We start from the raw sequence: 62,689 nt of genomic DNA on the forward strand, positions 1-62,689 counted from the left end.
TAACCATCAGCATGGCTAGATTCTAGAGATATGTGTGTGAGTAAATATCTTGTAATGTAATGCACCCTTTGAGAGCCTTGGAAAGTTACCTTGAAAATCATCAATTCTCCCATACACAGGGCAAAAGCTTCTGTTCATAATCCCAGTAAAAAGCGTCAAAGTGATGATAGCAGTTCCATTGTAGAAGCTACTTTCACCTCTTGCACAGTCCAAGGTTGTCTTAGCCCACTGTGTTGACATGCCATACCCCATCATCCCAACAGATATGAGAGTGACAAACGCACTGGATGTGAAAAGCAGAATCTTCGTAGTGGAAGGCATTATCGCTGTATTCCAGTTGCACTAGTTAAATCTTAATCCCAGTGTCTCTTTTCTAAATCTCTAAAGAAGCCTCAGAAGCAGATTAGGACCCTCTGATCCTCGATTGATTTTGTGTATGAGTTACCTTCCTGGGTGGAGGGAAACGTTGACGGCTGGTCGTAAAATCTCTAGATTATGGCTGTGACCTTTGGTTTGAAAGACAGAGCTGGTTGTCATGGTAGGGACACCTGTTTCCCCAACAGTTTAAACACGATAACTCTGCCATGTCTGGTCTCAGACTCCAAAACCGAAAACCATATCTGTCTGAATGTGCAGTGAGGGTTGGGAAATATTTTCTGAGGGGCCAGTACTAACAATGGATACACAATTCGCTGAGTTCAGTTGAACAAAGCAAGCACAAACACTGGGAACCACATTCACAGTCTTGGTTTCAAAGTCCTGTTCTTGAAATTGTAGGGTCATAAAGCATAATACAGATTAATAATTTACCTTTCACACTAAAGACAATTTACTGGAAGAGGAATGATCCTTTGATGACATGTATGAGTAATAAATGAAGCAGCAACTCCATGATCAGGGTTGATGATTAGTTTATGATTAGAAAAGTTGTGCTACATATGATCTTTGAATAATAATACAAATAATACCATAACTATAGAGGAAAATCACTGAGAACTGGAATTCTCCTCTGGCCTCTATAACTGTTTTTTTTTATGATGTATGCCACCTGGTTGGGGCCATTGATTTATGACACAAAATGAAGCTGATTTGCAGCTTCATTTTTCAGTACAGTATAAAGCTTAAGGAGTTCCTGGTCTCTGGGTAATGGTAGATAAGTAGGATCATGAGAATCTGTTTATGCTTTTGCAAAATGTTTCCACAAATCCTCTTATCTCTGGGAGTAATTAAATGAGCAAAAACCTAATAATTTCAGCAACAGGCTTACATTTTATTATTACATGACATTGTAGAGGAATATTTTACAATAAGATTTAGAGGTCTTAATTTGTCAAACTCTTGTCCTCATTTCGTTAAAATTACGTTATTATTTTTTTTCTATAATTCTAATACAAACCTTATTAAATCCCAAATAAAACCATTTCTAACTAATTCCACTTGGGCGTCTGATGAGGAAGCAAACATGTAATTAAGCGTGTGGCCAGACTGTGGCTCCCTCTCTTCGCCAAACAGGAGAGGATCCGTGTACTCGCTGACAGCCAGTTCTGTTGGAGTAAACACAAACTCCTCCTTCCCGGTGACAGGCGGCAACACTGAAGCATCGCCTCGCCTTTTCCAGGACAATCTGCGCTCAGGACCTAATGTTGAAGCCATCGAGGTGAGTGATAAGATTACTTTATTTCTCCCCGCCCTCTTTTCCATCTTGACACTAACTAGATGCGTGGAAAACGTCAAATGTTTTTTTTCAGTCACATACAACGCCGTGTTACCTGTCCGTTACGCACAGCGGCGCACGGTGGATTTGTTTCCACATGAACTGTCCATTTAAGGTTTAACATGGCAGTAAATACAGTCCTCGTAAAACCCGCAATGTTTGTCATGTGCTTAATGCTGTGAGATCTCCGTTTGACAGTCGACCCGGTGCGTCAGTGTGGGTTAATGAAACAAGCGCGTGGAGTTTCTGTCCTGATCTCCCCATTTGGTCTTTATTTTCCCTCGTTTATCTATTCGGCTTGTCTTTTGCATTCATCACAGTGAAGATTAGCATTCTTTTCTTCATATTCGGCTGTTGACTGCTTGTCTTTGTGGGCTGCAATTGAGCCAGTTTGAACATGTCCACGAACAGAGGCTATATTGGTACTTCATATATCATGGATGGATCTGCTAAGACTTGTTACTGTAGGAGGACTCCTCTCCAGGTTTTTCAGTTATGACTTGAGCATTTGACTCTAAATGTAGTGTTGGCTGCATACATTTATTTTTTGTGGTGTTGTAATGTAATAATCATTGGACATAATATTTATCTCCATAGGGAAGGTCTCTCCCTAAGGATGTCAGAGGTCAGGGTCAGCAACAGATCAGCATCCTTGTAGCAGCTTATCTATAGCAGGGTGCTGGGTTTAGAAAAGACATTTGCCTAACCAGACCGTGGAAATCAAAAGTTAAATGAACCAACACACCATCTAGATTGTGCTCCACTGACCGTTAACAAGAGGACAGACTTTGACAGCCTATGCTCCTGAAAAGACTTTAATTTAGATTCATTCTAAAGCAGAAAATACATTCATAGGATAATTGTGAAAATCATTCCTACACTATTGTTTTCATGTTTTTATCACTTGGTCTTTATAGGAACTGTTTTGACAGATTCTAAGGGTTAAATGCTGTGCTGTTACTGCTTAGTTCATTAATGTCAGAGAGATGCGGATAATTACTTCTAGTCTTGTAGTCTGTCTGACAGGACCAGGTACTGCAGACTGAGCAAAGCTGCCTCAAGGATCAACAGACAAGAAAAGAATGTGGAAACTTTCTGTCACTCCTGAAAACAAGAAATTACTCTTATTTCATCTTGAGTAGTGCTGCCAAAATTCTAACAAGCCATAAAGAGATCAGCCCCTAACAGTTAATATGGTGCCAAGGTCACTGAAATGGGTAACGGGTTGCTGTGACTTCCAGTTTTTGCTAAACAATGATGCATTTGGCCCCTTTCAATTAAAAAGGCAGCACCTGATGTCTCTTCAGTCAAACTTTAAAACTCAGGCCAAACATGTTGAACCTGCCAAGTAGGAAGAGGTCAGTTGACATTTCCTGGGCCTAAGACCAACCTCTTAAAATTATTCATGCAGTGGTCATGTGGTGTATCCTCCCTCAACTTGATTTTGTCTTTACTTTCTCTTTTGTCATAGACACTGTCTATGGGTCTTTGTCTTACTCTTACTCTGTGTGTGTCTGAAGTGTGAATTCCATCTCAATTATACAGTATGGACCCTGAGATGACTAGCAATTGCTGTGGCAGGACCTAATGAGAATGCGATGAAATTGCCAAATGAGGCTGTGTAAGGACACAGGAAGAAATAACATTTGACTGCTGAGTGCTGTCGGCAGATTGACTTGGCTTTCATCTTGTTACTATTCATGATTGACGCCAGTTAAATTCTCCAAGGCCAATGTGTACTTGTTACAAAAAAAAATCCATCACTGAAAGAAGCCCGGTGTTTAATCTCTGCCTTTTTCAAAATGACCTGAGCCACTCCTCTGTAAACTGGCCACTGTTTGTTCTGTTATTAATTTTTTGTGAGAATATAAACTGTATATTTCACTGGGAGAACTAATTTATCAAAGAAATAAGTGTGAGAAGGTAGGTTGTTTGTACTTGTGTCTAAGTCTTTTAATAAAATGGTGGAAATACTCAACAGGTTTAAGTGCAGGAGCTACAGTTATTTGCTATTAAACACACTGCCAGAAAGTGCTCGTCTAGGCTATAGTCAGAATTGTAAAATGGTGTGTTGGAATGGTTGTGAAGTGTATGTTATATGAGCAGTGGTGTGCTGTGCGAAACGAACAGATGTGGTGATTAATGAAATCCACATTAAGGTGGAGAGGAACGGGTTGTGCATACCTGAAGTTTCTAACAGCTTGCTGGGTAGAAACCTGAAATTGCCAGCCTGGAGTTAATCCACGCAGCTCGCCCACCCTCTATCTATCTGCCGCCTCTCTCTAAGTCTTGGAAACACACTTCTAACTTTGAGGTGCCACAGTGAGACTAACCGCTGTGCAGTTTTCTCTCCGAGGCTGCCACATTAAATACACTCTGCTTCATGGTAGGGTTTTTGCTCAAATAGGCGGAGAAGGAACTAATTGCTATAAAGTCACGACAATTAGGGATGAGACGTGTCTGACCCAGAACTTGTCAGATATTCTTTGGCACAAAAAGGTTTTAGCCAGCCTTGAAGAAGAGCTCATGAATTAGGCATGGAAATTGTCATAGTAAGATCCTCCTTTTGATACAAACAGCATTTGTTTCCAAACTGTTATTTTTCTGCTTGCCTTAGTGGAAGCTTGCTAAAGCACATTAGGCTGCAGTATGTTGCAACCATAGGCTTGTTTGTGCTTGCGGGTAGTGCTACAGAATGCAAACCCTGCAGTCTGCCTTTGGATTTTGGCATCATACTTAAATGATTTAGTAATGATAAAACATATAATAAGTCGTACAGAATGAGGAGATGAGAGTTTAAACCCCACTTAATCAGGCAGTTGGATTAAAAGCTCATTGAAAGTAATGACCAACGGGACGGGTTGCTAAGGGTTGATTGTGCGTTGTATTTGAGCATAACAGTAAGAGCAAAACCAAAACCAGGGAAAGCAGAAACAGAGCATGTGAGCGGTGTATTGCTTCCTGCTTGGAGGACTTTGGCAGTATCTGGGAAGCCCCGGAGCCTCACAGTGAGGTGGGACCTCAGTGACACAGAGAGAGGGTGTGTCTACATGAGAGGAGGCCTTATTAAACACATGGCCGCCGCGAGGACAGTCTACAGCTGTGCAAACTGCTACCTGCAGCCCTCCCTCTTTTTCCCCCCACCATCTGATCTGTGTTACACTCGGGCTTAGCGCTAGTGTTGCTGCTGCTGCTGCTGCTGCTGGGGAAGGCAAGTGAGACACTGCTGTGACTCGTGAGTGAAATATGTACTCAACTCGAGCAGTGTAGATTTGTGTTTGTTTACTATCAGTTGTGTTTAAGACTAAGCTGGTTCACTGCAGCATTAAAATATCTGGACAGAGATCAAGGTTCTCCCTTTTCAGATGCATCAGAACTCACCCACCATCTGTTCAAAAGAGGCATTGAAATTTGCTCCTCTGAGATAACAGTAAGGTCGAGTACATGAGAGCTTTTCTTGGTCTCACATAAACTGAATATCTAAAGGTTTGGACTGTTGCTCTGGACAAAACAAGACATTTGATGAGGTTGCAGCCCTAGAGTCAACTATTCACAACAATGTTGGAATTGGAAATGGAGTTTATTCTGTAGTACTCATTGTTAGCCACTGTGGTAAATGAAATTCAGGGGATGGCGAGGAAAGGAAATGCTTGTGACCTCTTAAAATGAAGCAGTGTCTACTCATGACCCATTATCACAGGTTATGGCCTCACCGTGGCACCAGATTGTTAGCAGTTAAACCTGTTTCAGTAGAGGCCTGAAAAGGGGAAAGTGTCAGGTATTTGAAAGTCAGAGCAATTAAACATGATTTTGCAAAACAGAAATATTTCTTTGTGCCTGTAATCATCTTGTGACCCCTCCGATTTATCTTGGGAAACGTAAGGGGATCCCGAACCCCAGGCTGGGAACCACTAGGTTGAGCCCTTCGGGTTTGAATAAGAACATATGGCCCAGGGAAGTACTGCATGATGTCACTCCACAACAGCTGCCCAGTAGTAATATGGGTGTATTCCCTCCACCAGGCAACACATAATTTCTCTATTGTATTTCTGTTAGTCACTACATGAGCGTATTGCAAAGCACACAACAAAGCTCTGAAAATACATGTTTGGGGAGATGGAGCTGGTGACCTTGCAGTTGTTTTTTGAGTCACATTGTTAAAACCCTTTTAAGTATGTGTGTGTTTTTGTCTGCATTTTAGCTTGTAGAAATAGCAAAAAAACTTGTTTGTTATAATCACACACTCCGATACTTAACATTGGCTCCTGGTGGGGGGCAGCATGCTGACAGATACGATTTTAACTAATTTTTAACTCATAATGAATTGGGCAATTACTCTTTTTTGTAGGCCAAAATATGGCAGCCTAATTTGGTGACCTCCTGAGGGAAAGCAGGGTGGTGCCCAGAAGAGATGAACTCCCAATGCTATGTGGCCTGATTTAACTGAAGTGAAAGCAAACATCTCCAGCTCTGGCTTCAAACATGTTCCATTCCACTTTATTTTATCTGAATGAATGACTGAGAAAACAAATATTAGCTTTTTCTGTGGAAAACAAAGGCAACCCAAAGGCTGAGAACATGGCTAATATCACTTTGACTGCCAGCCGTCGTGGATTTCCTCGATTTGATCTTTGTGTGAAACCGAGATGCAGTCATGTTATATGCATATAAAATATCACCCCCACAGATGACTAGATAGCTTAATGTTTATGATAATGGATAATGTCTCTGGAGTCAAAATGATGCAAATAGCAGGAAACTGAGTCGTTCTACTGCACATGTGTTCATGGAATTGCTTCTGCATTTATTTTGTTCTTTTATGTCCCTCTAAAATTTTCCTCTCAAACAGTATTGTACTTGTTCCTGCTCAGATGCAAACATGTAAAGTGGCTTTTAATTGATTCTAAAAGCAGCAGGCGTGTGGCAGTGTCTCACATGGCGCTGGTGCCATAAACTCTGAAGCCTGTCTGGAGATGCATCAAGGTCTAGTGTGTCTAGTGACTAATGTTATCAGTCTCTGCTTGTAATGTCAGGATGTTTTTTTTTTTCTGTACAATATATCAGCACAATAATTTTTCTCTTGCACCTCATAAAATGCCATGACGATAAGCTGCAACTAGGGCTCCAGTCGTTACTTTAAATGTTAATGCCTGATCATATTTTTTTAACAGTTTGACATCAAATACAGCTGGTTTATATGAGTTTACAGGCTCTTAAGAACTTGGCCACTGGGCATATATGAGATGAAAGCTGGGTGTGACTTGATGAAAGACAAAGAGTGAAGTAAAGAGTATGTGAAAGCAAGAAAGAGGAAATAATGGTTTGGCTGTGTCACTACAAAGGTTGTTGACATGGAGGAGTACAGTGCTTAATGAATAATGGATGCTTACTAAAGCAGCCCATTTCCTATTCATTCTTTCAAGGCTGCTACACAAGGAGTTGTGTGTGTGATCATCATGTCAGCCCTTCAATATTTCCATTGTGCTTTCAGTAATATGATGCAGTTTGAAGGCACTGGAATAACTCCAATAAACATTTTCACACAAGTACAATAGGCTAATTCAAAAGGACTGCTTATTTTTATTTGATTGTTATGGCAAATAAATGCAGAACATCAATTTTAACACACCACCAGTTATTTGTAGATTCACTACATTCAGAAAGTTGTCAATTCTACTCTTGTTTTCTTTATTCAACGTCTTATCTGCTCCAAGATTCCTTTCAACATCACTATTACTAAAACTTATTATTAAATTATTAAAAGCTTGCTGATCAAATCACAAAGGCCTGCAGTGGCAGTGACAAGCATTACTTCAATGTCCGCATTGTCACTTTTTGTGTTGAGCTGAAAAGGATGAGGTGCGACCAGCGATTTCATATCATTTTTATTAAAACCACCTTTTAACTGCTGACTCGATTGGTTGGTTATATAGTGTTCAGGACCTTTTTGATTGTGTGTCTAAATGAGCGTAGTTAGATGCGGCAGTGAGCCCACAGTCAGGGGTTAACTGACATGCCCTGCATGCTGATAGGCATGCAAAGCTCAGGCAAGCACCAGAAAGTGCTAATGTATGGGATGATAATCAGGCTTGATGATATCCGTGACCAAGGTCTCAGGCATTCTAGATTGTGCAGTATGTTGAAAATAAGATGAGGGGACGAACCTTGAACATGCTTCACCTTATTCCTGTCAGTGTTTAAGGATGTAATGTCAGGTGCCGTTATGTAGTGATACTGCACAACTATCTCTGTGTGGGTGGGGGGAAAGAGAGGATATGGTTAAGATCAAACAAAACACCTATACTCATAGAGATGGAAAGATAAGCATAGATTTCACACCTTTAAGACTGTTAGCTCATGGTGGGTATTGTTGGTGTGTATATATTCTTATAAAAAAAATAAATATAAAATATTATTATAAAGTGCAATAAGATAATTATTATGAAGTGCAATAAGATAACTTCTGTTTTGGACACTATACATATAAAATTGAATGGATGTAAGCCATGTCAAGCTTTGCATACAGTATTTGGCCTTCTCAGATTTGTAATTGTTGATTGGAAAGAACTACTACTTATTAAGCCCAACAGAAAAACAAATACAAGATTAAGTAAAGCCCAACAGATCCATAGACGATTTTGAGCCAAGTCTAATAAATCTGGCCATCCCCAAACTCTAGTGCCACCATGCGGATGACATTTGAGATTTTCACAGATTTTTCGCATATCGATGGATGGTCATGAAAGGTACAGACATTCACTTTCCCCTCAGAGTAATAACTTTGGGGATCTCTTACCTTTATTATCTAGCACCACAGCATCAAAAAGATGCATGCTAACACACTGAACTATGATGGTGAACACCTTAAACCTGTTAAACGTCGACACGTTAACATTGTCAGTGAAAGCATGTTAGCATGATGGTGTTAACATTTAGCTTAAAGCAAATACGACCATATCTGTGATTAGCAAAATCACATGTCATTGTCTGCTAACAGAAAATGTGTTTGGCCTCTAATTCTAACTTTGATGTGTACTCTCAGTACCCAAATATCACATCGTCACCTTTGAAGACTTGTTTGTAATTGGCTGCCATTACTGCTGTTTATCCATTAATTTTGAAGAGGGCAGTTTTTATGGCTGATAAATTACACTATTTGATTAATAGGCTGAATACTGATCATAGTCATTCATGATGTCAACTCTCCAATAAAATCCTCATATCTCATTACTGAAAAATCCTTGGCATTTGATTAACATTGTTATGCACTTCAAACAAGTTATATGGCTGTTTATGCATAGTTTAGTGTCATTGTGTAAGATCCATCAGAAAACAAATCACCAAGAGTCATCAATAATATTCTTGAATCTTGAGTAGATGATATAATAGGCCTGGTCCTCTTGGGGAGATTGGATTGATTCATCCATGTAAGAAAATACATGCCACACCATGGCTTTGTCACACTGACCTTCAGCTCTGGAGATCTAATCTATAAGTGTTGTAAAATATTTTCACTTTGAAGCAGGGCTTTGAAAAAACACATTTCTTAACTATACTGTGTGTTGCTAATCATTGCAACATTTGGTCATACAATATGTTTTCCCACTGGGAAAGCACACTGTTGACAATAACACTCTTCTAAACACTGCCAAAGCCTGTTTTGTGCTCAGCCAGAGACAATGCCAGATCCACACCATTCACTTATGATGAGATATTTGTTTATCATAATTAGAGTCTGCTTTGATGCCAGCAGAGATTCGACCATGAAGAGCTGTTTGGTGTTTTTACAGAATGAGAACTAGTACTTGGATGACAATGCCATGTATGTGGGGCTCATTATTTTAAATTTTTGGAGTATTGGCTAAAATCTGAATAAAATAGAAACAAGAATCCATGGGAAATTGCTCTGTAGGTTAAGCATTCTTGTCTTTCTTGGAGGGTGCATAATCAGCAGCTCATTTGCATTTTCCTTCAGTATTTCTTGTCATTGTCTTTCTGTCTTCATTTAGCACTTGTGGCAGGAGGACATTGTATACTGTAAATTATGGTGTTCAGCATCATTGTGCAGAAACCCCCCCCCACTACAACCTTTGGCTCTGTAGGGACATAAGGTTTTGGTGGAAGTGGGTTTAAAGTAGGTCGCAGTAGGTAGCATATTTGCTTGAAAAATTACTCAAATGTTTCAGTGATCATCAAAATAGTTGCAGATAAATGTTTGACCTAACGACTAGGGGTGGGAATCAGGTCCCACGATACGATATTATTACTATACTTGTGTCGCGATTTTATTTTATTTCTATTTTAAATATATTGAAATATATTGTAATTTATTACCTTTTTCCAACTTCAAATTAGGTTCCAAAAGTAAAACTTTGTCAAAATCTTATTATCTAAAAAGGTTTGTTCATATCACTTTTTCAGTCAACAATATGGTCCTGTTGAGTTTTCTAGTGGACTGAAGAAGCAATAGATTTTATTATTCTATTACCAAAAAGTTAAACTCTCATGTGCAATTTATATAATAAAACATTGATACTTGGCGTCCGTGTATCGGTACAGTTTTGACATGGAAAATATCACGATACTATTCTGTATCGATTCCCCCCCCCCACACCTACTATCGACTTATCAAGTACCTGTTTCAGCTGTAGTTTAAACTAGCCTTCATTTAAGAAAACCAGTTTTTTTAGAGAAACAACAAAACAATTGAGTATATGGAGTTTTATGAATTGTTATGATCTTTTGATGTTAGATTGCAAGAACTAATGCACACCTACAGTTTCTTGTAGACTTGTAGAATTTCTATAGGCAAGAGAAGAGAGAGCTCCCACACACCGTCTCTTTACTTGCAATAAAATGTATTTATTTAGACCTTCATCAGGTAAAAAAAGTGACCTGTTGATGTGAAATTATTTATGTCATAGTGTATTACACTAAAGCTTATATAGACAGTATTATTAATACATTTTAGTTTTAAAATAGAACACATTCTTTTTGTTACAGACTTTACTGAACTTGCTGTTTATTCAGAAGACAATCTTGACTTGGTGACGCAGGCATTCCACTCAAATGAAAATTGAATCATTAAAGTTCCAAATCCACAAACTTGGATGCAAAGGAAGTGTTTGTGATTTACTCTGGAGCATCTTTTATTAATGTTCTATCTTGGAGCTATAGTGCTAGCTACATATGGTGATAATAACTGAGCACATGAGCAACAACAGCCTAGTTCCTCTTACAACCGCCCACTTGTCCTCTGGGCACCTGGTGCATTGAGACAGTTGTGTGTTGGATGAGCTGGGATGACAGGCAGCCATCAAGTGTTTTCTCTGTTGCTTCTGGAGAACCAAGACATTGAGGCAAAAGCGGTTAGAGGTCAGTGTAATCATAATAATGATGTGTCCCAGGGCTGAATATCATACAGTTTTTCTCTTTGTTGGCCGATCTTAGTCAGTGGGCGGTTCTTCACACAAATGTCTATTTTATGTCTGTTGAACTTATGAATTGTTTTAATCCTCTTCTTCCCTGCTTTCACTCTCTCCACATCTGGAGCTTAAACAAAAAACAAATACACATTATAGGATATGTATTTTTAACACTGAGAATTTGTATCCCCTATGGGGCTCCTCCATGTGGTGTGTCTTTGCACAATGCCTCATTTGTTATCCTGATAGAAATTACACGGGCGCTTTAGAAAACAACCACACTAGAGGGCCTCATTTGTTTTATCCCTTATGTTGTGTTTTTATTTATAAATCACACCACTTCCTGCTCAGCTGACACATTTTTGTGGTTGAAGAATGTATTGAATGAAGTCAAATGCATTTTATTTACCATAACCTGGTTATGGGGTACTACTGAATCAGTTGATTGCCATTGCTGTACAGAATGAGGTGTATTTGGGCCTTGTACATATGGAATTTGTCTGTAATTAGTTCCACATTTTCTTGTTTACCTTTCATGCAAGTGCAATCTCTCTGGGCTGTACGTATGTAGGCCTTTTATCAAAACTGGTGGGCAGCGGAGTGTGACACATGGCTGACATGAGAGACTGAAAAATACCCTCTGTTTGCTACAGAGAGGGGCTCAATAAGGAGACAGGAAAGGATCTGATCATCAGATCTATTCTCCCTGGAGAGGGAAAACGCCTTGCTCTCTGAACACACCAAGACACTCCCTCATTTGCAGTCTTTTTTGACTGCTTGGGATGAACTAGTGTAAGATGAGGAGGCAGACAGTAGATGCAAGGACTGCTGACTTTGTTAGAGGCATGGTTTCTGGGATATTATCTCTAAACTGTTATGGATTGCCATGGTGTTTATTTACTGCGTTGTACTTGATTTGAGACAAATGTTGAGTCTGTTGTGTCCATGGCAGTATTTTAAACCAAATCCGTCACATGAACGCAGCGTGCTGAGCCATCAGGGATGCTTGTCCGACTTGGCTGAACTACAACAGGGAATAAAAGGCTCTGTAAGGCTATCAGTTCATTACTGAACTATCATATTCAGCAGCTGGGCCACAGCAGGGGACTAGTTAGCCGCTTAGTTAGCCAGAGAGATGCTTTCAGTCTCAAGACAAAAACTCATTAGTGCAGACTAGTTGGAGTCCATTTTCGTCATGTTCAGCTTGAACTGCACGCTGTTTCTCATGTGTGGCTGCACCAGCAAGCAGTTGGTCCTTCGGCACGGTGCACATTTGTCCTGAAAACAGCCAGAACTCCCGTGGCTCTGCTTGATTGTTTTTATTAGTCTGCTGGCAGTAGCTTGATACCACTAGCTGCCCGTATGGCTGTCATTTTCCATGAGCTACAAAAATATGGGAAGGTGAAAGCAGGGTTGTTTTTATAGCATCCCCACCCATGTTGTTACTATCATATCAGTGTGGAGTCTGATATTAAACCTACATGCTCCAGGCCACACATTTCACTCTGCATTCCTGTGCCTGTAATTGGTTATTGTCAAAATACGTAGGGGGGTTGGGTGTAAGTTGTAGAGGGGAAATGAAGAGGAAGAGGGAGAGAAAATAAGGGGTGGGTGTATATTTCACTTCAAACTACAACCACAAGCACAACTGGGAAAGTTGAAACACAGGGAGCTACGGTTCCTGGTGCCAAAATACATTCCCCATGATAAAGAGGAATTTTTAACACCTCTTTCATTTGCATGTGTACAATTAGGTCTCCTTCAGATATTTCTGGGGTGATGGTGGCGGGGATGCCTGCTTCTGGAACATTTTCTCACATTTTCTAGACCACACACTAACTTGTTTTATATGGCAAATAATAAAAGAAAAAGGCAAATAATTGTTAGTTGCATTCCTACATTGAAAGTATCAGAGTGATGTTTAAGCTTAGCTACGGTTTAGAACAGGTCCAGCTAAACCGGAACTTGCAGGGGTTTAAAACGCAGCTGCGTGCCAAATTGAACCTCATTGCTGTCAAAACACTTTAGCTAAACTGCAGCTAAACTGGGTGTCTGAGCCGGCCACCGTGTCACAGAACCTCAAGATCATGTAGCACACTGGATGTAGATGTGTCTGAAGGCTGCCTAACATGCACTAGGGCAAAGGTTTTATCATTGTTGCTGTGTTGCTGCACTGCATTGTGTTCTGCAATGTTTTCACTGTTATTCACATTTCCACATTGTTGTACAATTAGTAAGTGTGAGTGAATGCCCAACTATTGAGACTGTTATGCTTTGCTAGAATTAACTGGTGTGATGCACTATTGATAATGAAGTCAGTTTTACCATTGCATCACAGTAAGCGAGAACCTGCGCGCCCTCTGAGGTATTTTCTATCTGAAAATCATATCTTGATTGAACATGTTTTACTATTCATAGTCTGCTTGCACTTGCGATAGTTGACTAACACTACCATTAATTATTTCAATCAAATGTTCCTTCCACATTTACCCCTTTTTCCTTTCAGTCTAGTGCAGTATCTATAATCTGTCAAATATACAGTATTAGCTTACACTGAAACTGTGGTGGGAATTAGTCTGGCAATAAATGTACGATTATTTATTTATTTTCCTTGCAGGCACTGGACTTGTGGCTTGGTGCATTAATTAGCAACTGGTTGATATGTTTGTCAAGTAATCAGTAACCCTGTTTCTGATCAACATCTGTTCATCAACAAAGAATTGAGGTAGAAGTGACACATTTAACTATGTTGTTTTTGATCTTATATTTAATTTTGTTAATGTAATGATGATGATCAGAGAATGGCACCTTTAATAGCCTATTTCAGTACCATATCATTGGTACAGTAAGGGCCTTGTTTATGTTTTGTCATTAAAATCAGTAGCTGTCTACTTTGTGAAATAGAAATGTATTATTAAACAAGGCGTTGTTCTGGAACAGTAGGTAGGTTGATTAGCAGGAGCACACTCTGCTTTTGACCTTTGGATGCTCACCAGATTTGAAATGATTTTCTGTCAACACTCTCCAGTGTATGATGCCCTGAGAAGAAGTGCCTCTCCTGATTTCAACAACAAAACAATACAAAACATGGAGTTTTTTAACCATCTAGTCTATAAAGATGGATGGACATAACAGCTCTCCAAAGTTAAGCCAAAACATCTCCAGTATAGGTCATAGTTCTGTCATTTTAGGTAGCGTCACATGATGATTGGCAGCTGAGCCTGGCTCGCAGTTGAGTCAGCCAGGTGAATGGGCGGGACCTCAATAACTCCAACCCCAATCACTACTGTCCAGACTCCAAATTACGTCACCAGTGCAGTGCGAGGAAGTGGGAATGCAACATCTGTCTTTATATACAGTCTATGATTCACATGCACGTGTACACAAATGTATAGAGTTAATATTGCAGGGTTATAAATATTGCAAATCTAAGGATTTAAGATATAATTGCAACATAGTTATTTAATCTGCTGATTTCAGACTGTAAAGTTCATAATGAAACTAAATTGAACATTTTGACATTTTTATGTTTTAATACTTTTTAATGTTCTTAATTATATATTTGATGACCATGTACATGATATAATGTTAAAAGACTGAGGCTGAAGCTACATCTCCCAAGCAAACAAGTCAGCATCCTCACAAGCTGGTGATTCGTGTATAAGGCACAGGAATAAACAGCACTGTTCTTGTATTGCAGTGTAAAGCTAGTTATTATAAGTATGATAAGGAAAAACACTGTAGGTATTTTTGATCTAAACTGTAAAAAAAAATCTGTACTTTGACAGTTTTATTCCTTTTTATTTCACAGATTTTTCCTGTATTTTTGAAATACATGAAAATATCAAAAAATACAAAAATAAACTGTGAATTTACATGTCTAATGTAAAATAAAAATGAATAACCTGTAGCTGTGAATAACCATAACATTTATCTTAAGGAAACGTTTGGGGTTTTTCACGTAAACAAACTGTTACAATACATTCAGGAATTTCCCGTATTTTCACAAATATTATTTTTAAAATTTAAGGTTAAATTTAAGTTTAATACTTTAAAAACATTTCTTAAACTTGGTACAATTAGTAACAGTTAACCGTAACAAAAACATTTGTTCTGTAACTTGACATAGATTTTCTTGTTAATTGAAAAATATCTCCTTTAATTATGGATATTTGGAAAATAAAAACATTGAATAAATGTTATTTTAAGTATATAGTGTCTACAAGTATTGTTAAACTGTCGAAACACAGTTTTGATCATTGAAAACAGTCATAATTACTGTAATTTCACAGCTTTTGATTTTTAGTATAATTCTTAGATTACAAGTTAGATTAACATAGTATATGATTGCCTCAAAGTGGTAAAATTACAGAAAGGTAATATTTAATTTATTGTTAAATGACAGGTGTTCGCACCTTTTAATGGGGTTAAAAAAGAAAACTTCCTGTAAAAATTTATTTTAATGCAATTTTACAGATAGTTTTTTCATAATTAAAAATTACCACATGTTCACATTTTACATTAGGGTAATATATATCCATTTATCCTATCATAGAGACCAGAAACCCATTTTGAGTTATTTGTGACAGTTTCAGACTTTCTTAAATTTTCTTAATTTGAGGAAACTCAGACATGTCTTTTATCCAAAGCGACTTACAATTGAGGTCGCATGCCTCTGGAGAAACTAGGGGTTAAGTGTCTTGCTCAGGGACACAATGGTGGATGGGTCACAGTGGGGATTGAACCCAGGTCTCTCACACCAAAGGGATTTGTCTTATCCATTTTGGATACTGTTAGACACAGCTCCAATATTAAAGTGCAATCTGAATGTAAAGTAATTTGAAGGTATTTCTTAAAATGCTGGCATTTTGCTTTGATAGGACTGTACAGAGACATGAAAGGCAAAGGAGATGGGAAAATGGTGGTTTTACATACAGTGAACTTAATGCACAATCCAAAGACTTCTTCCCTGGTTTCAATATGATATTTTATGACTTTCTAAAGCCAGCTTTTGTATCTGGTATATGTTGTTAGAAAACACATACAGCCGGTTTCTCTGTGCTGTGCATCCTTGTTCCTTTTCTGTCCTCTAGTTCTGCCCCAGGAGTGCTACAGCTGATTGCTGAATTAGGTCCACCTGGCCTTGCAAGGCAGTGCACAACTGTGTGCATGGGAGTTGGGGATGTCCAAAATTTCTAAATTAAGTTGGTATACAAGAAAGATGCAACTATATGCAAGTAGAAAGACAAGTGTGAATATGAAGTTTTTCTTGGCAGTCCAAATGAATCCATTTGTTTGCAAGTTTTTGGTATGCAAGCCAAAAGTACATTTTCAGATTCCATTAAGTGTGAGCAATAAGCAAAAGGCAGATGATCTACACTAGCTTGCCGTTCCTTACATCCAAAAAGCTTGACAGCGTTTGATTTACAATTTAACTGCATTGATAAATAGGGCTGTGTGATCTGACGGTATACACTATATTACCAAAAGTATTGGGTAAGCGTACACCGCTTCCGAATCATTAAATTCCGATGTTCCAATCACTTCCATGGCCCCAGGTGTATGAAATCAAGCACCCAGGCATGTGGACTGCTTCTACAAACATTTGTGAAAGAATGGGTCGCTCTCAGGAGCTCAGTTAATTCAAGCTTGGTACCTGTGTAATAAGTCCATTTGTGAAATTTCCTTACTACTAAAAATTCCAAGGTCAGCTGTTAGTGGTATTATAACTAAGTGGAAGCGATTTGGAACAACAGAAACTCAGCCTTGAAGTGGTAGGCCGCATAAAATCACAGAGCTGGGTCGGCGCATCTGCAGAAGCTGCCAACTTTCTGCAGAGTCAAGAGCTGCAGACCTCCAAACGTCGTGTGGCCTGCAGATTAGATCTAGAACAGTGCGTAGAGAGCTTCATGAAATGGGTTGCCATGGCCGAGCAGATGCATCCAAGCCTTACATCACTACAAGTGCAATGCAAAGTGTCAGATACATGGTGAAAAGCACGCCGCCACTAAACACTAGTGCAATGGAGACATGTTCTCTGGAGTGACGAATCATGCTTCTCTGTCTGGCAATCTGATGGATAAGTCTGGGTTTAGCGGTTGCCAAGAGAATGGTACTGGCCTGACTGCAATGTGCCAATTGTGTAAAGTTTGGTGTGGGGGTGTTTTTCAGGGGTTGGGCTTGGCCCCTTAGTTCCAGTGAAAGGAACTGTTAATGCTTCAGCATACAAAAACATTTTGGACAATTTCATGCTCCCAACTTTGTGGAAACAGTTCCTTTTCCAACATGACTGCGCACCAGTGCACAAAGCAAGGTCCATAAAGACATGGATGAGCGAGTTTGGTGTGGAGAACTTGACTGGTCTGCACAGTCCTGACCCCAACCCAATAGAACACCTTTTGGGATGAATTAGAGCGGAGACTGCGAGACAGGCCTTCTTATCCAACATCTGTCCCTGACCTCACAAATGCCTCATTCTAGAAGAATGGTCCAAAAGTCCAATGAACACACACACACAGCTGATTACCAGTTTTGAAACAGTATTTTGACATTTTTTGTATAATTTTTTTTTTACAATATATATTGAATACATTAACAAGATTTTTATGTGAAATTATATAATAAAATTCAATTAAAAGCAGCACTCTACTATAAATTTTAAGCCTGATTATTTGTATTATAGCAGTGTTCAACTATATTTAAAGGTAATTTAATTGTTTTTACAGGTGTATATGTTCTTAATTAAACAATAAAAGCCCTAAAAATTGCACAAGATTTTATGTAAAATTAAAGTTACAGGCTGTATTGTCATTATGGAATATTTCCATAATTTTACGAGTGGGTTATTTACTGTTATTTTACGGTATTTTTCTGGCGCCCCAGCTACCGGAATATTTCTGTTTTTTCACAATTCTTTTTTTAACAGTGTACATTGTGGTGCTAATTTGCTTACATATTTGGACAGTACAGAGTTTAGATTTATACTTTATTGTTTGTAATTTCGGCAGCACATTTCAGATTGAAATTTACAAGAAAAAAAGGCTTTGAGGATGTGAACTAACCAATATGATTGGCTGAGTTTGCTAAAGTGTAAACTTCCCCTTAATCTGATTAAGTACCATATACTGTATATAACCTGTAATTCCACAAAATAATGTTGTCAGCTAATGACATGCTGAACTCTTGGCCTTGGAAGTAACTACAGGTTTGGTTACTACTAAATCCTGTTTGAGTCCTCATATTTAATTTCCACAAGTGCAGTCCATAGATTCATACTGTTGTTAGCTCTAATGACAAACACTGATTCCACTCAATAAAGGGCATGATGAGATTGTTGGCCTTGAAGGGAGGCACCTGTAGAACTGCAGTTTGTAATGGTTTATGCCTTGTCACCAAAGATGCATCTAATTAAGTTCATTAAAGCCAGCACATATTAACCACCGTAATTGCTTTTAAATTTGTCCCTCTAAACTGATTTCCTGTAATATGGCTGGATTTGAATTAGACTGACGGTGTCTTGTAGAATCACTTTACTGAAGGGATATTTTTACAATAAGCTACATCAGTCAGTCATCACTGTCTGTCACAATGAAGAATCTATGTTCTGTATTAAAACCATGTGAGTTATGTGAGATTTCAATAATCCATGTTGCGATTGCAGTGATCAGTTTTTCTCATTTTGATAAGGTTATGACAGAGTGTCAAAAAAAAGAATGGATTCTATCAGCCTCTTTATGAGTCACGTCAGCTGATTGGCAGCTATGTCATTTGTTTTTGTGGGGCAAGGACAGGTCACGCTGGCTGATCTGTATTCCCTCTTTCTTTCCCTGTCTCTCTTAGTTTCTCTCCCCTCCCCTCCTCCACCTCAGTCTTCCGATTTTCCTGTCTTTACTTCTGTTTAGAGTAACACCCACTGATCCTCTCTCTCTACTTTGTGTGTTTCTTTCTTTTTAGTTTCTTCCCATTTCTTCCTTATAACTATAATACATTTTTGTGAATGAAAGAATGCCAATGAAACCCATAATTTTAGGTGAATGTTAATGCATGAAATAATACTAAGCCATACGAAAGGAAAATTAGTACTGTTTTTGTAAGAATGACATAATACTGCATATTTTTATAAATCAATGTATTCGATGTCCTTAAAAACAAGCTGAGATAGCAGGAGACCATCGTGCCATTTAGTGTATTTCTGAGCTTTGGCTTGAAGTTGTACCTAAATAAAATAAAGGGTGATGACAGAGATGGGGACTTGAGTTAGAGACTCGGACTTGAGTGTGACTTAAATCGCACACACAGTGACTTCAGACTCGAGAGAGACTTGAGACTTGACTTGGACTCTTGCTCAGAGACTTGACACTTGACTTGGACTCTTGCTCAGAGACTTGACACTTGACTTGGACTGATGAAGCATTTCAGTTATAAATGACAATATAACCAATACAACACTAATCTTCTTTATATGGCATGATTTCCAAGGTCTATAAGACTCAGTGTTTTTTTGTCGGGGGCTAATAAATTAAAATTCAAAAGAACAACGGCCATAATGGATTGACTGCCATTACAAGATGATGAGAAGATGTCTAGACAGTTGGGCACCATTTTTTAAATCACAGTTAAGTGCTGCTTGTAACTCTGGTATATATAGATATATTCTGTTAATACTGAGTCTGTGTTATAATGAAACATCTTCAAAAGTTGTATCCTAGAGGCTATATTGACATTTTTACCCGTTTTACAACATTTAACTACACTAATAGGCTAATTGGAGTTGGTGGGGTCATAATCTGACAAAGCCAGTCTGATTCTGGGGGATTCTGGGGGATCTTGGGACTCTCTATACGCTTCCAGGCCTGCCGCTTGTCTAATCACGCCTGACCCTATTAGAAATGAGTTCTCCTTTGTTACTGTGCGGTACTGTCAGTTCTGGGGCAACAAAAAGGGCCATTGTCTTTATTTGCTGTGACTGGGATATAAGTAATCTGTAGCTGTAGAGCTGCTTTAGGACTACTATAATCCAGATTCAGTATTAATGACAGTCTAATCCGCACATATTTGACCCTCTGGAGAGGCTGACATGGCATCTCCTGTTGTTGTTTGCTTGTGTAATGTCACTGATTCTAAAAATGAAGGGAGTTGCTTAAGGCTTATGTCATGAGGGATGCAATATCCTGTTCAGATTTTGTCTGTTATGTATGCCAAGATGCTGCACTTGTCTGATACCAGCACAGACAATGCAAGGCTGTCATATTGCTGGATTTGTCATATATATCCATGGAAACACTAAATTCAACCAGCTTTCCTGACGGCAAATGAGAATTGTTTTTTTTATATTTGTTTTCCTTCCATTCCTGAAGATATTCATGCCGGAGACCTGTGTGGCTGATGAAAACAATGATTGCATGCCTGTGTTGAGCACGCTGAAAGAACATGGGGGTGTGTTTGCTCACCCATGCACGACATGGAGTGGGGGCAGATGACATGAATGGCAAACTGATGATCCTTTACTGCGTGCACTCGGAAGAGGCTCTTTTGCTCTTTGTTCGACACAAAAGGATGCAGAAGTAGACGAGTAGATGTGTGTGAAATCTATCATACAGCTGCTAGCTTGGCTAAGTGATCAGTAACCCCCCACCACCACAAGAAAACCTTCTTATCTCCTCTTCTCAGAGCTGTGCACGTGAGCATTTTGTTTACAGCTCTTTCAAATGATCCACACCAGTAATCCCCATGACAGGTAGCATGACTCTCTGACAAAACCCCAACCTTTCATCCCTTTAGTGATGGCCAAGACTGACTCTAGCTAGACTTGAGCTAACACTAAGACTGCCTCCATGTTAAACCAGCTAAACATTGCACGCTAGATTTTTAAAGTCGATTTCATAAAGGCGTCCTTCCACAATTAGCCACTTAAAAGACAGGAAAATTACATAACTGTTCATCAAAGCCATCATCTGTTAAGGAGTGGAAGAGACATTCTAGTTACTCTACAGAGTCTTAGCTAGTTAAACCTCCACTTTTTTCCCTCCTACTCTCTATGGTAATTTATAAAGTGTTTTCAATACACCATAACTAATGATTTAGTTGTTCTTATTTACATGTTTGTTTGAACGAGCAGGGAGTACTGCTTTGATCGTGGCTTATAAATGGTTAAGACATACACCATATAATTTTATCAAACATGGTCAAAGTGGACCAGGGACATTTCTCTCTCCACGTATTTCCTCTCCGTATGTCTGCTGGCAAAATGCCCAAATAAATAATCGTTGTTGAATAATAAATGCTACGATATTTTTATTTAAAATATAGGCTGGCATTTTCAGATTTGTCTAAGCTTTTTAAGAAAAATCAAGTTCTGTGAAAAGCTTGTGTTAGGTTGTTAAAAGCTGCAGCTTAGTGTGGATGGATGGGTCTTTAGCTGACTTAGTGTGGGTTTGGTCAGAGTAAAAAGATAAAGGGTTTCAGAAGATCTTTGAGCTGAGCACAGTGAAATTTACTGTAGCTCAAGTCTGATTTACAGACGAGGGTAAGAAGAACATTGATTTTTCGGATCAATGGAATCGCAACAACAAAATCACAAAGGGCCTCAGTTTATGTCATCGTGATGAACTGTGATGAGGTAGATGCTGTGAAACATCTTTAAATGACACTGTCTAGATGTACAGTATTTGACCGTTGTGATTGTTATATTTTTATTACAACAAGGGCAACATTTAACTTCCCTAACAGGAAAACACATATTACATGATGGTTGGTGTTTTGCAGCCTTCTCAATAATGTATTTGTGTCTAAAAGCCAGACACTGCACTAGAAATAAAAGTATGCATAACGATAAACCATAAATAATGTACACCATCCAGACAAATACATCAATGCTGTGGATATAAATCTCACCTGTCGATGTTGCCTGAACTCATTTATCAGTTTCATGGGCTGAATTTATCATCACAGTATCACAGCAAAGGCTTTTAAAAATGTAACATTATCCTGAATCAGCAGTCTTGTGTTGTATATGAAGAAAATCAATGGTGTTGCAACTCGAGTGTGACTTGCCATCCATCAGTTTGTTGGCTGACTGGAGCATCTACTGTAGATAATGTGCCGAATGGCAAATTTCCTGTTACCTGTTAAAGATAGACAACCACAGCAGGGCTTCTCTCTCAGCTCTCCAAATGATGATATCTAGGGATGTATATAACGATTATTTTTCAAGTCGATTAATCTAACGATGATTTTTCCGATTAGTCGATCTAACGACTAATTTTGTGTATTCTAAAGGAAAAGTTGCCTATTACTCGATTAACATACCAATTTATCCAAAATATATATCAAACACATGTCTAATAAATAATATTTTCATTCAATCATTCTGATGAAGCACATTAGAATAATGACAATAGCAGCATATCTTGAAATGAATCAAATTTCCATGTCACTGATGTGTTGTGAAGATATACTTTATTATGTTGTGATAATAACAACAACAACAACAGACATTAATTAGGCTACTTTACTTTAAAGGTTTATTTTATATTGAGTAATGCAGTATGATAATCAACTGTATTTCTGCATCAGTGTGGGGCAAAGAAAACAACTGAAACAATTCACAGACTGTACAGACAGTCCCTGATTGTCTGTACTGTTAGATTCAGCTATTTTCTCTCCTATATGTGGCCGTTAAATAATCCTCGTGCTGATAATGTGCCGTGCTTGTGTGAAGACAGAAAGTAAACACAATTTGCGGTGCTGCCATCATACATTCGTGGATAGCAGTTGTGCTGCAGTGAAGCTATTTCCAATTCACAGAGCTCACGGAGCAGCACATGTTGAGTGTCTGTCAAAAATACTTCCAGACTTTTGACGGTCGAAGGCAGTCTTGCTACTGGAGCTTGTCCAGGCGAATATCTACTAACACCAGTGCAGCGACGCTTCGACGCACGTAATGCGAATCGACGTATTTACGTAATCGATTACGTCGACGAATTGCCCCAGCCCTAATTATATCACTCTGGGTGGCTGTAACTGCTAGGAAATGGGGTAAAAAAAACACACCATGGTATTTTGCATCTGTAATCTGAGTCCCTGGATAATTTGTGATCCAAGAAAAAAATCCTGTTATTGTGTTATTGTTTGAAGTGTGGCTGACGTGAGTAAAACCACTTTCTGAAGTATTGGATTGAATTCTCTTGAGCCTGAGATGTAATTCCATCGCAACTTTCTTTTTTAGAAATATTGAAATTGTGGTCAGTGCATCTGCCTCTAGCCCTGCAAATCTGATACTTTTGTCCTCCAAGCTGCAGCCAGTGGCCTTCAGTATGTTTCACGTTACAAGTCAGACGATAATACAGCAGAGCATTTACAGAGTATTTACGCAACTACTTCCTGGAAGGAGGGTAGGGTGGGGGGTGCAAGTTCCCTTGTATCTGATGACTAGATTACAGTATTTACTCGCGTGCAAAGTCCTGCCTGTAGATCAGCTAAAGTGATGCCTTTTGAAGAGAAAGATACAAGAGATTTGTGAACCTTTTTTCAGGCGTACTCGGTTACTGCTCCTGAGTGCAGTGGATGTTACCCTGTTAATCAGTCATATCCTGTTGTAGAGAGTGATCTTCCTATGAGCTCTTACTTCCTGTCGCAGGCTTTCTTCAGGACAGTACGGGTTTGTCCAGTTATAGTAGTGAGATCGCAATTTACTTGACCTTTGCTTTGTGATGTGACTGGTATAATGCCCACAACACAGAGCAGTTAAGTAATTGACACACACCTCACTACTGACTGAGCAGAGCAGGCCAGACTAGAGCAATCAATCTCCAAAGTGAAATGAATGTGAAAGTGGATATCATCAAAATCTTTAGATTAACAATATGTGATAATGTAATAAGGGTTGTTCGTCGTGACAAACCCACCAAAAAAATTACCATCCGACAGTGCAGTCTACAACTTTGCTGTTGTGGTTCACTCTCACCGCTCTCATAGAGTCATGTTCAGCCACAGCAGGCAACTGTTTTGTGATAAACCCATTGTGTACTACCTGCCCAGCATCAAAAGGCAGACAGACACAGGTAGCCACAGCTGGTGAATGTAGTGGAGTTAGTGGAGAGCAAAAACAAAGAAAAAAAGAGAGTAAATAAGCAAATTACAGTATACACATCAGTTGAACACAAACATGACTCCAAATAAGTGCTACTATTGCTCCGTATCTGCTGGATGCATGAGTAGGCAACTGTTTTTAAATAAGTTTGCCATACTGACTTAAAAGGTGTTGATGTGTCAATGCTTTGTTTACAACTTGTTTCTGCTGCCCACGAGGGACAAAAAAATGCAGTCATTGCAGATTTAAACACTTGAAAACTAAACATTTAGAGCCATGAGATGAGAATTTCTTATCCGCAATGAAAGTTATTCCCAACCTAATCAGCAGTCAATTAAAAACATTTTTTTTTAAAGTTTGGCTCTCAGATCTTCCACATAGCTTCTGCATCAAGTGGTCCATAGAACAAGCGTACTACAGACTTCTGCCGGCCAAGCCAGGTAATTTAGCCCTCCGCTAACTTGAATGTGGTATGGGAAGGAGGAGGGTAGAAGGAGGTGAAATGCCATGCCCTATTTGTTTGGAGCAGGTGACCAGGAAATCCACATTGTACCTTTAAGTCAACTGTGGGTTTGTTTTTTTTCAATATTGCTTACAGAATGAGTCACTAATACTTGGCTTATGGGTGTGAGGCACACCCACAATAAATGTTCTAGGTCATTGCTCACAAATATGCTGTTTTAGTGTGCCATTTTCTGGCATCTATGCCAAACAACTGAGCCAGCATTAACCAAACGATGACATCTGTAGCCAGAATTGTCACACTTGACTGGAAGACAGAGTCATAACTGGAACAGCTCTGGGTGCGCCAACTCTTTCCCTCTCCTGTATCCTTTTGTCTTTCTTTTTTATATATGTGTGGGGGGAGTGGGGGGTTGAGTCTGTCCTTTCACTCTCTATCTCTAACCTCTCTCTTTCAAGTTCTCACAGTCTGGCTAATTTTATACCCCCCGTGTTTGGCTGTAAACCACAGCTCACACACAGGATATGATCTAAACTGTTTCTCTTCCTGCTTGTGGACAGCAAGTCTTCTGAGTCAGCTTCATACCGTCACAAACATGTCAAAGCGTTCTTCTGAACAGTAGCCACACGGACAAGAGGGACAGTGGGGATGTTTTGTGTTTTATTATTAATACAGCCTACAGCGAGAGTGTGTCTTCCAGAACCAAGCTGAAAACAATTTTCATACATGTTCTTTTTTTATTGATGTATGTGTTAATCAACCAAAAGAAGAGCCTGCCCTTTCTGTAGAAATGGTCAGATCTGACAAATAAACCTATTCCTGAAAAAGAACATCATTACATATTATTTCACAGTTAGACTTGTGTTTTGATTTCTCACTTTGGTTCCTACTTTTGGCACCTCCGTGGAAGAAGTGGAGGCGTTATGGCTCTCTCTCCCCAACGTGCGAATCATCTCCATTCCCAGACAAGCTTGTGCAGACAGACAAGACGTGTAGCCTTGGGCTGTAGCCAGATGTACACATTGATAGGTTGAGAAATCCAAAGGGTATTTTTTTCGCTTTTTGTGGGTCAGTGTATGTGTGTTTGCGTGTGTGTATTAGATAATGGTTTATAACTACCTATGTGTGGAGATGTGGCTCTTTCTCTCCGCTTGTCCCAGAATAACACTATTTCTCTGTCATGAATATTTACCAGGTGGGGTTCATGGAGTTTAAATGTTGCAGGGAATCTTAGGCTGGGGACTTGTTTAATCCTAAACTTGTTCTGTCTGAGCTGCTCCCATGTGCCTGGGAGAATAATCTTGGGAAAGGATGTGAGAGGAGGAAGGGAAGAGAGACACCACCACTGAGGGGAAGTGTATCGGATTGTGGGATGGAAGGCTGAGACTGAGAACTGGATTGATGTGTTATAAACTTTTTTTAAAATTATTGTTGTTAAACCAAAATAGTATAATAATCTAATGCATCCGATCCCATAAGGCAGCTGTGTAGGAGAATGAAATGTATAAAAAAAGTGTTGGACTCCCACACACCGTCATCACATTATCTGATAAAAGAAGCAGCATTTCAGACCTTCATTGTATATTAAACAAACAATACAATTATTCTAAATCAGAGGGCTACGATCCTTATCGATGCATCTACATTTTAGATTTCTATAGATTTATTTTTTCTCACTATGTGACTTATTATTAATATTATTACTATTAAAACAGCATATTTATAACGATCCATAATGCGATGTGGACTTGGACGTTTCTGAATTGATTCACAAATGTCACTAATTGATTATCTAGAGGTTGTTAATATAATGTTGATGGAACGAAAAAGGCACAACTCGGAAATGCAGAAATGCATCTCTGGACTGACTGTGGTGTGCACACAACGGAGACGTGTTCTCCCTGTTCGGCACAGACAGGCAGTTGTTGATTGAATGACTGCTGCTACTAACGTTAATGATTTTCACCCGCACACCGTGTGCAGCACGTTAGCGCTTAGCTAGCGTCCTCTGCTCATTCTTCAAAGGACAGCTACGTGACAGGCAGCAGTAGGTGACAGTGAAAGCAGAGGAGCAGAGGAAAATATGTTTCAGGCAGCGAATGTACAGTGTACGTCACAGTGTGTCTGTTAAATAAAGTCTGTCTGTTGTTTTCCAACTACTGGAAAAGTGAAGGCAGTTAGTGCTAGCTAACATCTCTTCAGACTGCGGACTGGAAGCTGAGCAGGACGTTTTTTGGCTGCTAGTTCAAGTTTGTTGTCATTCATCCACATAACGAGTACGCAAATAAACCAAATGCCTTTTCTCAAGGTATATTCTCAGATATATTAAGGTGGAGTGAACATGGTTTGGCTGGAGTACAGCTGCGTAGTTCAAGCCCCATCTGAATCTATACTAATAACAGCAGCATCAGAAATAAAAATAGCAGTAGCAGAGGTCAGTAATAATGCTGTAACAATGTAATAATGCAATGCAATGTTAGCTACATTTTTATTAAGTAACAGTAAGTATCTGCATTTCATTACTACGTACTTGTTCGGATTGTTACAAATTCTTTGCTTTGAAAGTAACAAGTAGTCACTCAGTGAGAAAAATACATCTTTTTCCTATTCGTTCACATCGTACCCTCATAATCGTAATGAGGATGCCTAAAAATTCCCTCCCTAGAGGTGATGCATCATGATGCATCAAGATATCGAATCAAATTGAATCATTGACCTGATAATTGTAGTCAAATTGTGAGACCAGTGAAGATGCACACCCCTGCAATCTTAGATTTATTAGCAGCCATCCTAAGAGCAGTTATGATGCAGTGATGATTGTCTGGGAATCATGACTGTCTGTATGTCTGTCCAAAGTTTTGTTCCAAGCCATTTTCAGATTGGCTTTGACTTGCTTATGGCCCTGGATGAAAAGTCAGGAAATCAACGAAGTCAGAAAGAATTCCTATAAATATATATATTTTAAATTGCATGGAAGTCCTTATTAGCGGTTTCTCACTTACATTCTTAATTGACATGGCCCATTTCCTACATTGCAGAGGTTTATTCCATCACTCTATTGGTTATTGATCTGAGAGAGCCACAGGTGCGAATTAAATCAGGTTCTCATTTAGCTACCCACTAAATGAATAACACTATTGATGTAGTATGTCACATACACAGTCCGTCTGTAAGTGATCTAGTCCTGCCTGGGCCCTTTAGGAAATTTTCCAGTTATTTGATTATAACTGCGATTGCCAAGTTTAGAAGAGCTGCTATATGATATTATCACACTCACATCCTGCTTGCTTTGGCTAAGGGCCACTCAGTGGTGCTCAGCAGACCTAGATGTCAAGTTATACCGGTGTGTTTGGAAGTGAGGCGGACAGGCGAGGGAGTCTCTAACAAAATCACACTCCTTGTTGCTGTCTGTCCTCTCGCTCTGGAACATTAAGCTCACAATGCGCGGACAGCTCATCAGGGACACGGCTCTATTCACATCTGATCATAGAGAAGTCCACACGCATGCATTTCTTTCCTGCAGTGCCATTTATTATAATTTCTACTGCTGCAGTTTTCATCTTGGGGCTGATTTTGTCCCTTTCAGGTTTGCTTATGAACACCATAAATCACAATAAGCCTAGCCACTTCTCTCACTTTCACCATAAGCCTCAACACTTCTCTCACCTTCAAATCTTTCACTAACACTGACTTGGTAAAGCAGGTGCTAGACTGCTGCTGCTCTACTCTAATTATAGCACTATCATTTAAAATTAAACACGGCTGTATATCTTAATTTTCCATTATGTAGCATTTAGAAAATATTAATGCTCTGATGTTTTTTTTCTATTGCTAAAGAATTTCTCTAAACTAGTGGTTCCCTTAAAACAGAGCAGTGTTTAATTGTAGGCCCTCAACACAGATTTTAAATGTTCTTTCTCTCTCATTTATTTGAATAATTGTTAGTTATGTAGTGTAAAGTCTGACAAAAAACAATTTTTTTGGGTTGGACAAATATATTTTGTCTACTTTCCTATCCTAATCATCTCACAACTCCATTATGTTTTTGGAAATGATACACAGCGGCAGGTTAGAGAGGACTTCTGTAAACACAGTGTTGTGCTGGACTGATGCTGGGGCACGATAGCAAGTCAAATGGCTCCTTCAGAGGGTGAAGAGACATCTCTCTCTTATTCTCAGGAAGTGTGTGTGTTTGTGTGAGTGTGGCAGTGAGTTGCCCTCAAAGCTTATCTCTATAAATGGATTTGTGTTGGTGCACATGGAGATCTCTGTATGATGCTCTAATCAGATTGACCACAACCCTGGAGAGGTTGATGATTCAAAGAGCCAAGTGTGTGTATACACATAGGTGTCCATCAGTCTTTGAGCTGGTATTTGTCACCTTGGTTCTATGTATTTTCAGCTGAGCTTAGGGCCTTGTCGGGGGAAATAACAGCTGTGTGAGAGTTTTGGTGAAACTGTGTTTTCGAGTCTGCAGATGTAAATCTTACACCAGCAGAAGTCCACATGTTGGACAATCCATTGCACCCTCAGATGAAGCACAGAAAGGTTATATAAAGAAAATACAACATTACTTAGACCTAGCATCTGGCCAGCCAGAGAGCACAGCTTCGATACAGTGCCAGAGATCATTTGTCATTTCTGCGTGTTGCCTGTATGTGTTATGCTTCTTGCTGTGAATTTTTAATGTGACAAATTTTCACCTCACGTCATTCATGCTAATTTGAATGCATGAGTGTTTTTGCACTCCAGATATTAGTAGCTATTATGGACTTCATGTATCTTAAAAAAATAACAGCAACTCTAGTATCTTTCTAAAATCTTCCTCTAGTTTCCCTCTTTTTTCACCCTTGCAATCCAAATGAAATATGAATCATGTGAGTAACACCCACATGCACTGTGGTAATCTGTGTATGACTGTGAGGAACTGATGGCTATAGATAGTCACCAAGGGCAGCCTTGTTCACTCCATGTTGTCACAGTGACAGCGCTCCTTCTTTCTCTCAAATAAACTCTGAAATGAACATGATGATTACTGTATTATTGTATCTTAGAAAAGATAAGGAACTTTAGTTGTTTTTAATAAAGATAAGAAAGTATGTAAGAGTGCGTTGAGTTGGGTGTTGTTGTTTGAATGACACAGTTCACCTTTAGGGCACAACCTGGGGAATGTCAGGTAAAAGGTAAAGCAGGTTAAAACCATAGACTGTATATAAAAATGGACGTAGCGAGAGAGAAAGGTACCTTTTTTTAATTGTCACACGATTCTTGTTGAGGTTCTGATGCCTCCACGCCTGCTACTAAAAGTTTAACTTTGAGTCTAAAATAACGTTGCTAGTCTTGTTTATTGGACATTTGACAGCTGATATAAAATTGTCTGTCTTAAAAGGACAACACAAAAACATTTAAAGAGTCTCCCATGTTCCATTTTCTCCCACGTATGTGACATAATAGTGCTTTCAACATTAAAACACTGAGGCATCTTTTAGATGACCATCTCAAAAAATTTGAATACTGATGAAAAGTTCATTGTGAGCATCAGAACCAGACAGAGATTACAGGCTTCAGAAACCTTTGCAGGTGTTTTGAGTTAATTAGCTGATTAGAGAGCTCTTCTCCAGTTATTTCTGTATAATTTATAATACAGAAATGTATTTAGGCTATTCTAAAATGTTTATACATTTTGAGATACTGGAGTTTTTATTTCCATGAGCTGTAAACAGTAATCATCAAGATGAAAGCAAAAAGGGTTTGAAATGCTTTGCTTTGTGTAATGAATCTAGAATATATCAAAGATTCACTTTTAGAATTAAATTACGTTAGAAAATTAACTTAACACAATATTCTATTTATTAAAGAATCATCTGTATGTACTTTATATTTTTTATCACCTGAAGAATTTATTACACATTTTCCACCCAGAGTTACACTGTGGATCAGATGTTCCACCTGGTTCCAGAGAGCTGCAGAGAGCTGGAGTCCTCATTGTGCTGATGGGGTGGACAGACGTGGAAAGGCGTTCTCTCCTTCTGTTTACTTTGACTTTTAAATATTGTCCATATTTGTATCATCAAGGTATCTGCATGTAGAAATGTCCAAAAGGCTCTGACAGGCTGAGCCTCAGAGTTCTGTGTAGCTGAGTGAGGCTTACAGACGGCGGACCGAGTGCTAGCAGTGGCAGCGGCTAATGGCGCCTGTCAATGAAAGCGGCCACGCCCCTAAGAATGCAGAAATTTAAGGCTTAATATAATTTAAACAGGAGAGTTATAACAGTTGTCACAAAGGGCAAAATTAGTGATATGCACTAAAACCTAAAAAAATTTTTTTGAACCAGGCTGTAAATATGTTTTATTCTGCTGTAAAGTTGGGCATTTTAACATGGGGGTCAATGGAGATTGACTCCCTTCTGTAGCCAGCCTCAAGTGGCCACTCGATGAATTGCAGTTTCAGATACTTACGTATTTGTATCGGAAGTGAGAGCCGGAGGTTGCCGCTTGGTTAAAACGCGTTATAATTGTTTTTCTCACTCTCAGCTAAATGTTTTCTTACCTTTTTCAAGTGTCCAGTTCTCGTTGGCTGGGTGGGATTCTCGCTGCAGCAGCACAGCCCAGGCAATGCTGAGAGGGCACGAACGGTGACCCTTTTTAGATGGACTACAACTTCTTGTTCCATACACAGAACAGAAATAACTAGATTTTATACAAACAAAATGTATTCTGCCTCCAGCAGCTTTCATGTGTTGCTGCGTTTTCCTCTGATGTTGTTGAGCATGATTCTCTGAATCCGATTGCATTACAGGGAGGTTCTTCCATTATTCAGTAGTTTGCTTGATCTGATTCCACACTGTCAGATCTCGTTTTATTTATTTACAAACCCTGAGATGATATGTTATTTGAAATACAACCACAGTTCTTTCCAGGAACTTAAGTGTGAATATAAAATTATATAATACACAGGATTAATGACGTTTTTTTATGTAGTCTCCATTGCACTCTATCCTGCCTTCTGAGGACGGACTCTTCACTCGTCCCATTATTTGGCTGTCATGGCAATCCTCAAGCATGACACCTCAATTTTCAGGATGTCATAAAGCAAATGCTGACTGCCTGTTTCATTGAGCTCCATAGGAAAAAGGGTTGGATGGGGGAGGGCTGTAGGAGATGTGGACATTCATTTATCGTTACAGCCAAGAAAAAGAGAAACAGAGAGGGGGAGAGAGAGCAAGCGTGCAAATCCCCCCACCTCCCCTCTGCTCGGCTAGACGAGAGTGTCGCCATAGTAACCACTCAGCATGCTTCCCACAACTGGCAGGTGTAAAACCTTGTATCTCCAAGATGTTAAAGTTGCAGGAGTAGAGAAAAGACATGTGAGCATGTAGTTTAGAGTTTCTTATTTTCAAGAATGTAATTGGCCCATTTAGGTTTTCACCTAGAATACTTAAAGGAGACCTATTATACTGCATTCCAGTCCTATATTGTAGTTCTGTGACTCCTCTATGGTAGTTCCACGTGATTCAAAGTTTAAAAAAAAGAATTCAATAATACTGGCATTACATGCAGGCCTTCATTTCAGCATCTGTCTGAAACAAGCTGTAGATGCTCCTGTCTCTTTAAGACCCCCCTGCCAAAGCCCACTTCTGATTGGCCATTGTCTTATGTGCTTACCAGGTTGCTTAGGGATGGGGCTGCATGTTCCTTTTATAGGAATGGCCAGTGTGGTGTACAATATATGTGCATGGCCAGCATTCTCTGCTAGGAAAAAATGACCATATATGGAAATCCGGCTCGGAATGACATCATACCGAGCCATTGGTAGAAAAAGCAGTTCAAAACAGAGCATTCACAACAGGGGATATCCTAGGTTTTGGCTCACAGGGATTTATTTTAAATTCTTTTACCTCATTATTTGAAGCTTTGGTACTGTACTTAGGAGGTTTCCACACTAAAATGCTGCCTCCCGATTCTTTGGCTCCTCAGCGCTCCCAGGTAGATAAATTGTGCTCCTTGTCTCCTTTTTTCTCACACTCCCCTCCTCCCACCCATACCCTCCTTTCAGGCCTCCCCTGGGTAATAGCAGGGATTATATATTAGTTGGCACCAAACTGCGACCTCTACTACAGCTTATGCACAGTATGTACCAGTATTTTCTCATACAGATAGACTGAAATAGATTTTTTAAAGCATTTAGTGACATATGTAACTCTCTCTGGGATGAAAATAAATATGTTGGTAGCGAGACAAAACAGGGTTTTATGTAAAACTCAGCTCCAAATCTGGGCTGATATGCATGTTTTTGCAGGAGATTGTTTTTAGCTTTTAAATGAGGTTAGCGTGTTTGGAAAGTAATGCGGACTAGGAGCTGGCTGCTGTATTTGGAAGACTAATTGTTTCCCCGCAAAATTAACTTATTTAACTCCCGACTAATTTATAAGTCGTTTCTTCACCATGGTTACATTTTGTGACCATCTGCATTTCACCCTTGGGCGCCTTCTTAGACTTTGTGCCATCTTCACCGTTCCTTTGTTGATGAGGAATATCTTCATCTTTCTTCTGAATTTCCCTCAAAGATAAATGGCATCATTATGTGTGAATGGTAACTCAGAGAGGGTAAATGCTGTTTCACAATGCTCTAGGGTCTGCTTGTTACATCACAGCATCCTCCTTTGGAGAAGCTGTCCTCTGTTCTTAACTGCACTCTCTTCTTGCTACATACCGTTTCTGCTCAAGACAGGAACTGCAAGACACCTTCTTCATCCTGTAGCTTCTCTATCTCATGTGTCTGTCTGTCTTTGCAGTGTTGTTAATTGTCTAACATGCTCTCTGTCCCACTGATCTGCTTCCCGTACAAAAATTCAGGCTGGCTGCTGTTCGGTGAATGCTTGGCATTGAAGTGCTCAGACCCACAACTTGCCTGCCTGGATCCAGGGATCGTCTCTCCTTACCAGGCTCACCTCCAGCTTCTGTCCAATTTCTTACTGAAGACGCGGGCAACAATGTGACAGCTGAACTCAGAACCATGTGACCTGCTATTATGGATTTAAGAATCAGCATACATTGAATCAACAGGCATCCAGGTAATTTAGCACACTGTGGCCTGCATTCATAACATTGCGTCAATGTATTTAATCATTAATAGCTGCTGATATTAGCTTTTTAGTATTAGAGGATTTCACTTGGACACACAACTCCCTTCGATTTGCACTTGGCTGTTTTTCTTTGTATATTCAAAGACTTTTTATCACAAGTTCCCGGCATATTTGTGGCGAGTCAGTCACTTCCTCAATCTGGAGATTCATGGCTACAGCTTGTTGTCTTTGTCAGCTGCTTAAAAGGATCAAGAAACAGGAAGTGAGACAGTAGTGTGAAACAGTAGTGAGAATAGAGGACTGCAGAGTACAGTAGAGTGTACAGTAGTAAAAACACCATTAACTTGACGTGCATGCTGCAGCTTATTCAAATCAGCAATATTGTTGGGAATATGAAATGGTTTGTATTTATACTGTGTGAAACACATCTGTGGAACCTAATTAAGTTGGTTGAATTTAATATCGTGGTCTATTCGACACACACTTTGAGCCTCAACTTGAGACTTAAGTGCCCTCGCTATTGTTGACATCATAGCCCCTGATTTCAAAGGTTTTTTTCTCCTAAAAGCACATTGTGACATTTAAGTGGCCAGTATAATTACAGCTGACTTACAGGTATCACTGTAGGCATGGTGGGGAAAAGAAAGCAGACCGAGATGGAAGTGAATGCAGACATAAAGCAATGAGTTAAGCAATGAGCAATGATTTAAACTGTGAAAGCCCGCCAACACACGTGCTTTTGACTTTTCCTGTGTTTAACAATCCCCTTCATTGTTGTGCAATTCAAATATTTTAGCCCCCACCAAGCTGTTTAATGACTTGTGGAGGTGTTTGAAAAAATAAGGACAAAGGGAACATACAGTAGATGGAGGAATGGAAACAAAGCCCGAAGTCTAAGGCAGAAGGAAAGAGAAATGAGAGGAGACTGTATTTGTGTTGAAATGTGTGTCTAAAACATTGTCTGTCCAGCTGTGTCTGCATGTGTACGTATCTTATCCAGCATTTTTGTCAGAAGTGTGTGGCAGTCTTGCTCCCATTTCCCTTCTGGAGCAGAGTGGTACAGGAAGGCTGGCTGGTTGGCTGACTGCACAGGAAAGGAAATAGTCTCTATCAAAGAGCAGATGGAGGACAGCATGTGCTTACACTGCAGAAACAAACACGCATGCAGTCCTACACACACATGGAATTTTGTGCAAATACAGTGAATTTTATTAAGTGTGTGACCCAGATTGCAAATCGCAAATGTCAGTTGCGGAGAATCTGAAGTTTTCATAGAGTTCTAGTTGAATGAGGAGATAGAGGACACTTTTGAAACATTTTCATAATAGCAAAGACCTTTTTATTTCTTGCAGGAAGGTTGTTTTGCTCTCTCAACTTTTTGCTAACCTTTCCACCCCCCCTCATTGTAGTTATACCTTACCTAGAGCTGCAAGAGCTCATCTACCTTCACATTTGTATTCACCTCTGGAAAAACAGACCAAGGCCAAAAACTATCTGCATAAATGTTTTTGTTTTCCAGTTTCACTGGAATATCACCAGGGTTTGGTTCACCTAACAGAAAAAATCCAATTATGTAAGGTATGAAAATGGCTTTCAAATACTGTAATACTGAAACTTTTTTTCAGTAAGCCCAATCTGTGTGGTTCTTGGGGCAAAAACAGTCAAATACAGTTTAGTTTTCTGTCTCAGCTCATAAGTATCTACACCAGCAGAGCTGATTTTGACCCTTGTTACCTCTGTGGCCTGCAGGTCACACACATTTGTCTATTGTTGAGATTAAGTGATACCCAGTATGTCATCACCACCTCCTCTTCCTTCTGTCCACTCGCCTGGTGTGTATGTCCATGATTTCTGATGGCCTGTCATGCCATCCATGCCTCTGTCAAGACCTATTAGCGGCAGGCCAGGTCACTGCCAGCATGCTGGCCTGTCTCGCAGAGCATTTGTCAGCAGCGTGTGAGGACTGGATGTTGTACTTCCTTTTCCCAAGAGGGCAGCGAGTTTTTCTGAAAGGCCTCGAACGTGTAATAGTCATTTACTGTCAATATAGTGTGTATGTGTGTCCTTTTACATTCTTGTAAGAAGCTTGCTTAGGAAGGAGGACAGTGCTCACTATGGGGCCCAAGGTCCCACTGAATGACTCATATTCCTATAGAATTCAGGCAGAGCAAACAACAGGGTTATGCAATCTTAATCAACAAAGTGCTGCTCATAATGTGCTCTGCAGGGGCTGTGATCCTACAAAAGAGGATTGTGAAAAATGCGTTAGGTTGGGGTTTGGGTATCATAATTACTGTGCTTCCACTTCCAGCTTCTCCTAGAAGGCAGGCTGTTGTTCTAACCACCAATCACTGCGCCCTCTCTGTGAATCTGGATTTTGCCGTTAAAATACCAGTTGCTTTAGTTTTTCTACTTGTTTGTCAAGCCTGTTGTTGCCAATTGTGTGATGAGGGAGCATAAACGGGCTGTTATTCTGGAAGTCTGATACTGCGGTTTTGCTATGGCAACCAGAGGTAAAAAACTCGCTTCCCATGCAGACAGTCTGGGGGTATGTCAAGAACCAGAAGACACAGTCCTCATATCCCTTTTTTTGTCTGCGTCTGCACTGAGCAGACAGGTCTGCTCTATCTCTGCAGAGCAGCAGAGGAAGGCTCTTCATCCTCGCAGCATAGGCCGTTTGCTTAGCCATTCTGGTCCCACATCTCCTATCCTCCTCCTTCTCACTCCTTCCCTCAGAATCAAGCGGCTTTTTGTTCTCCCACAGCGGTGCTTATCCCTTGTTTCTCCACCACTGCCCTCCTCCCTCCTCCCCATCCTTCTCTCAGGGAATGAAAGGATATTTTTTGGGGATAGATCTTGTCTGTCCTGTGCAGATCCCGAAGGACTGTGGTTATCTCTGTCTCTCTGAGTCTGAAAATGGGGGTTTATGTGCAAGAACCACCCCCCTCTCTGTCTCCCTCTTTCTCTGAGGGGGTGGTTTTCTATGGGAGCCAGGTCTGTTTGCCCCAGCCTCTGCATAAGCGCTGATGTTAAATAAATCTCTTGCCAGTCGAAAAGCTTTGTCAATTCTCATCATTACAGACACTGACATTGCAAATTATTTGAATTCTTTTGAGTAAGTAGGTTTTTTCCCCCACGGGATTCCTCAATTCCCTGTTATTTCTACACTTGAATAATATAAAAATGAGCCATACATTCTCAGGGGACACAGTCTGGTTGATTGTAATGCTCTCTGAAATCAGGCTCCCAGATGGCATCTGAGTCAGCTGTTATGATTCTGCATTGAATTACATTATAATCATTTTTATTGACCATTAAAAGTTTATAAAAAGGAAATTTATGGTCAGTTAAAGACCACAGTGTCATTACCAGTTATCATTTTGTTTATTCTTTCAGATTTATTCTGATGTATAAACTGAATTTAGGCAATTCGAGAGGCTTTGAATCATAAAGGATGTGGTTCCTGAATGACTAATGCTATGTTGCTGCATTCACTCCTGTTAGTAAATGCATAAGAACAACTAAAAAATAACCACAGAGTCTAATCAAACTCATATCCGTAGTATGAGAAAGTATTACAAAGGGATATTCCAGTATTTGTTATCGCTTTTTCATATTTTTGTCTATCTTGACTATTTGTGATATCAGCATCGCACTGATAGAGGCATGGAGAGTGACCCTCCAAAAGCTTTCCAAAAAACTCAAATGTAACTGTTTGCCATTTTGGGAAATGCACTTCTATGATGAATTTGAAGCGAGAGCCAGCAGGCGATACCTTAGCCTACCATATAGACAACTGGTCCAAGATTTACTTAGACCTCAAAAAAGGACTCTACAAGTGCTTATCTCATATTCAGTAGCCTCCTCTTAGGCCTTACAGGTTGAGCAGTACACTTCCCATCCATCACCGTGCTGACAGGCTCCTACTAGCTTTACACTATTCTTCGTCTTCTCTCTCTTTCCCTCTACATGGCTCTCACAAAAATACCTGTTCATAGCACAGTGCCGGTAATCACAGAGTGCAAGGTGATAATTTGAAGTGTCACAATGCCAGTTTCGTCATTTCCAGCCCAGCTGCCATGCATTATGCTCGCTATCGACGGCTCTGATTCCAGGCCATAATTGCTCTGCTGCTGAATAATTGAAAGAGCTGTGGAGGTAAATCCCAGCGGTGTCATGGTGGGAGAAAGATGGATGCCTCTGTGTTCATCGTTGTCAGGTCGGGAGGTGTAAAGGGCCTGGAGGACATGATGAGACCCTCACGGGGAGATCACATACACACACGTGTTGTGGATGATGGACCACTAGTAAAATGATTTCTGGCACAGTGGTTCTCAAACAGGCCCTGGCACATGTGTTTCCTGTGGATCCCTGCTGAAGCATTTGTGGATTTGTGTCGGTATGTGTGTGTCCCCATGTGTGTATATATTATGCCAAGCAGTCAGGCAGTGTAGCTTTGCGTGCCAATTGATTTGGTGCCGAAACGTATGCATGTAGTGTGTTTGTGCAGGCGTGTAAATCTGTGGATCAGAATTAAGTAATTGAAAGACCCACTGGCGCCTTGTTACTCTGTGACTGTCTGTGACCACGTTAACACATGGACTAAATGACACTCAAACAAGCCGACCAAGTATAAGCTTAGATGTGGTGTTTGCTAGTGTAGATGACAGACTGGAGTAAATATTTACTACCAGTTACGCTCCTGGTTTCCATTTCTCACCAGGATGTGACAGTAGCTTCTAAATGCTGAAGACATTATGTTAAATGAGAGCTGCTCTCAAATGTTAGTTATGGCTGGAATGTTTTTAAGAGGATTATCAATAATCGCTTCTCATCTAGTACCATGTTATTCTTAACTAATGCAGCAGCTAAAAGCTCTTATTTCCAGTGAGGACTGCTCTAATGGCAGTGCTTTTAGGGTCAGACACAGTAGCCGCCATATCTCAGTCAACAGGATGTTATGGCCTGAACCTGACAACCAACCACAGCTTTTTTCCCCCCCGCATTCGTTAACATTGTTTTCTCTTTGTTCTTTTATTCAGTAAGTGTTTCTCTCCTGTATGCAAACATAACACCAGCATTCATAAGCACATATGCATTTTCTCACACATTCAGCTGAGATCTCCGTGGGAGATGCTACATTTGTTCCCATAGACGTGGAGGGCTGACGCTGCAGAGCGCAGCCAGCGGGTCTCCAAGGTCATTACCACTGCCACAGCGTCTGGGCGCCCTGGGAATGAGTCGGGAATTGATTAATGACAATGCTTGGAGCGCAGGAGGGGAGGAACCCAGATTGGCGAGAGCAGTGCTGCAGAGGTAGAGTTGTTACTGTACAATGGTGCTATAGATAGTGCCTAGTGTGAGATACCGCAGAGCGTGACACAGTACTACAGCAACTACTCCTGATAATTCTCTTTAATGAAGATCAGCAGATACATTAAGATAACTATTATAATTAAGTTGGTGGAAGGATTTTAAAATTCTAGACTGGCATAGGAGGCTAATTCACTATAAATCTCATGAACTTATAGGACTCAGTTATAGACCGTGTTGGGCAAGTTACTTTTACTCTTTAGGAATTACTTGCTAATTTGTAACATTACTCATTAAAATTGTTATTTGTTATTGTTATTAATTGTTATACACACAACGAAAACTCAATTCTAGTTATTAGCATAAAGTAATTTACATACAGTATTGAATAAACTTCAAAATTGTAAATAGAAAAATCATCAACATGAACAATAGTCTAAATTCCAAAACATGCTTAATTGAATCTTACAACCAGTGTATTTACTGTGCCAGAGTGTGTCAATATATCTATTATACCAGTATAACACTGTCATCCCCATACTTTTTTACCAAACATCACTGTTCTTCAGGGGCTGTTAACTCAGACAAAAGGCTGGATTGACATCCGGTTTTTAGGCTTTCAGTGTGTCTGTATGCTGGGTTTTGTTTTGTTTTGTTTTTTCTATTTAAAAAAGCCGACGTGTTCAACATCCTACAGGTGCCACATTGGTGGCAGTACTTCTAGTCAGGTTACCATGGGAACACATTGGGAAGAACAACGTTATACATGTTAAAACAAATCTACATTTACCACCGTGTACATTTTAACAATTTTTGGAATGGATCATGAACAGTGTTTTGCAAGTGGAGAAGACTGGCTTCTGCAGTTTAATTTTAAGTGTAGAAAATACATTCATGAATTATATTGTAATACACACCCCAGCGTCGTTTTCTCACTGAAGACTGTGAATGTAGTGCACTGTCCTTTAAATAGCTAACCCGGCCCAGGTTTACTCTCTGCAGCTCCCCAAAGTCAGAAAACAGAGAGATGTGGTGATGTGAGGACGGCCTACCCAAATAGAAAGCATGAACTTGTTAAACTTCCTGCAGTATCTGGTTAATGTACACCATACTTATTGTTGTCTTTTAGTGCGTTTGTTGATATCCTTAACATTAGATACCCAAGCAGAAACTTATTTTATCATTGCATTTCAGTAAAGTTGAGGGACTCAAAAGAGAGACTGTTTTTATGTCACAATTGATACAGAAGAGCAGGGGTCAGCAAAAAAGTCTGGCATCGGGCCAATTTTTTTTTCAAGTCATTAGATGTGCCAGAATATCGTCAATTGACCATTTATATTCCAACATTTACTGTGTGCGTGATTAGCTCAGTTGGTAGTGCATAGAACTCCTGTTCGGAGAGTCGTGTGTTCAATCCTCATGTGCTAAACTAGTATTTTTTTCTTCCTTTTTCAAAAAATTGATTGTGTAGAGATTGTATTACATATTACAATGGGCAGGGGCAGGGGTGTGTACATCACAGCGATTGGATCATCAACCTATGGACACTTATTTTCGTGTCCCCAATATCTCCAGGCAGAGGAAATTCCTGCTTTTCTCGTTCAGGGGACTCCGATCTCACGTTTTCTGATGGCTTTTTCAGAGGTGTGTCAAGTAACTAATAGCTCTCACTTAAACATGACAAAGTACTGCTGCAAATCTGTTCTCGTGCTTTTATTTTGTAGGCACAATCACTTTTAAGAGGAAGTGACTATGTGAGTAACTTTTGCTGTCATAACTGAGATCTAAGCAACAGCCGCTATAATTACATTTTTTTTTATCAAACTAATCTGGCCACGGGCCAGATATTATTGCTGGCAGGTCAGCTTTTGCCCGCGGGCCGTCTATTGCTGACCACTGCAGTAAAGCCTGAGGTATCTATAAAATAGGCCTTGCTGCAAAAAACATTTGATACCACACTTCCCAATTTCTTCTTACTTATAAGTTTGCCGCTTTTTACAGATCTATTAAACAAGACATAACGTGTTAATGAGTTAGCTTTAGAGGTGCTAGTAGGCAGAGTTTTTTTTTTTTTTTTTTACAGTGGGCAGACATGCTGACAGAACCAGCCTAGCTGTTTTGCCCTGTTTCCAATCTGAACACTAAAATAAGCTAACCATCTCCTGGTTGTAGCTTCATATATACTGACATGAGAGTGGTATTGATCATCTCTCCTCTATTTCTTTGCAACTAAGATTATTTTCCAAAAGCTTGATTATTCTTTTAATCATTAAAAAACATAACATATAATCTGTCTGATCTTTACACTTAGGTTGAAGGTTGCAAACATGTTTGGAACACAGCAGTGAGAAAATGCATGGAAGATTTTAGGTTGCTATACATAAAAAAAATGTGTGGCCTAAAGGGTAAATAGTCGGGCAGCTTTTTGCCTAGAGGACACAATGTACCTACTGCCCGCTCACCCTGTCACATCTCCCCTACTCCCACTACCCATTTTCTGAATTCCCCAGCTGATAAATTTGAAGAGACAGAGAGACTCTGTGCCCAGAGAAACCACATTCAGTGGAACTGACAGTGCTCTGTCTAGGAGAAGACACGATGCCAGGGAACACCGGGTTTCCTGTCAGAGGCAAAGACAGCCAATTTCTCTGTCTTATCTTCTAATTGTAACAAGCTTGTCCTTTCTGATGGTTGGGGGTTTCTGGGGCTAATTAGTGAGACAACACTGAAGAGCTGTAGGGGTATCATTATGTCACTTCAGGGTTTTTTTTTTGTTGTTGTTGTTGTTTTTAAATCCAGACTGAAAGAATGACAGAGCAGGGAGCACACCGCAAGGAAAACACAAGTCCACAGAGAGGGATATCTCATTCTCCATAACAAAACGCTGTCAGAGAATAACATTTATCAGCTTCCTGGTTTGGGACTATAAATGACACAAGATTCACCATGAGTCCTGTGTGTATTCTCTAATACCTTTCTGTGTAATCTGTTATGCTGATGTCTGTGCATGTTAGTGTGTCCATGCTCTTGTTTATGTGCTGTGAGGTATGCAGGTATTCAGAGGTGGCAGGTTGTAATCAGTTGAGACGGAGCTGTGAGTCACACAATGCATACCAGGTACTGGAGGTCTCTATGAACACAGAACAGTCATATTCACTATACAGGCAGAAACTAGGCCGGGTGATGTGGATAAAATCTGTTTAACGATATTAAATATTCCCATTGTGTTGGATTTTGAAACAGTCACGTTGAAAATCGCTGTAGTCTATGTTATGTTTTCAGCCCATTCACTCTGTGTCCTTGGCTCTCATTGCTGTTTGCCACAGTGTCATAAAAGGTACTTCTACACATCCTACACATAGAGGACATTGTTAGTAGTAGGAAAGCTAATATGATTTGTCGTTCAAAGTCTGTGGCTCTTCTGTTGTGTAGAAGGCTGTGACTGGCTCTTACTCAGTGTATCTGTGTATCATGACACAGTGGTGTTATTTTATGCCAATATAGTTTATGAAACAATTTAATTGGTTATATGAAAACATGTTTTCCATCTACGTAGACTTTGCAATCATGAAACCAAAAATATATAATATACATTTTCTTCTTTTGTGAGCTGACTTTTTCTCTAAGGGAAACACAGGTGACTTACCGATTTAGATGCCATTTAATTTCCGTCTACATCCGACAAACTTCTTCCCCCATCTTAAACGAAATATCTATGAAGAGATACCTTCCTAACGCATCCCCAATGTATGAGATAGGGCACAAAATCCACAGTCTCCGTCCAGTGCAAAAATACTTCTTAAATTCAGTTGAAACTTATGAGGCTTGAGAAGTCTGAGCCAAATCAAAAGGGTGTCATACACTGTGAGTACAAACATTTAGACCTTTTTGTTACATCTCTCTACTGCAGGTCAGCAATGAAACTCAATAAGGAGATTTCCAAATAAAAAGACTAAATTTAGAAGATACCTATTTGATTTGGCTCAAGCTGAAGCTTCATATTTGATTTCTTACATTAGAATCATATTAAGAAGAACTCGCTTCACGGCCAGTATGGAGAAGAGATGAAGAATAAATACACTGATCAACAACTCAGAGTACATATGGCAGTGGTCAGCAATAGGCGGCCCGCGGGCCAGAACTGGCCCACCAGCAATAATATCTGTCCCACGGCCAGATTGCTTTGATTGCAGAAAACTAAAAAAATAAATAAATTTATAGCGGCTGTTGCTGAAATAGATATCTTGTCATGACAGCAACAATTACTCATATAATCACTTCCTCTTAAGTGATTGTGCCTACAAGATAAAAGTACGAGAACAGTTTTTGCAGCAATGCTTCATGTTGAGTTTATTGAGAGCTTTTACTTTGAAAGGTTCTGAAGGATGTTCGAAAGAGTCTCTGGCATGCTTGACACACCTCTGAAAAAGCCGAAAGTAAATGTGTGATTGGATTCCCCTGAATTTTCTCAGATAAATGAAAATAAGCATCCATAGCTTAATGAATGCGGATTAAACGCCGGCAGCAGTGTGTGCATGTCCTTATAGGATTATCAATTTGTTTAACAAGGGAGGAAAAAAAAGTCACTGGATTTTGGGATTGCTCACACAATCCCCTCAACAGGAGTCCTGCACTCTACCGACGGAGCTAAACGTGCACATGAATTGGTTATCCAAGGGCAAAGGCTAATTTTACAATGTTCTGGCCCGTCATGTAACGGCTTGAAAAAATTTGCCGGAAGCCAGACTTATTTTCCAACCCCTGACATATGGCATGTGAGTACGTCTGCAGCAGTTTAAGCTGGGAATAATTGTGTTGGAGCTCAATTCCTGTCAATACAGCTGAGGCGTCCCATTCTGCAGCCAAGGACGACACTGACCCAATGTGAGACAGAGCAAATTCTATGCCTGGGTAACTCGGGACAAACATACCACTGAAATTACTGGCTGTCTAGCTGGCCAGGACAATACCCTTCCCCAAGGCTACTTGCAAATGTCTCCTACTGGAAAAGAAGGATGCCTTAGAACTTCCCCCGAGCTGACATCTCCCATGACCTATTTTCATTATGGCTGAGGGTTGGTGACTAGCTGCGGAGTGCTAAGTGGGGAAAGGACAATACACAGATGAGAGCTCACACAATGTGATGATAGCTGTTTGCCCAGAGTCTGACCTGAGCTATGACTAATACTAATAGTCTAATTTGAAACTTGAGGTCTAGGCTGGTTTTGCTGAGTGAGAAGGAAAAAAAGAAAAGAGATTAGATACTCTGAGGAACAGGAAGCAGTGTTATTTATAGGCATGTGAGGGGCTTTTCCCCAAAAAGCCGGTTAAAAGGAAGTTGGTGATCTCCTCAGAGATGCTTAAGAGGCCAAGACCACTGCTAGGACAAGATAGGGAAATTTGGAGAGCAGGGGCAACAGCATGTGGTCCCCCAGGAGTAGTTGAGCCACGCAGGTGTTGGAAGTTAAAACGTGACAGGGTGACATCTCTCCACAGGTGATGGAGAAGGAACAGGGAGCCAGGAACTAAGTAATGCTTACAAAAAACAGCAACACTTTACCACACGACACAGCCCTAGGGCAAGCTAAAAGCACTCTGCTGGGTGTACCAGTTGAGCCCATCGTACACACGAAAAAACAAACAGAGCATAAATAAAATTCAATGCAGCTTGCGTAGTGGAAAGTCCCAAAAGGCACCATGAGTGAACTTCCACACCACAAAACCTCAAGTCATATACACAGAGCCCTACCCTCAGGATTCACACACTGTACTAACTCGTCTCAATATCCTCCCCCTCATCCAAGCTTGTGACATTTGCACAGAGAGCCTTTAAGGGGGGGGGGGGGGGGTAAAGAGGGAGGAGAGCTGGGGAAGGGGGTAGCTTGCTCCTCCTCTCCTCTCTTCTCTCATTAGAATTCTCTAATCAGTCTTCCCCATGAAGCGGGGGGGGACATGTCAGGGTTTATTAATCGCTCCAGGAAATATTATTGACCTGGACCTTCTGCTCCCTCTCTCCTTGCTGCAGTCAGTGTCTCTGCTCTGCTGCCTTCACATTCCTACGGTGTCCTGCCTGGACACATTACAGGACACTGCGGCACAGCGTGGAGGATTCAACACACAGTGTCTTCATTGACTATGCACTTGGCCTGGGCTTTCTTTTTTCGCCGCAGCTGCAAAGCACCATGCCGCACACACACACACACACACACACACACACACACACACTTACTTGGATTTCAACTTTTAGAGAGATTTTAGTGTGAAAAAAAAAAACACCTTTTAAAACTGCATACATCTCAAAGCTTATTGGTTTTTAAATCTTACCAAGAGGTACTTAAATCAATGTGATGTAAAACCCATTCTGAATGCTCAAACACAAAGATCGATCAGAGATCCTCCTTTATTCTCCCTCCTCAGCATTCTTCTGCTGGGAGAATATGAAGGAATGATCACAGTCACTCAGCTGAGCGTCACTGTGTGTAGGGGCTCTGGACGGAGCTCATCTGTGTGTGCATGTGAACGAGCGTTTGTGTTGGGTTTGATGTTATCAAAGGGGAGGAGGAGGTGTCAAAGAGCAGAGCATGATGTAGGTGTTAAGCCTCTTGCTGCCTGACTCTAGATTTGGCTCCCAGTGATCCGATATGTCCATTTTAGCGTGGCGTAAACCATTTATTCATAGTTCGATGTCAGCATGTTGTATGTGTGACTGTTTGTGTTGTGACATCTAACACGATAGCACACCAAGACCCTGCTATACATGCTATATCCTGGAAATGACATTTTTCAGGATGGCATTGCCACAGAAACAGCTGAAGGAAAACAGCTGTTATCAGTTCAAAGTGGCATTTACTCACATTAGTTTTGCTTAATCTGATCATGCACTGATTAAAGCATGAGAATATATCTTATTAGAGTAGTAAGGGGTCTTGTGTTGAGTTGGGATAGTTGTAATAATGGTATTTGTGGACACTCATGTAACTATAACCTTAACCAAACATGTGATCTTTTTTTCTTTTGAAAATGTAATTTTCCCTGGCCTGGATATTATCTTTGGATTTTCTCAATGCTTTGGTGAGGAGCCATGTTATTGTGGCCACCCTTGTTTTTCAAACATTGGAGTATTGTGCCTCCATGTGGCCATGTTAGGCATTACACTGTGAGCTTTATGACAAGACTAATGAATGACCAGGATATGAGTGTGTTGTTCCATTGTGTCTCCATGAACTTTGCACAAATGAGCACATTCCTAAAAGCAACAGTCATGAATAAAGAAATATGTCTCACATTTGTCAATGGCTTTTGTGTTTCCTAAATGGCGATATTATCCAGCGGTCATGTTTTCATGAATCCTCATTTTGCAGACACATCTGCTGCTAAATTTAATATCCGTCTTGATTTTGTTTTTCTGCAGTCACAATGGTCCCACTTCTGTTTTTGGTGGCAACCACAACAACATCCAATTCCACCGGCAATGGCAACCATACACAAGGTAAGAATAAAAACAAGAGCAATGCACCTTGACATGTGAGACTGAACACTAAACAATTTGAGATAGCAACACAATCCCATTGCTGTCCACTGCATTCATCACTTCACTCCCTAAGATATGATTACTATATATCTTTCTCAGCGCATGCATCTGCTTGATAATAGCCTTTTCTACAGCCTTGTTATTACTGGATCACAATGAACTTCAGCGGCCCTGGACAGTAATTTACGGCTTATTGTCTGTCTTTCTAAACACTGCTAATAGCTGGCTGTGTGGCTGTGACTCTTGGCTGAGTCTCCATTCTTAGAGCCTTTTATTTTCTGTTAGACATACCAACAGGACAAAATGAGCTGATACTTATCTCTACAGACAAAATATTGCTAAAGCCAGTTATTAAATCAGGCCTGTGGCCAGAAGAGAACATGGGAGGTGTGATGCTGTGCCAAGTATTGATTTTGTTTAATCAGTTCATGCAATATACACATGGCTCAAACACATAAATTCAGCCAAGCATTTGCACACTCTGATATATGCACATATATTGTCAGCCTTGGCCTCTCTTCCTGCTTCTTTGTTGACGGTGCTCCCTGAACTCCGGCTCTGCCTCTCCTTCTTCCTCAGAAGACGTTACAGTCCCCAGCCACCACATCCTCCCCACCGTGCTGGTCCTATCCCTGCTGCTGCTCATCGTTGCACTGATGGCCTGGTACTTCCTCAGGTAAAATCTGTCCCCCTGCAAGGACTCACCCACCTCACCCCTGTCCAGGGCCTGGCTAACTGGCTGTGAGCCAGGCTCTGTGGCAGAGCTCTGGGTGAAAAACACTTCCTCCTGTAGTCATTGAGGCGGAGCCCAGTCAGGAAGTGCTTCTAGCTGACTCCCTCTCATGCTTAGTAAGAAGAGAACAAGCAGCCAGGCTGTGACAGTGGACCTACACAGGCAACAGAGGAGAGCAAAGAACGAATACCTTTACCACATTCGGACTAGAACACTGTCGTTCGAGGGCATCAGCTAATGAGAAAGAATAGCTTCTCCAGCTTCAGATGGTAGGATGGATAGGCTTTTGTTCATGGCTATCTAGATAATTTGGGAAATCTTAAGTATTGTTTTTCTCTAATTAAAAAATACGGTTGAACTTATTTTACCATGGCTTCAGTGAATCTTGTCTTTTGTGCCATTGCTCTTCTTATTTTTCCGTATTTTTTTTCTGTCAGGTTAAAAAACCAGAGAAAAGCGGTCGTCACAACAGTCGACAAGAAGATACCAAATGGCATCCTGGAGGAACAAGGTAACATTGTTGTAAATTGGACATTGTAAGAAACGGAGAGATAGATTGCTGATTGTGATAGCGACAGGCTGGCATTCAAAGTAAGCACAGTAAGAATGTAGAGGAGACGTGCAGAAACATGAGGCAAAGAAAACGAAAGAAGTTAATACAGATAGTGGGAGGTGGAAAGGAGGCATCAGTTTTATGTTTGTAACTGAATGTGCAGGTTGTCCCACCACTGCATTGTGGTTGTGTTATACTTCCTGTGGTTAATGTGAAGAACAAAGCTGTGAGTGATCATCACCACCTTTTTATAGCTTTTTGACACCGTTTATAAAGCAAGTCCCTCACTGGTGCAAAGACCAGTGCATTTACTGTCACTGAGCTGAACAATTTAAATTATTAAATTGAATTTCAAATTAAGCTGTTTTGTGTGAATACGCTAACAGCTATTGGACAGGAAATGACATTTCTTGAGTGTGTTCTGTAGGAAGTATTTTCTTATCAGACATTACAATGGATTGTACAAAGTAGGTTGTATTCTTGCATATAGGAATGTATCTAACCAGGAATTTTTGGCTGGGAAACACACATTACACCCAGAAATAGCTGTAACAAACACGCAGTAAATATCAACATATTAGCTGAGCGGCTAATTACTGTGACTGTAAGCATAGCACACAGTCTGCTTTTTCATATAAGATTGATGTTATATTTAATTTTCACTTTGATAGTTTACTGCGAAAGCATTACATCATATATTCAGATGTATTGTAAGGCAGTTCTTATGTATAAAGAAGTTATTAAACATATACCTTCTTACACTGTTTTATAGAAATTAAAATTTATTATATTTGTTAACATATTAATTGATGTGTCACATGTGGGCATAGTAACTGCATTCTGTCTTATGAACATGATGTCAAAATGCTATTTTAATTACGGTATTGTTTTGCCTTTATGACTTACGCGCGTGTGTGTGTTTATGTGTATGTGCTGTATGTGATTTGATATGTGTTGTGTTTTTAGAGTTTGGATACAGTACAGAGTCGTTATACACCACTGTACCACCAGGTCAGGTATACGGGGTGGCGGTATTAGGAATCTCATATTACTAACACTCTCAGTATTTTTTCAACCTACAATTTCCAAATTGTGTGCGCTAACCAAATGCCTAGTCGGGTGCTTAAGGTTTCCATCCAAAAACCTGCCTACAGGGTGTTGTAAGTGACTTCTCCCTGGGGTCGTTTGGTTCTCTAACTCCTGTTGATGTTTGGGGATCAGTAAATACTTGCACTACTTGTCGTAAGATTTTAAATCAGTTTGCTAATCATTTTGGCCTTTGATAAGCTGTTTTAAAGAGTAGAATAGTTACATAAGCTTATTGTCTAATTCAGTGACTCCCAACCAAGGGTATGTCTGCAGATGCCAGTAGGTACATGGAAACTAAATCAACATATTGAGTCACCTGTAACATCTGAAATAGATAGCTAAAGTAATCAGTTTTAATAGTGAGCCAAAAGTAATAAAGAAAATAGCTGAAATGGTTAGCTAAAAGCACTCAAAATAGTAGTAGTGAAAATGCAAACTTCACCAAAGGCACTTAACACTGACAGTTGTATGAAAACGTTATTGTAATAATATCCACTTTTATATAGTTAATTTATATAAAAACATTTGAAACAGGACAGGTGGTTTTGTGACAGGGTACTTGAAGTTCATCTGATAGGCCTGTGTGGGAACAACTGGTCTAATTAAACCCAATTCTGTTACATAATTCCTTTCTCTGAACTGGTCATTTGTTAATAATTCAATAATTTGCTAAGTGAAATCAGTTATTTTCTTTAACACAACAAATAATACACCATCATAACATTAAACTATATCAGGCCAGCAGGGTTGATAAACCTACTGTTCTCCACACAGAGCAACAGACGGTGGTTCTTCTGCCCAGATCCCCTTCAGCCTCTAAGACCTACTTCCCCATCCCAGTGGACCACCTCGAGGAGGAGTACAGGCTCCGCTCTGCTGATGATGGCAAGCTCTTCAGGGAGGAGTACAATGTAAGCATCCCCCCTTCTCCGCCTGGAGGTTGGAGTAACAGGTGGTCATAAGGCAGAGTCTTCTGTGTTCTGTACAAGTGCTGGAAGAAGTGTTGGCATCAGGCATCTGGGGTTAAAGTCATTGTGGTGCATACATATACTCCATGAGTACACATGTAAGAGGTGTTTGGTGTTTTCATCTGTGGCAAATAAACCACCTATAAAATATCCAAAATTGGAGTTAAAGGGTTTTCCCACAGCGTGTTCATGAGAAGGCAGAAGACTATTGTGTGTTTTCTTCATTCAGGAAAACTACTGGAGCTATATGTGTGACATTATCCATGACACATACTGTACACATACACACCCACATGCATAAAAAATACCCTTTTGACTATTTGTGATAATTGAGGATCTGAGTCAAAGTACTCATGACTAATGGTTCATTTAACACATATATGTATGATTTTATTTAGACAGTTTGTCAGCAGAGACAGAGGAAGTTGAAGTTCTCTGCTTTTAATGGAGGACTGTTTACTGTAGGTAGCAGAGGAAGTGCCTTGCAATGCATTACACTGTTTTCCAAAATGGGCTGTTGTGTAGAATCTAACAAGAAAATGTTGTAGTCCTTGCCAGGGGGTAATGCCCAGGGGACATACGAGGAGGCCAACAAGGATGAAAACAAGGAGAAGAACAGATACCCCAACATTCTTCCCTGTGAGTGTACTTTATGTTCTGTAGGAACTAGGTTTTCTTTTGACTCACACCCAGAGCGAGTTTCCTGCCTGTGCGCACGTGTCTTTATGAGTCTTTTTTTTTCAGATACAGATCCTCCCCCAACAGCTCATATTTATTCACAATGAAAACCCTCACCCTTTAGAGTTTCCTCACCCTTCTTCCTTTTTACAGTTCCTATCACTCATCTCTGTCTCATTAATAATAATAACTACATAATTTTTAGTACCTATACATTCTGATCCTTCAAAGAATAGAGTTGGACAAAACATGCATTGGATTTCTTGCCAAGGGTTAGATGAAAAGAATGATACCACTCTCACGTCTCTGCAGTATATGTGCGGATGGTGTCAGCAGTCGATTAGCTTAGCTTAGCATAAAGACTGGAAATGGAGGGGACACAGCTAGCTATTTTAAGTCTAACAGTAACAAAATCCAATGATTGCTGCTCCAGGATGTTTTTTAGTTTTGGACAAGATAACTTATCCCCATTGTTTCCAGTCTTTATGCTAAGTTAAGCTAACCGACTGCTGGATGTAGCAACATTTTTACCATACAATCATGACTCTTTGCAAGAAAACAACATTTTGAAATGAAGTAAACATTCCATTTTGTTTAAAGTCAAACAATTCCTTTAATGCTCTGTATAGTACCTGTCTAGTGTTTAATCAGAGTGTGGTTACAGACTCTTTGTATTGTTTTTTCACTGTAAACATTCACTTCTAAACATTCCAATTTTCACCAACAGATGATCATTCCAGGGTGGTGTTGACTCAGTTGGATGTAAATCCCTGTTCAGACTATGTGAATGCTTCTTACATTGATGTGAGTTATGCTTTTTTTTGTTTTTCATTCTGTTGGGAATGGTTCGTTCATTCATTTGTAAAATGTCATCACTAACTAACTTAATATTCTTTTCTGACAGGGTTTCACCGAAAAGGCCAAATTCATCGCAGCACAAGGTATGACACAGTGGACTTGACATAATGACATACTAATTATTTTGATGACTTGATTATTAATTTCATGTCTAACTAAATCATTTCTTATTATAAGAATCACTGACCCTTTGGCTTACAGGTCCAAAAGAAGAAACTGTTGCAGATTTCTGGAGGATGATATGGGAGCAGAAAGTAGCAACTGTTGTCATGCTGACAAATCTGAAAGAAAGGAAAGAAGTGAGTGATTTTCAGCCTTTTATTTTAGATTTTGTTTCATTTTATTTGTTTCTTAAATGTGTCTCAGCTACCCAGCTGAAGTGTCCATGAAAAAGATAACGCATTCCTATGAGCTCCAGGGTTTCTTCTCTAGCAAAGTCTCTGCTGCGACTCTGAATCTCTACAGGGATCAATGGAGCGTCAGAAAAAGAAAGAAGAAATGTGCTCAAAGGGATTTCATTGGTTATGGTCAAAGGTGGAACCACAGCGTTTAATTTTTCACACCTGTAATCTCCCCTCTGACATCTCTATTCTCTGCTATAATTGCATAGTTTTTATTGTGAACCAGAGCTCATTCAATAAACAATGAGAATGGAGAAAGGCTAAAAAGATCAATAAGAAGATAAATGGTGAAGATTTAAATCAGCATGTGGACAGGTTGAAATCAATGGCTACATAATGTGTTATAAGTCCCCTAACGAAGTATCATAATCACCCAGCGCAGTTTTATATTGAGTGGTTTCACATCACTAATCGGTATAGACTGGCTATGAAATTGAACAATGTGTACTTCTGCATTTGAACCACTTTGTCGCTTGAAAGTCCTCAAGTATGTAACAGAAAAACTGCTCCTTTTTAGGTATTTAATTTATTAAATAATTGCTGTAATTTCCCCCCAGGACAAGTGTTACCAGTACTGGCCAGATCAGGGCTGTTGGACCTATGGGAATGTGAGGGTGGCAGTAGAAGACTTCACTGTCCTTGTGGACTACACCATACGCAAGTTCTGTGTACAATATGTAAGTATTAATAATTGCTTATGTAGTTATTGTGCTTCATAGAAATTGTAATGATGATAACAGAAGAATGGATTGCGTCTGTGAAACATTTCTGCATGTTGTATCATGTCAAATTCAGTTCCTTTTTTTCCAACTAGACCATTTATAAATTCTAAGAATTTCTAAGAATAACTTCTGAAAAAATATTGCTCTAGGGTACAGAATATGTATCCAGATCAATGAGTAGAAGCTGTTGCTACTTTGAAAATGGTTCCTGTTGAAACCGAGATGTGTCAAAAGATTGTCCTGGGGCATGATCGTGTCTGTTGTGTCTTAAAACTTGCTATGCGGGTATTGTTAACTTAACTTAACTGCATTTGTGTCTCTGTGTAGCAAGCCAGCGATGCCGCCAAAACCCCCAGACTAGTCACCCAGCTCCACTTCACCAGCTGGCCCGACTTTGGAGTTCCTTTCTCCCCCATCGGCATGCTCAAGTTCCTCAAAAAGGTCAAGGCGGTCAATCCACCCTTCTCTGGCCCTATTGTGGTCCACTGCAGGTACCAGAACACTGAACTAATGGGTCATTATTTTGTTGTCCACTTGGATCTACGTGCTTTTGACAGAAAATTGCCTTTAATGGTTCTAATTATCCAATTGGTTTCTCTGGAGATAAATATGTTCAGGCATAAATATCCGCTTTGTGTGTCTGCAGGAAAAAAAAGAGCTATGGCTGGAAAAATTTTGAGTGACTATAGCAATACATGTGTTTACAAGCACAGATGTCTCTTTGTTTCACTCCTGTTGTCCATTAACATGCAAGCATCAGCTGAGGATTGTGGTTTATTCAGTCTGTGGTTTGCTTTGTGTCTCTGCAGCGCTGGTGTTGGGAGGACAGGAACCTTCATCGTAATAGACGCCATGATCGACATGATGCACGCAGAGCAGAAAGTTGATGTGTTTGGGTTTGTCTCTAAGATACGAGAGCAGCGCTCACAGCTCGTTCAGACAGATGTGAGTTTGAGACAGGACAAGTTCTTACTTGTCTATCATGTCAGCCACCAGTACACTAATACTTGACAGCTAATGTGTGAATTATCAGTGTTAATTATCTCTGTCATTCATCTGTGAATGTTCAAGTCTACCGATGCATAGTGTGTGTTCATCTGTTTGTGTGTGTTCTCACCTCAGATGCAGTACTCATTCATCTACCAGGCCCTGCTTGAATACTACCTCTATGGCGACACGGAGTTGGACGTGTCATCTCTGGAAGGACATCTGCACAAACTGCACAACACCTTTGCAAATGGTGACCGGGTCGGCCTTGAGGAAGAGTTTAAGGTAAGACCTCTTCAAGTATTTAACACAACTGCTGACAGAAAACCATCTAAAGCAAGAGATTTGTGCATTTTCAAGTTTGTAACACTTTGCTTACTTGATTTCTGCCCAGAAACTGACCAATATGCGAATAATGAAGGAGAACATGAGAATGGGGAATCTTCCAGCCAACATGAAGAAGAACAGAGTTCTGCAAATTATTCCATGTAAGAAAGAAGGAAAACCACAGAACAAAAATATATTGGATGCCTGTTCAACTCATGGCAGATGTTTACCTTGGTTTGTATACCTGAAACTCTAAATGGTTTTGAGAGTTTCCTTTTCTCTTCCCATTTCAGATGACTTCAACAGAGTTATTCTCTCCATGAGAAGAGGTCAGGAGTTCACAGATTACATCAATGCATCTTTTATCGATGTAAGCATATTTTATTATTGATTTCTTTCATTCTTGCATTTATAGCTGAAATAGTTAATAGGTATTGCCATTAACACACAATACTGGACCTATAAAGCTGAAGAAGTGTGTGTTTTGCTGTGACTCAGGGCTACAGACAGAAGGACTACTACATTGCCACCCAGGGCCCTCTGCTACACACAGTAGGGGATTTCTGGAGAATGGTGTGGGAATGGAAATGTCACTCTATTGTCATGCTCACAGAGCTCCAGGAGAGGGAGCAGGTAAGCTGCAATAGCTAATGACTGAAAGCAAGCTATGATTGATGGCTTCAATAACCACTACAGCTGTTCTGACTTCCTGCTTCTGTCACAAAACTGTACTTTTATGGTGGCGCATATGTAAGGGTCATATGTACAATTTATATATTTTTATATATATATTTAGGGGCGGCTGTGGCTCAGGAGGTAGAGCGGGTTAGCTGTTAATCGGTTCAATCCCCGGCTCCCCCTGGTTGCGTGTCGAAGTGTACTTGGGCAAGATACTGAACCCTGAATTGCCCCTGGCGGCTATTCCGCCAGTGTATGAGTGAGTGTGAATGTTAGTTTCCGTTTGAGCACTTAGGCTCAGTGTATGAATGTGTGTGACTGGTGAATGCAGATGTAGTGTAAAAGCGCTTTGAGTGGTCGAAAAGACTAGAAAGGTGCTATACAAGTACGGAGCATTTACATTTACATTTATAAATCTGCAGTTTCTATTTAACTTACAGGCTGTAAACAAACACTTATTTCTGTTCTTGCAGGACAAATGTTTCCAATACTGGCCCACGGAAGACTCAGTCACCTACGGAGACTACAGAGTAGAGCTGAAGGGAGACACTTTGTGTGACACCTTCAGTCTACGAGACTTGGTACTCACCTTTGTCCCGGTAAGCAAATTAACCTTGCACTATCACACAGCTGTTAATGAGACAGTAACACCAGATTACATTTGCCTGTCAGGATGAAAAGGCATTTATTGGATCTCTTGATGTAATTCTAAAGAGCATTTTGTTCTTGGCCAGGGGATATAAAGTTATTCTTTGGCACTGTATGACTGCAACAGCCAATAAGATTAATTGTATGATAAATCACAATAGAGTCACTTGAACATTATTTTTATTTTTGACTTCCTGTGGTGGAATAATTTTTCAATTATAATTTTTTCCCCCACTTACTCAAGTACAAGTGTAGATACATCAATGTAAAAACACTCCATTAAAGGTAAAGGTCTGAATTCTGAATCTTGCCATTATTAAAACATTGACTTAAAGTATCATAAGTAAGTACTTTTTCTACAGAGAAATGGTTGCTGGTTGAGATGGAGTTGGTTTTAACTACTTTATACACAGCAAGGCAGTTTAGTCCAGTGTTTCCCATACTAGTGTCTGGGCCCCCTAGTGAGTTATGAAATTATTAATGGAGTTGGAAAGATGAAAAAAACATGTTGCAGGGTTTTTTTTTTTTTTTTTAGTTTTCAGTAATCTTTGCATTTTGTGATTGAATAATTTTACCTTTTTAACCCTTAAACTGTTTTAAAAATTAACGTTTTAAAAATTAACTCTAAAAGTCTAAAGGGGAACTGAACAGTGACAAAGTGTGTTGAGGAGACATTTGTAACATGTGTGAATATTTGAAAATTAAACTTTATTCCTGAATGTAGTAAATTGCAGCATTTTTGTATCTGACTTTGTAAAGCTACACAGGATCTAATAGTCTAATCTTAACAGACATAAACCCCAAATGAGTACATAAAACTATTTTGCCTGCCAAAAGAAATATGGTAGGATTTAGGATTCTCAAGTGGGAGCCTTCCATCTCATATATTTCATTTAATTCAACCCTCATCACCTGTCAGAGGCTCAATAGTACATTGCTGCCTCGTGCAGTAGCAGTTCACCATTCATCTACTGCACTTAACCTACACTGACATTGCACCTGCCATTATGCTTTCATATACTGCTAATAAATCCTATTTGAAAGGTATTATGATCTCTTGTCTGCCTGTGCATTTCCTCTCAAAGGACAAGCAGACGAGGGTGATCAGGCACTTCCACTTCCACGGCTGGCCGGAGGTCGGCATCCCAGCTGAGGGAAAAGGTATGATCGACATCATCGCCTCAGTGCAGAGACAGCAGCAACAGTCTGGGAACCATCCCATTGTCGTACACTGCAGGTAGCTTCAAATCCCTCTTTTACACTTTTATATATTGGCATAGTCATATTTGTGTCTGCGGCAGCATTTTGCTTTTGATAGCTTATAACAGTAAGATTTTGTATTTGCAGGTCACGGTTCATGCTTGAATTCATTTCTAAGAATCTTTGTGTTTGTTTGCACTGCAGTGCTGGTGCAGGGCGAACAGGTACGTTCATTGCACTGAGCAATATCTTGGAGCGAGTCAAGGCAGAAGGCCTGCTGGACGTATTCCAAACTGTGAAGAGTTTACGTATGCAGAGGCCTCATATGGTCCAAACGGTGGTATGTATCAACAGAAGTGGGTCCTAAGTAGTGGTGTGCAATATGTATCATCTACAATAATATCTTGCTTGTTTGAGCGATATGCAAGTAGACAGTATCAAGTAAGCTACATCACTTACTTTGCAAAAAAAAAAAAAAAAAAACTCAAAAACACCTTGTCCACTCAGTCACTGTCATGCATGCAGCACACATGTGCTAGAGTAGAATAGGCAATAGTTGCAGAAAAATTCATACTGAAGTTAACAAACAGCCACCACCAGCCTCGCAATCTACATCGTTAGATAAAATTGCTAGACGTGAACCACCCTCACTTGCTTGGAGGTGGGTAGGCTTTGAAAACTCTGTCGAAAATCAGTTGTCATTAAGAACCATGAACTAATTACTTTAGAAGAATATCAAGAATATGAAAAGCTTCCTACAAGCCTAAACCAGCCGAGGTACCCACACAAAACAATCTCCATTTCATACACTGCTACAATGAAGACAGAATCAAAGCACCTAAGACAACAGCTATGACAGAACTCATGTGCCAATATACTGTGCACCCATTCACACAAACACACACTCCATCTCTTCCTCCTCTACCACACACACACACACACACACACACACACACACACACACACACACACACACACACACACACACACACACACACACACACACACACACACACACACACACACACACACACACACACCTTTTACAAACAAATTTTTAAAGGATGCCAAATATCATCTAATTTTCATTATCGATAAAATCCCAGAAAATATGTAGATATAATTTTTTGTCCGTATCGCACACCCCTAGTCCTAAATAACCCAAAGAGCCTGTTTCCTGCTTTATCTCGACTGAAACCGACTTTACAGGCTACCACCTAATCCTAATTTTGTTTCTCTCTTTATTCCACAGGAACAATATGACTTCTGCTACAGGGTGGTACAAGACTTTGTCGACATTTTCTCAGACTATGCCAATTTTAAATGACGAGATTTGCCTTAAACATGGTTTTTAATGTTGTTTTCTAAAGCTGGTTTGTCAGTTTTATGTGTTTCTTTAACTTGGTCAAATTATCTATTTTGCTATGCACTTGTCCTACCATTAACTGAAAATCCATACTCGCTGTAATATATTGTATGTCAGTGGATGAAAAATGTAAATGAAAAAGTTAGATTATTAATGTATATTTCACATCATGTATGATAATTATTTTGTCATGAAGTGTTGTTTCGAACTTGGTCTCCTATTTCAGTTTTGTTGTATAATACTGTACTTTAAATGTTGATCTGTTATTTTGGATTGACCACGTAATATTTTTAAGTTGTAGTTATTGTAAATGTATTTATGTATTGATGATGACATTCCATTCTTGAGTTTGGAGAACATGATGGGAATGTTAAGAGTTTATATTTTATTGTAAACATACAGTACATTCTTTCAGTTATTGATGCCTTCTATCTGAGATTAGAGGCGATATTTAAACTATTTTTCATTGTCCTCAAGCTACATGCCCATCACGAATGTGATACTCTTTCCAATGGAAATATTGTCAGAAATAAAATTAATTGCTTCAGCCATAATACAGAGAACGTTAAGTTATGCAACAGAGGCCCAGGTGACGACACAGGGGTTGATGTCCAATATGGATTCAGGCAGTTTCACAGTTAGACGTATCATAGACTAGTGAAACACCATTAAACTGGTTTTGTACCTCATAAAAAGTGGTATGCAACTGCATTTAACATGGATGTAACATTACTACAGTCTGCCTTTTGTCTGTAGACAGCAAGTATTTTGCTAAAATGACTGCACATTAAAAAGCACATATAGCTACGCCTTTTGCCAAGAACCTGCAATATTCAATAGTATGTTTATTGCTTTGTTTGTATCACAGATCAAATGATATCAGTGCCATATGTACATTTTTAAGACATGGAAAAGTAGAACAGCCCTAAGTTGAAGGCTGAACAGCGATCCTAAAAAATAAAAAGTTAAGTGTGGTCGCTAAATGCAGTAGAGCCAGTGAAATTTCACAATGTGTCAAGTCCATAGTTAACCCAAGAAAGTATTAAGTGTAACATTAGATTTGTTCTGTAATGACAAAAACCACAATACACACGTGGTGCTTCAGTGCCTGCTTAATGCCAGAGCAACAAACAAACCACCCCGTACTATCAGTGTTCAGTTACATTGTATGTTTTGGAATACATACTGTACGTTGGTTTTTTCACTTGGGTCAACATGAGGAACCAGAATGCTTCATTGAAAAAGTGTGGTACATTCATTCATAGGAAAGTATCTGAATGTGAAAGTTTTGCTGTGAATTTCGGCTGAGGCAGTAACCCCCATCCATCTGGTACTCCAACATTAAACCAAACATTTGGAATAATTTGACCTAGCTCTGCTTTAATCCTCAATAAGATGTGTAATTTTGTTGATGCTGTATGTAAATACTACATGACAAAGTGCTAGCATTGTGAAAGTTGCTGATCAGTAAGGAACTGTCAAGTGATTGGTCATATTTTGTGTGCTATTTGTGGGAGATGTGAGGTGCAGCAGAAGAATTTTCCCCATGGCTTCTTTTCTGTCTATACCCATCCTTTTGAGAATATTGAGGAGGGTCTATATAGACTATAGCTCTTTGCCTTTGCTCTGTCTGTGGGTGGTCTATCCCTTTTTGGATTCTCAATGTCTTTGAAATGCAAGTTGCAATATTAAAGTCATCTGAAAATGCTTTGGGGGTTAGTGGGAGTTTTCATCCAATGTCCTTGCTAGCATTTAAAAAAAATTGTATAAGCTGTTGCACAGTGGCGCAGCCTGTAATATCAACTTTGGGTGAAACATTCAGTGGACTGTTCAAGCCACTGCAACTATAGATATGATTCATATAAACCACACACTGCATACACTCTTTCACATATAATGATATCCTAACCCAAACAGTGTATTGAGAAAGGCGCGTGTTAGTTGTAAATAAACTTAAATAAATTTTTTTAGTATCAATTAATCTGACAATGGTTTAGCCTAATTGGTTGATCATTTGGCCTACAAAATGTCAGAAAATAGCAAATAAAATGTCTGAGCCCAAGTTGACGTCTTCGGATGTCCCGTTTTGTCTGACCAATAGCCCAAAACCTGAAGATATTCCATTCGCTATCAAAGAGGACTAAGAAAGCCAGCAAATACTCAGATTTGAGAAACTGGAACCAGTGATTGTAATTGGTATTATATTTACTCATTTGGCAGACGCTTTTATCCAAAGCGACTTACATTTGAGGAACAACATACAAGCATCAACAGAGCAATACAGATCTACAACTGACAATACATACTAGTGAGAGCAGCAGTATTATGAAGGGCCCATTAATGGCCAGTATGACCAAGAGCAACGATTATTTAAATAATGAATTGAATGTTCATATGGGAACCTGACTATTGTTTGAAGGCAGACTTGAAAGATTGTGAACCTATGCTTTAGGTTCAACTTAATTTTGTTTCAGACTCAAAACAAAGTTAAAACTGCTGTATAGTAGATTTGCTTCTTTTGTTTATCTCTCTAGTTGTGTGTATTCATCAATGCTGGAGACAGCCATAGTAAGTACACTGCAAGAGTATGCAGTAAAAAACATGGTATGAAGAGTATGAAAACACGGTATTAAATACTAACAGGAACAGAGAAAATACAATAACATGGCTAACTAAAGGTAACATGGTTGAAAACCCCCACAACTGACTGTATTAGAATAAAAAACAACAGGAAAACCTCAAACTAATTCAAATCATGCACAGTAACAGAGGTTAGTTTTTTTCTGTCTCAAACACTCCTGTTTGCACAATTACATTCTGTCCAATGAAAACAACTAGAAATAAGTCACAGCTGCAGTTTGAAGACTGTCAGCAACACTCACCCCATTAAATTGCAACTAATATCAGCAGTTGGCCAAAGTTGTAGTGGTTGTGACCTAACACATTAAGACTAAAGGCAGTTTTCTTAGTACTAGTTACACCAGCAGGGGGCAGTGCATCTCAATCTATATGCAGATAATAAATTCTTTTAATTAAAGAGTAAATTCAACTGAATTTTTGTATGTCATAATTTGGTAGTTTCAGTCTATCCTTAGGCTGACCACCAGACTTATAATGAGGTCCTACAGAGACAAATGCTGAAGCTGCTCTATAGATGGTACAACAGCTCCTACATATCTTAATTAATTAATAGCAAGCAGAGTGAGTTCTTACTACATATTTGAAGAATTCCTTATTTAGAACTATTCTTAACTATCTAAAAAAAATTAAATTGTTAGTTAAATAGTTAACTCATGTTGAGCTGGAATCAAAAGTTTCACATCCACATAGATCCAAATGATCTCTTCTGTACATAAGACTGCTTTCCACTAAATGTGACATTTCTACAGAAAGTTTTTAGGGCACCAAAAGCAGATTGATGATTATAACACAGGCAAGAAAGTTCCTCTTTCAGAGTGTCGCAACATACAGAACAAAAAAAATGCATCCCCTATTTCCAAATATAAATGTGTGATTACAAAAAGCTTTTATCCATGTGATTGCCACTGGTCAATAACAGGGAGGAATACAACTGAGCTATTTTTGCCAAACAATCATGTTTCTTATTTTGCAGAAAAACCCAAGTAACAAAAAGCGTCTTTGTTGACAATTTCCACTTCCTCTGGGACCCGGTGTCATGGTAACACTCTCCAGGGGGGAGGGCTGTAGCCCAAAACAAGGTCAGCATGAGTGAAGAGGTCATATGAATTATGTATTAACCCTAACTGACTCTAATTTTTATTGACCCCTAACTAATTATATTTTGTCTTTCATAAGGCTTTCCATTTTCTTTATAATATGGAACATGAGCCTTTTATTGGCAGGGTGGCCTGCGCTGTGACCCTTCTGCTGAAATGCTTTCATGTGTGGCTTCGTAAACCAATTTCTCATTACACAGTGTATGTGTATTTCAAGCAAAGCCTTTTTTCACTTGTTCTGTCATTTTTTCCTAAACATTACACATTTCACTGTCTCCTGAACGGAATAGGGTTTAAGGTTCAATAAGACACAAATGCATAAGTATCAAGTAGGCTATTTGGGACTACAAACGTAGCATTATCACATGGAATCCATCTTTTACATTTGTACAGTACTGACAAATTTGGAAAAATGTATTTAAAGAATGCTGTTAAGAGCTAAACTTTGTTTTAACTAAAACAGTGTGCCAGAGTTTTTCCCTTTCATTCACATTTGTTCAAGGTGAATCAATCCACACACACACTTTATAATTATGGCCCGAGCATGAAAAGCACGAGGTCCCTATTTAAACTGAAGGGATTTTCTTTCTTTCTTTCTTTCTTTCTTTTGCAAAGTAAACTCAATTTTGGAGGCCTAAACATGCTCAAAAACTCACCAAACTTTGTACATAATTCAGGCGGGGCGAAAAATTTCGTATTTGATGGGTTTCTTGCATAGGCGTGGCAAAATGGCTTGCTAGCGCCCCCTACAGAGCAGCTCCCGGACAAAGTTTCACCTACGTATACAAAATTTCTGTGGTACGTGTATCATGTGCATACATACAAAAAAGCCTCTTGGCGCGATGCCCGACACCCAACAGGAAGTCACCCATTTTGGATTTAATGGTCATTTTTGTCGATTTACACACTTTGTACTTTAACGAACTCCTCCTAGGGAATTAGTCTGATTGAATGCAAATTTTCGCTGTGCAGTCTAAACCCATTGACGATTAAAAGTTGTTCAAACGGTTATTACCTGTCAACCAGTGTGCCCGTGGTGTGTCGTCAAAAATTGATAATTCGCCATGAAACAGGAAGTTGTTATAACTTCAGTATACACGCTCACATCATCAAACTTGTGAGT

The 62,689-nt window shown here is 39.6% G+C and overlaps 2 protein-coding genes and 1 long non-coding RNA gene across 10 annotated transcripts in view; 1 reads left to right on the forward strand and 2 right to left on the reverse strand.

Moving 5' to 3' along the window:
• The window catches only part of LOC119915481 (clarin-3), a 3,746-nt gene extending 3,260 nt beyond the window's left edge, over positions 1–486 (reverse strand). Inside the window, exon 1 of the mRNA XM_038735021.1 lies at positions 90–486. Within this exon, the coding sequence (XP_038590949.1) occupies positions 90–321 (232 nt within the window). The 5' untranslated portion in view covers positions 322–486. The remainder of the gene's footprint in view (positions 1–89) is intronic.
• A 1,065-nt stretch (positions 487–1,551) lies between these two features.
• Positions 1,552–59,537, forward strand: ptprea (protein tyrosine phosphatase receptor type Ea). Of its 8 annotated transcripts, none has more exons than XM_038735846.1 (22): positions 1,552–1,657; positions 33,548–33,765; positions 46,502–46,579; positions 47,201–47,297; positions 47,792–47,865; positions 48,874–48,918; positions 49,771–49,907; positions 50,513–50,603; positions 51,370–51,446; positions 51,547–51,583; positions 51,702–51,799; positions 52,459–52,578; positions 52,951–53,114; positions 53,433–53,568; positions 53,746–53,895; positions 54,005–54,098; positions 54,231–54,307; positions 54,436–54,570; positions 55,089–55,214; positions 56,349–56,500; positions 56,668–56,803; positions 57,716–59,537. In XM_038735846.1, exons 3-22 carry the CDS (start codon positions 46,507–46,509, stop codon positions 57,788–57,790), a joined length of 2,094 nt encoding a protein of 697 aa, XP_038591774.1. In that variant the 5' UTR covers positions 1,552–1,657; positions 33,548–33,765; positions 46,502–46,506; the 3' UTR covers positions 57,791–59,537. The 8 variants fall into 8 exon arrangements, with proteins under 8 accessions (XP_038591774.1, XP_038591776.1, XP_038591778.1 ...); XM_038735848.1 differs by having other exon boundaries at positions 47,204–47,297; XM_038735850.1 differs by lacking the exon at positions 48,874–48,918 and having other exon boundaries at positions 1,553–1,657.
• Positions 49,461–52,446, reverse strand: LOC119916015. Its single transcript, XR_005447061.1, has 2 exons — positions 51,688–52,446; positions 49,461–49,987 (listed from the first exon to the last, which is right to left on the reverse strand). It is a non-coding gene; the product is annotated as an uncharacterized LOC119916015 (long non-coding RNA).
• Positions 59,538–62,689: the final 3,152 nt, after the last annotated feature.

This window comes from Micropterus salmoides, unplaced genomic scaffold, assembly GCF_014851395.1.
Source record: "Micropterus salmoides isolate LMB-PRFRI ecotype aquatic unplaced genomic scaffold, ASM1485139v1 Ms_hic_scaffold_21, whole genome shotgun sequence".
Taxonomy (NCBI): Eukaryota; Metazoa; Chordata; class Actinopteri; order Centrarchiformes; family Centrarchidae; genus Micropterus; species Micropterus salmoides.

Excerpts from the sequence above, each read along its gene's own strand:
- ptprea (XM_038735846.1), top strand. The coding sequence starts at position 46,507 with ATGGTCCCACTTCTGTTTTTGGTGGCAACCACAACAACATCCAATTCC. Across the intron at positions 50,604-51,369 it reads ATACCCCAACATTCTTCCCT|ATGATCATTCCAGGGTGGTG; the intron begins GTGAGTGTACTT and ends TTTCACCAACAG. Across the intron at positions 51,447-51,546 it reads TGAATGCTTCTTACATTGAT|GGTTTCACCGAAAAGGCCAA; the intron begins GTGAGTTATGCT and ends CTTTTCTGACAG.